Source organism: Nuphar pumila, chromosome 13 (assembly GCF_984573655.1).
Source record: "Nuphar pumila chromosome 13, dmNupPumi1.hap1.1, whole genome shotgun sequence".
NCBI classification, from domain to species: domain Eukaryota; kingdom Viridiplantae; phylum Streptophyta; class Magnoliopsida; order Nymphaeales; family Nymphaeaceae; genus Nuphar; species Nuphar pumila.
The window spans coordinates 102,184,401-102,256,489 of NC_143261.1; the positions used below are offsets into that span (position 1 = coordinate 102,184,401).

At 38.0% G+C, this 72,089-nt stretch overlaps 2 protein-coding genes across 3 annotated transcripts; one reads left to right on the plus strand and one right to left on the minus strand.

Annotated features, from left to right (window-relative positions):
- Positions 1-13,386: 13,386 nt before the first annotated feature.
- LOC149819531 (ethylene-insensitive protein 2.2-like) lies at positions 13,387-32,864 on the minus strand. Its single transcript, XM_089985383.1, has 8 exons — positions 32,661-32,864; positions 30,570-31,460; positions 29,296-29,382; positions 29,055-29,171; positions 28,754-28,966; positions 20,435-20,620; positions 14,780-17,320; positions 13,387-14,203 (listed from the first exon to the last, which is right to left on the minus strand). Exons 2-8 carry the CDS (start codon positions 30,831-30,833, stop codon positions 13,814-13,816), a joined length of 3,798 nt encoding a protein of 1,265 aa, XP_089841509.1. The 5' UTR covers positions 30,834-31,460; positions 32,661-32,864; the 3' UTR covers positions 13,387-13,813.
- A 30,331-nt stretch (positions 32,865-63,195) lies between these two features.
- Positions 63,196-70,444, plus strand: LOC149819532 (uncharacterized). Of its 2 annotated transcripts, none has more exons than XR_016427387.1 (2): positions 63,196-63,270; positions 70,243-70,444. XR_016427387.1 is itself a non-coding variant. In XM_089985677.1 (2 exons), exons 1-2 carry the CDS (start codon positions 69,199-69,201, stop codon positions 70,327-70,329), a joined length of 309 nt encoding a protein of 102 aa, XP_089841803.1. In that variant the 5' UTR covers positions 69,112-69,198; the 3' UTR covers positions 70,330-70,444. The 2 variants fall into 2 exon arrangements, 1 of the variants encoding a protein (XP_089841803.1); XM_089985677.1 differs by lacking the exon at positions 63,196-63,270 and adding an exon at positions 69,112-69,420.
- The last annotated feature ends 1,645 nt before the right edge of the window (positions 70,445-72,089 follow it).

The window sequence follows — 72,089 nt, forward strand, 5'->3', positions numbered from 1 at the left end:
ATATTTTACTTTATTATTTTCTTTTTCTTTTTTTCCTTTCTATAGACTATTTGGTTAAATACCAAATAGAATTGTTGGGTTCTTTTTTACTAGTCAACTTTAACAAAAAGTTGACTAGTCAATAGAGTTGTTGGAGCAGTCCAACAATTTTATTGAGACTGTCTCTCGTGTATAAAGAGCAATAAACCTTCTCTTGTTCTTTTATGCTTGTTCTCAAGCACTCTCTCAATGGATTCTTTAGATTGTGTATGTTCTCTCTTACCCATAAGTGGCATTATGTATATGATTGTATCTTGACCCCTAAGTGTTTTTCATTTGTGTATGTTGTACTTGCTTATAAGAAGCATTTGTTTGTATTTGTCCTATTTCATTACATGGTATAAGAGCTTTGGTGTTCTTTAGTTGTAACTTGTACATGAAAATCGAAAGGAAGATCATGAGATTGGTGAAACATTGGTTTGTTGGTTTGTTGCCTTGAGAAGCGCATCATCAAACTTCTTCAACACCATTCTTCTTGCAATATTCTCTTCTTTCTTCTCCTTCTTGTTTATCTATCTATTTTTCTTTTCCGTTATGACTGATATTTTAACAGTTGTTCCCATCAAATTTGCTGAAAAGGCTAAAATATATGGGCTGCGGTAGTAAAAATAATCCTCGTGGGTAAAGATATATGGCAATTTGTTGATGATTTCACATTATATTAACAACCAATTCTCACAAGAACGGTTGTTGGAGCTGATAGTGAATATAAAGAAGAGAGCCTTAAGGGAGTTGAAAGGGGAAAACTACGTTTGATTATAAAAAAACTATAAAAAGTGAGAAGTGAGCCATGCCAAAGTTCTTTCTCTCTTTATGGGTAGTATGGATGAGGAACCAAGATTTGATATTCTTGAATTTAAAAGATCGGATGAAGCTTGCGAATATGTTAAACAAACATATACCAAAAAAGATGTTGCTCGCAACTGTGATCTTAAAAACAAATACATATTTGCAAACAAGGTGATAAAACAATGAGAGAATATTATATTACCCTCAAAAGACTTTAGGATCAATTAGCTAAGCTTGAGCCTATATAGGAGACACCTAATGATGCTCAAGAATGAAAAAAATACAAGCATAAGGAATAATTGTTTCAATTTTTTAAAAATTTTACACCCGAATTTGAACAAGTTCATGTTAATATCATTCATAGGGAAAAACATCTTCCTTTGCATGAGGTCTTGACTCAAGTGTGTAGGGATAAAACAAGGTTGAAATCCATATATGATTATAAAGAAATCAAGGCTAATGTTTTGGTCGTTTCAAGACCAACTACCAATACAAATGTCTACAATCATATGTTCAAAACTTTACTATGAAAGACATAAATATGATGACAACAAGAGAAGAAATATAATAATTTGTCATAATTATGGATAGTCGGGGCACATCAAGTTCTATTGTCCCAAGTTCAAAGAAAGAGAAGACAAAAAGGTGGCATCTGCGGGAGCGTCTCACGAAGAAAAAAATGGAACCAATAAGAATTCAAAACCCATTAGAACCATGTTCTCTCAAATCATAAATGTCCTTTATCCACTAATCAAGAATTCTTCTTTATCTCTTTCAGGAGTTGCAGTCTTTACATCTTCACCTCCTAGTATGGTTTCTTGGCATTTAGAGTTTGGAGCCCCATTTTATATGATTTCACATGTCTTTGTTTTTTAAATGTTATACTAATTTTACACAAAATAATATTTTACTATTGATGGGTCCTCTTTTAGTATAAAAGGCATTGAAAATTTCAAAAGTATTTCAAAATTTTGTGTTTCAAAAATTATATTTGTCTCAAAATTAAATTTAAAACTTCTCTCTATTTCTCAAATTACCGACTATAGGTGTAGTATCTCCTTCTCATCTAAGCAATGTTTGGTGCATGATCTTCAGTCTGGGAAGGATATTAGAGAAGGACATAGAGAAAGAGACATCTACTACATGGATCATCTTTTGCTTATAAAAGATATTTTTTGTTATAATATTCAAAATGTAAACATAGTTTTGTGGAATCAAAGACTAAGACATCCTAGTTTATCAAAGTTATCTCATGTACCATATTTGAACAAATTTTGTAATGAAAAATTTATTATGAGGATTGTGTTATTGACAAAATGAAAGCCCTTTCATTTTTTAAACAAACCTTTTATTCTTCTAAACCATTTGAATTAGTGCACTTGGACATATAGGGATCTTCTCCTATCTTATATAAAGGTGTTTACTCGTATTATGTTATTTTTGTTAATGATTATACTAGATTTTCTTGGATATACTTTCTTAGGAGTGAAGTTTTGAAAATTTTAAAAAAGATCATAATCTTGTTAAAAATGAATTTAAAATTGAAATTTCTATCTTTCACTTTGACTATGGGGGAGAGTTTATGTCAAGTGATTTCAAAACTTATTTTGAAAACAATGAGATTTTACACCAAAGATCATGTACTTATACACCTTAACAAAATGAATTAGTTTAAAGAAAACATAGGCACATAATTGAGACCATTAGAACCCTTTTAATTTAAAAAATATTCTATAACATTTTTGGGTTGAAGTTTTTTATTGTTGTGTATATTATTAACAAACTTTAATTATCTAAGATTCAAAATATTTCTCCTTATGAAAAACTCTTTAAAATCTCTCCTGATTATCTTAGATTAAGACCTTTTGGATGCAAGTGTTTTGTTCTCACTAACAAAAATTATAAACTCTCTCCTAAAGTTATACCATGCACATTTTTTATATATGGGAAAACTCAAAAAGGATTTAGATGTTTTGATTAAAAAAATAACAAACTTTATATCGCAAGGAATGTTTATTTTTTGGAGAATGAAAGTTTCTTTCAAAACGTGCCTAAAAAAAACTCTGAGTATTCTTTTTTATTTGAAATATTATCTCAAAATAGTAATGAAGAACCTCAACTCAATTTTCAGGATGGTGAGAATATCAAATATGAAGAACCTAATATAATTCAATATAGAAGATGTGTAAATGATAGACAATCAAGTGCTCTAGAAAATTATTTCACCTTAGAAACCCAACAACTAGAATTAGTTCGAAGATCAGATCGGACCTCTGAACCCCTGATATATTTGTTTCATATGAATATTTTTATTCACAATATAAACTTTGTCTAGCTAAGATTTTGTCACACTTTTAATCCGTCACGTATAATCAGGCAAAGGAATATCTCAAATGGATAAAAGCTATGAATGACGAATTGTGAGCACTTAAAAAATCTAAGACTTGAAAAATATCTGAGCTTAAAGGTAAGAAAATCATAGGTTGTAGATGAGTTTATAAAGTTAAAACTAAGAGTGATAGGATGCTAGAAAGAAATAAGGTCGGGTTAGTTACCAAGAATTACACACAAAAATACATGATAGACTATGATGAAACATTTGCACATGTAGTTAGAATGCCTTCATTTAGGACTCTCATAGTTGTTGTTGTTGTTGTTAAAGGTTGAGTTATCTACCAAATATATGTTAAAGCCAATAGGATTCTTTATGGCTTATGGATTAGGTGATTGAGTAGAGACTCTATCACATACCTCTCATCTATAAATAGAGGTTTTGAGTTTCTTTTTCAAACATTGAATTGAATAATATTGAGTTTCTCATAACCTTTCCCCTCTCTCTAGTCATTACCCTTTCTCTGGATTATTCTCTCTCTTCTCTCTTTCTTGTTTCTCTCTTACTCTTTCTCCTCTCACACAACCTCTCTGGCCCTCTCTGTTTCTCAATGGACTAAACCTCATAGGGTTAGACATTCAACACCTTCTTGAGCTTGATCTCTCCTAGCGTTCTGGATTATTAGTTTTTGCTTTCCTGACGAAGCAAGTGGTATATCCGTATTGCAGATTGTGTGTCTGAATTTTAGAATATGGAAACTTCATCTTAGCCTGCTAGAGACCTCCAAGGTACCCCTATAGCCTTCTTATAATCTTAAAATAACTTTTATTTATTTTCTAGATCTTAAAAACTAAAATTGCCTTGTCAAGTATCCTAAATACATGATTTCTCTAAACTGGTAACCCATGATTGTCAACAACATTTTCCTGTGTTTAGAACATATACCAAACTCTTACACATGTTCCTATCTGTCCCTTAAACTCCTAGACCAGGTTCTTTCAGTTTTGGACTAAAACCTCACCTAAAACACTTACCGAGCTCAAACCGCACCTACCCGATTTAGCCATTTGACCTTGTTTTCCTTGTTTCGGCCAATCCACAACCACAAGAAATGCTAGACCTCTTCTTTACCATGTCCATCAGGGTTCAACACCTCTGACATGTGTACCACAGGTCCTACAATCCAAGAATCACATTTTCAATCTTTTAGAATCCTTTAGGCTCCAATTGCAATACCCATTTGTCGAAAATCTGGACCTACCTTTTGGGTCGTCTTTCGAACCACCTACCTCAAAAATTTTGGAGGCTCTAACACCAGGAGCCCAACCTAAAAGGCTTGGGTTTAGTAGAGTCAAACTCAGGCTTGGGTTTAGGTTTTGCTGAACCCAGTAAAACCAAACCCAACCTCAGATTTGATCCTTATGGCAACGTGGAGAGAGAGAGAGAGAGAGAGAGAGAGAGAGAGAGAGAGAGAAGGAAAAAGAAGGGAAGAGGAGGAAGAAGAAGAAAAAAAGGAGAAGAAGAAGAAGAAAGAGAAGAGGAGGCAGAAGAGGAGAAAGAAGAAAAAGACAAGGAGAGAGAGGCATACCTAGGTGTCACTATTATCGAAAGAGGAGGAGAAGAACTGGTATCGCCGTCGTTGCTATAGGAAGAGGGAGAGGATGAGTGGGGATGAGAGACAGAGGAGGGGTCGAGAAGGGGGGGTTTACGCAATTGTGCCCTAACCCCCCATCCAAACATGATTTCATTTAAGTTTTTTTTTACTTAGACCGAAATAGACTCATTTATAGTTGATCAAGACAATTTATGGACATTTACAAACCTTGGGTACGAGTTGATTGCACTCAAAGAACTTTGATTACACCCAGTGCGGCTGATTGTTATGGTAACTGCGCTCGCACCCGCACCCACGTTACATCGATCGACACAGGTGCATCAACCCTAAAGAAGAGTCCATGCAACATAGGTTTAAATTCTTTTCACTTTTACTCTATGTAATTAATATTAAATTATCGAACACAAATATATCTTTATGATTTTCACATTAAAAAAAGGAGAAGAGAGTGCTTGCATTACTTTCAACTTCATGATTTTCACATTAAAAGAAGAAGAAGAATATGCAACAAGAAGGGGGAAAAGAAGGAAAAACTAGTTTGAAAAATGAAAATAAAAAACCTAGGGAAAAAACATACAATGAAAAGGGGGAAAAGCCCTATGGAGACATAACAAAAAGCCCACCATTGAACCAGAGAGAGTTTAGAGTTTGTCAGTCTGCATGGCGATGGTGACCTGCATCCGACGTTCGGTGTGAAAATAGGGAAGAACTCCTCTTGCGATAAAACCTTACAACAAGGGAAAGGGGATGAAAAAGAAAAAGGGAGAAAGGGCTGGCCAAAGTCGCAAAATAATTTAGCATTTTCACTAATGCGAGGCAAACCTGCGCCAGAAAATAATGATTTTCACTGGCATCTTTCCACTTTGTGCTAGTGAAGCCCAACCATAAATTCACACCATTTCTGGCATCAAACTGCTAATGCACCAATAAAATCCTATTTTCTTGTAGTGTGTTCATATTTGCCAACAAACATCTAACATATATGCCAAAAGACATTATCTCACGTTCTCTTTCTCTTTCTCTCTCTATATATAAGGGAAACTGTGCAATCAAAAGAACCAAAATCTACAACCAATGATGATTGCATGACTTCCCTTCTTTGATGTTTGAGTTTTTCAAGAATCAGACCTTATATATTTGTTTTTCATAATTTATTTAATTAAAAAATATGCTTTACGATAGTATGAAGGAGTAAAACTCATGAGTCATACTATGAAACTTTGGGAGAGGGTGATCGAGTCTAGGTTGAGGAAGATTGTCATGATATCGGAGAATCAATTTGGTTTTATGCCTGGAAGATCAACTATGGAAGCTATACATCTTCTTAGACAACTTATTGAGAGAAATAGAGAGAGGAACAAAGATTTGCATATGGTTTTTATTGATTTGGAGAAGGCTTACGATAGAGTACCTAGGGACGTTCTCTGGTGGACAATGATGAAGAAAGGTGTTTCTCTCAAGTACATTGGTATAATTAAAGATATGTATGAAGGAGTAGTAACCAATGTCCGCACTTGTGGAGGGGTGACAACCAATTTTCCTATAATGGTTGGGTTATATCAAGGATCTGCTTTAAGCCCTTTCCTTTTTGCTATAGTGATGGATGAGCTTATAAGACCAATTCAAGAAAATGTGTCGTAGTGTATGTTGTTTGCTGATGATATTGTTTTGATTGATGAGTCTAGAGCTGGGGTTAATGCTAAGTTAGAATTATGGAGACAGACATTGGAAGCAAGAGGTTTTAAGTTGAGTAAGAGTAAGACAGAATACATGGAATGTCAATTTAGTAAGCAACAAAGTAGTGATGGGAGTGTAGTGAAGCTTGGTGAGCACGAAATACCGGTGGATGATTCTTTCAAATATTTGGGATCTATCATTCAAAAGTATGGAGAAATTGATGGAGATGTAAATCATAGGATAAAGGTTGGGTGGATGAAATGGAAGAGTGCAACTGGAGTGTTGTGCGATCGTAGAATGCCATTGCGGTTGAAGGGAAAGTTTTATAGGATGACTATTAGGCCCGCTTTACTATATAGTACGAAATGTTGGGCTGCCAAGAGACATCATATTCAAAAAATGAGTGTAGCTGAGATGCGTATGCTGAGATGGATGTGTGGAAATACAATAAAAGATAAGATTCAGAACGAGGAGATACGTAAGAAGGTAGGCGTTGCACCCATTGAAAATAAGATGAGAGAGAATCGTTTACGGTGGTTTGAACATATTCGACGAAGGCCTAATGATGCTCCAGTTAGAAGGATGGAGAAATCGGAAAATATATTAGTTAAAAGAGGTCGAGGTAGGCCTAGGAAGACATGGATAGAGGTGATAAGAAAGGATATGAATGCTTTGAACCTCACCGAGGACATGGCATTGGATAGAAATGAATGGAGGAGAAGGATTCATGTGGAAGACCGATAATGATTTTCTTTGTTGGTTCATATCGCCGACCCCAATTGTTTTGGGATGAAGGCGTAGTTGTTGTTGTAAAAAATATGCTTTACATGAAAGACTATGATATCTAGACATGTTTTTCAAAACATAAAAAAATGATGGCTCACAATTAGGGGTGCTAACCCTAAATTATTATTGGATTTTTTAGCATTCGGCGATTGGGTGAGCACCATTGTCATTAAATCTAAGAGACACCTTGGCTCGTGGAAGGTGTTTTGAATGGACAAAGAGGACCAACTTGCAGCATTTCTAAATTGTTGGTCGTATAAGAAAGGGATGCACATGATGTCAAACACTAAAGCACAAATTAAGAAAACCAGTCTCATACAAGAAGACATAATCATACGTGGTTCAGTCAAGAGACCTACATCCACAACCCTCTCATTCACTTCTTTCTTTTTTTCTTCTTGAGAGGATGTAATGCCATTGCTTAATTTATAGAGTTTGTACACGAGGTGAAATACAATCAAACTCCTGATTTTAGGAGTTAGTTTTCTAAGTTTCTTATTTGAGCTTTCCTTTACGTGAGCTTCCTTATTCTTATCTCTTGCCACATTTGGTTGAACTTCCTTATTCTTATCTCTTGCCACATTTGGTTGATCCTTATCTTCTAGAGGAGCCTTATCTTCAAGCGCTTTCTGTGAATTTGGATCTAGTATCTAAGTAGGACCTGAAACCATATTTCTCACAGCTCCCCTCAAGCTCATGGATCTAGATAGAACATTGAGCTTGTCACTTAATCAACTAAACCGTTGAGCGGCTAGAGGTTTGGTGAGAATATCTACCAACTGATCTTTACTTGAAATATATTTGACATGTAATTCCCCTTTCGCAATTTTATCCCTTATGAAATGTATGTCTATCATGATGTGTTTACTTTTGTTGTAATATATGGGGCGAGACACCAAATAGGAGACACTAACATTGTCACACCAAAGTGTTGGAACTTGAGAAATAGATATACCCAATTCCTAGAGAAGAAATTTTAGCCATGTGATTTTCACAGTTGCATTTGCGAGAGCTCTATACTCTGCTTTTGTACTAGACCTTGAGACATTATTTTGTTTTTGAGAGCTCCATGAAACCATATGAGGACCCAAAATATTGCCAGCCCAATCCACATCTGTATACGTACACAAGCTCATATTTGAGCTTGGTTTGATGATAAAACCATGAGTAAGAGTGCCTTTAAGAAATCACAAAATGCATTTTACAGCAGCCCAATGGGTAGTGGTCGGAGCATGCATATACTGACTGACCCTGTTGAAAGTGAATGAGATATCCGGTTTGGTCATTGTAGCATATTGAAGTGCCCCTACAACACTTCAATACATGGTTGGATCATGAAATAGTGGCCTATACTTAGCTATCAAGGTTGGACTAACTGCCATTGGCGTGGATATGGGTTTAACTCCTTCCATGTTTGTTTTTCTTAACAAGTCAAAAATATACTTTTGTTGTGACAAAATCAATCCTTGACTAGTGAAATTGGCTTCTATTCCCAAAAAATAATGCAATTCACTCAGATCCTTTAAGGTAAATTCATTGTTCAAGTCCAAGATGAGTTTTGTATGGCTATATCCGAGCTTCTAGAGACAATTATGTCATCCACATATATTAAGACAAACATCTCACATTGTCGTTTTCTAAGAATAAAGAGAGACGTATTTGTCTTAGCTCTCTTGAACCCAAGTGATTGAAGGTATGTACTTAGTCTTGAGAACCAAGCACACAGAGCTTGTTTTAGCCCATATAGATCTCGTTGTAGCTTGCATACATGATTGGGAAATTTTGGATCTTGAAACCTAGGGATTGATCCATATAAACATCTTTGGATATGAAGCTATGCAGAAAAGCATTTTGAACATGTAGTTGGCGAATCAACCATTTTCTGCTAAGAGTTATAGATAAAACCATTCTTATTGTTGTAGGCTTAACAACTGGGCTGCAAGTTTCAAAATAATCTAACCCTTGACAAGCCTGACTTTGTAACTTTTCAAAGTCACATCCGCACAATATTTTATTTTAAATATCCATTTGCACCCCACAACATGTTGGACATTGTTGACAGGGACCAACTTCAATGTCTGATTTCTCATGAGAGCATCAAACTCTGATTGCATAGTTTCTTTCCATTTCAGGTCTCAAATAACTTTTTTGAAATTAATATTTTCAATATGTCAGAGAAGACTGGAAATAAGGGCAAAAGATATAGCATGTTTGATGGCATAATATACTTTGGGCCTGAGAGTATTGTCCTGGAATCGTGTTATCATATGATGGGTTCTAGTAGGTTGAGAAGGTTCTATTGGCTCAGGTTCCATAGGTTCATGAAGATGAGGTGACTCTTGGGGTTGGATAGTACTTGAATAAGGGGCTTGAATACTATTATGATACACACACAAAGGATTGATTATAAGACTTAGGCTAGTTTCATGAGTTTCATGTCTTGGTAAGGGAGAGACAAGTATAACAGGTTTTTGTGAGGAACTGAATATAGGACTTGGTGACTTGATAATTGATTCTCTAAAAGAAAATAGCTTCTCATCAAACACCACATAATGAGAAGTAAATAATGTCTCTGTCTTTTGATTCAAGCAATAATACCTATGATGTTGTGGAGAATAGTCTAGAAAAATACATTTTTTTGATCAAAAATCCAATTTATGTTTCCTGTAAGGCCTTAAACATTGATAGCATGCACACCAAAATATATACCTTTAAAAACTTGTAATCTAGTTTTCTTATGAACAAAACTTCAAGAGGAGATTTAAAATTCAGAACCTATGAAGGAGCTCTATTTATCAAATATATGGCCGTACTAAAAGCATATGATCAATATTGCAAAGGAACTTCAGCTTAAGCCATAAGGGATAGACCCATGTCCACTATATGGTGGTGCTTGCGCTCGGCAGCACCGTTCTATTCATGAGTATGTGGACACGAGATTCTATGTCCAATTCCCATGTCAGACAACCATTTTGATACTTTGATATTCGTTGCCCCAATCTGATTGAAGAATTTTATCTTTCTACCCGTCATATTTTCAGCAAATTGCTTGAAAATTTTGAAAGCGTCCATGACCCCTGACTTTTGTTTTAATAAATACATCCAAACATACTTTGAATTAGCATCAACAAATGTAACATAATACTTAAAATTATTGCAACTAACGATAGGGGCTGGTCCCCACACATCAGAATAGACAAGATTAAGTGGACCTTTAATGGTTTGTGAAGTGTGACCAAAGGATAATTTGTGTCCCTTACCTTTCTTAAACACATCATAAACCTTATTAACATAGTCATGTTCATACAGAAAATCATAAACATCAATAACTTTTTGAACTAGATCAAGTGTTGAGTGACCCAACCTTTTAATTATGCCACTGATTTAGACTAGCTTTCTCACCAATGTAAGCTCCTACTTTTCCTGCTGAATTCTTCATGTCAAGAGCATAAAGATCATCTATGCTATTTACTTAAAGCACCACTTCCATGTCCAAAGATCCTTTACACAGCAACGGTCAACAAAAAATTCAAGGCTTACGTTATTATCCTTTGCAAATTTTTGAACTGATAGCAAGTCCCTAGCAATACTTGGCACATGAAGAATGTCATTCATCTTAAATTTTTGATTAAAATTAGAAGAGCCAACATGTTTAATGAGCAAACCTGATCCATCATCGATTTTCATTGTTTTCGAACCTTGATATTCTTCTTGAATTGAGAGGTTGTTGAGTTCATTGGTTATGTGATGTGCCGTTCCATTGTCTGTGTGCCAATTCTCTTCGCCAACTTTAACATGCTCAACCATGTGTGGAGCGGTAAAGTAGGCTTGAGGGCTTTGAGACTTATTTGGTTTAGGATGAATCTGATAACATTGAGGGATTATATGGTTAGGCTTTTCACAGTATTGACAAATGACTCTAGGTGGTTGCTGCTTGGACCCTCCACTTCGGTCACCTCTACATCTAGATCGACCCCCACGAGAACCTCTCCTACAAAAATTTTGGTGAGTGGTGAAATTGGCCGATGGACTAACACTTTCAGAACTGCGTTCTTTCATATCCTTAATGTGAGCCTCTTGTATTAACAAGAGGCCATGAAGTTCATTCGACGAAACTGGATCAGACCTAGTTTCAATGGATGTTTTGAAAGCCATGTATTCATTTGGCAGGCTCCTAAGTATCTGCATAATCAAATCATCCTTGACAACAGGTTTTAAAGCAATGGCGAGTTGATGTGCTATAGATTTAGCACGTTGGAAGAGTTCATCTATAGATTTTGAACCTTTCTTAAGGTCCTGCGACTGAGTTTTCAGCAGAATAATTCTTGACCGAAAGTGGGCGGCATATGATTGTTTGAGTGCATTTCATACTAAGAATGATGAGTTAAATCCAATAATTTGGCTATGGACGTTCTCAGACCGATGAAATCCTCCAACTGAGTAAAAGCTGATCATATCTCAACTAGTCTACATACTCTGGACTGAGAGTAGTAGATTCTTTAATAAATTTTGGTGGAGGTTGTTTGCTGCCATCCACATATCCCATAAGATCATGAATGATCAGTACAAGTTTGAGTTGAGATTCTGATAACAAGTAATTCTCACCGGTTAACTTGACTGTAAGTAAATGATATAGATGATTTGAAAATTGAGAGATTGGGAATCTGTTGTTCATACCCGAGATCATAGTTGCTACCGATGAGGTTGAATTGGCAGAGGTGTTGGAGTCCATTTTTGACTGCAGCTTTGATACCATATAAGAAATGGATGCACATGATTTCAAACACTAAAACATAAATTAAGAAAACCAGTCTCAAGCAAGAAGACAAAATCAAATGTGGTTTGTTCAAGCGACCTACATATCCACAACCCTCTCATTCACTTCTTTCTTTTTTTCTTTTTGAGAGGATGTAATGTCATTGCTTAATTTATAGAGTTTGTACACGAGTACAATCAAACTTCTTGATTTTAAGAGTTAGTTTTCTAATTAAGTTTCTTATTTGAGCTTTCCTTATTCTTATCTCTTGCTACATTTGGTTGAGCTTTCTTATTCTTATCTCTTTTCAAATTTGGTTGATCATTGTCTTCCATAGGAGCCTTATCTTCAAGCACTATCTGTGAATCCAGATCTGGTATCTGAGTAAGACCTGAAACCATAATACTCACATGCCGTTGGGAGAAAAACAATGAAAGGGAGAGAAGTCATATATGCTTTTAACCAGGTCATACAAATAACAGCAGTCAAAACTCGAATACCAAGAATTGAAGAGTGTTTGGGGTTAATATCAATGTCAAATGTCGTCCTCAGGAAAATCTTGTGATCAGCGTTGATGTAATCCATCGACCAAACTATGCTTTTCCTCAACAGAGGGGAAGCTCATCAGTAGGTTGTGGACCCAATTTCCTGCATGAAACAATAAGCCGAATTCTTACCTGACTCTCTCTCTCTCTCTCTGTCTCTCTGATAAATTATGACCAAATCACTCTTTTAACATCAGCCATTTCTCTGTCCCATACCCGGAGAAGAATGACGATTCACGGTCAATCACTCTTATCAATCAGCAATTTGGCGCTCTACCAATTTTCAGAAAGATCAGGATTTCCTCCTCCCCTAAAGAGTGGATCACGCTTAATCAGAGTTCCTAACCAATTCCTTATTACCTTACATCATCCCCCAAGCAATTTGTTATTTTTGCTCTTTTTTCGAGACTAAAACCAGAAGACCAGCACGTCTAACACCAAGTTCATTAGTTGCTTAATAAATGCAGGGATATCATTAACAGCAAAAGACGTTCTCTAGAATTAAAGATGTCCAAGTATCCCATATACGGGATCCCTAGCTGATACTTATGCAAGCAAACGCACAATGCATTACAGCAGCGCGATCTTCTCTCGAACAAAAAAGAATGGGAATCTTGCAGTCTTATGAAGCGAGTTTTAAGAAATAGTACTCGCCAATCCGTCCTGCTATGATCTTCCAACCAATGTCTGCACCGGGATCACTATACGCCCTATCGTACATCAAAGCCATACCACCATTTCAATCTATACATGTTGACGTATGACAATTGTCATAAAATCACTCCCCAACAAACCATTGCACCAATCAATGTCCCTATCAAGCAACCTCCTGACTGTCAGCTTTGCGTTTTTATGTCTTTACACGAGGTTAGTATTAAAACAACAAATTACAAACATACAAGTTACATATTTTAGATAATAGTGGCAATAACACGAAAAACAACGGAGAAGAGTGGACCAAGGCGACAAAATTAGCCATGGAATAAGCCTAGAAAAAAACCCTTGCAGGGAGTGGGATGAACAGCTTAAACGTCCAAGACCCCATGTTTGGTTGGATGGTCGCCGGAAAACCCCAAAAAAAAGATGAGACAATTAAGCTATATTACAATCTATGAAACAAACAAGGGCCAAGGCTACCGACGAAGAAACTTGCTGAACCCACTTGAACTCCAGCTGAACACCCAATCAAGTTACTTCCATGATAGTGAGTTCAACAACAGCAGTCCCAGCAAGCCACAGCAGATGAAAACATCATTATGATATTCTGAAGCAGCCTATGAAACAAATAAGGACGGTCCCATCGATTGCAAACACCCCTTGATAGACCCACTGGCACCACCTTGCACACTAGCTGATTTGTTTGAGAGCCGACGCTTGTACCGTTTTAGTACAGAAGCAAGGTTTTCTTTGCCTTTTGGAAAGGCAACATCACCAGCAGCTGTCCCTGTTCGACCCTTGCGGGAAGCAACTGCTGTTTCCACATCCTTGATGATTTCTAGGAGCACACTCGCACTGGTGTATCTTCCACGCATGCTTCTTCCAGAGACTGATGAAAGCCCATTTGACACAGCAGAGCCAAGCCATCTGAAAGATGCAGGAATTTGAAGGCAGAAGCATGTGGAGCATGTTGGCCGGGGTTGAGAAAATGCAAGATCAAGAATTCCCTGTTTTTTAGTGAAGAAAAAAATTGCAGTCAAGCTTGCTTATCGATCAAGGTGCATTGATCTCTTTTCTTGGCCAATAAGCATGACCAATGTTGACCGCCACGAGTAGGCATGAAAGCACCATATGACAGCAGTGCTCAAGGTAACATATTTTATTTACGACGTAACTCTATTTCTAAAGCAGACAGTATCCATGTTAATGGATTTTGACCATTTTGACATATTAACGATATAAAGAATCAGGGCTGTAACTGAGTAAATGGGCCATTAGCTACAGTCAACTATTTTGGTCCATTTCCATGATTCAGCGCTGCAGAAAACACATATAAGGAAGCACCCATCCATCACCACCTTAGACCCCCATGGCAAGCAGGCCTGACATGGTGGTGGGAAACCATATATGGTATCTCAGACACCATGGCCATGACACTTACACAAGGGGTTGTACTTTTCTGTTTACAGACTGCAGCTCTAAATAAAGCCCAGAACTTTCTTCAATCACCATTCAAACAGCAATAGAAACTTTTAAAACAGGAAACTTAAATTGCCATAAATGGCTGAAAGTGCAGCGTGTACCTGAAGACGGTTGAGAACATATGTGTACTTTCCCCACAACTCCGGCCTACTTTCCACTAGGGCTAGATCCAAGATTCGGTGGATGCACCACACTCCAAAGCTGATAATGAGATCCACCCTCCATATGCACCCATCACCACAATGAGGAACACTCGGCACAAACAACTTTGCAAGCTTACCATCATCATCCCTTGACACAGAACCAAACTTCGGATCAGCAGACAAGTATAGTGACTCTCCAGCATGGATGCTGTGACTCAATTCCTGACCTTCCATCTGTTGAAGAAATCTTTCTCTTGCTGCCACTAGATCAATCAACTCCTCGTCTGAACCACCATTCTGCTGGAAGAGCCACTCTGAACCTTCCAACCTTGAGAGCTTCACAACACAGAACCTGAAAGCTTGAAGCAACTCAGCCTCAGCTTCAGCATGAGAGACTTCTGATGAACTTGACCTTGTCCAGCCATCCATGCCATTGGATGATCCACGATTACTTTGGGGTGCGCCAAATAACTGCTCAAATGGTTGCCTTGACCAAAGAGAATTGGCCTCCATACAGGAATTTGTTTGAAGAGAGAAGGCATCCCTGTGGAGCTTAGAGGGAGAAAGCTCATCAAAGGCCAGTGGAACTTTTTCAGTCCACCTTCCCTGAGAAAGGACAGACTGCCCAGGGCCAATAGTGCCCATCCTTTGAGAACTTTTCTTCAATGATGGACCCCAACGAGAGATGCCAAGCCCAGAAATATCCGGCAGACTGTGGTACTTTTTGGAATAGGCTGAAGATGAAGTGCCTTCAATGTTGGTCAAAGTAGGCTCAGCATATCGTGGATCTGTCACCAACATGTTTGACAATGTCTGATTTTGAAAATTTGAAGCACACACAGAGCCAAACCCATTTCTTGTTGATCGATAACCTACAGCATCACCATAATTTGAGGGAAAGGAACTGGGCCCAGGTCCTGGTGGCTCCAAAGGATTTGTCCCCATCCTACCAGGGTAGGAAGATAACCGATAACCATGTATAGTTGCTGGCTGATAATCCCGACTGTCAGAACAAGGTGGCAAGTGCAAACTAGAATATCGATGCTCACTTATCTCAGTTGAGCTCCTGCTTGAGCCTTGGATATATGCATCCAGTGATTGCATGGTAGAGGACCACGATGGTGACCCTTGGATGCCACAGGAGGATTCTAAAATGCTTGGCTTTCTCTGTTGCAGGAAGGATTCATAATCAGCAGAGTTAGACAGGAAACTGGACCTCCTCTCCTCCATTCCAGGAGAGTCCAGTTTTGCTAAAGGTGGTCTCAGACCCAAAATGACATCTATCATTCTTGCCTTTGCCTCTGTGGTAATTTGCCCATGAAAATCATACAGCTGGCCCCAGAACTCATCAAGAATTGAAGCTAATTGTCTTCTAGCTGCCCGACCCAATCCAGACAATCTAGACAAGCTTGCAGTTCCACCACCCCCGTCATCACTTTTCCCAGTGACACTCTTCAAAGATCCTGGCCCCTCGCTTGTCGCCAATGATGAACTTCGTGGAACTCCTGCAGACAAATTGTCAGGTACCCAAGCAACCCCATCACATCCATCCTTCTCTGGCCCCATATCTACCCCTACTTCTTTCATCCTATCAGGTGGCACCTCTAAGCCGGTTTCTTGAATGGTACTCGCATCAGGTAACCCACCTAAGGAAAGCTTAACCACAGCTGTTACAGGTACTGATTCTGCAATACCTAAAGAGGGAAGCTTATCCTTGTCAACTTCGATAGGAAGACACTCATTGGGGTCTATAATATCTTCTGTAAAAACCTCACTTTCAACAACTGAATCAGCCTGGACAATCTGAATAGCCTTTTCTAAAGAATGCTCACCTGTTCCAGGTTCCGAGTCTCCATCATCCCTGATACTCTCCAAGTTAATGTCCTCCTTATCCATAGATGACCCCAACAAGGAGCTTTGGGATTCCCAATCCAACATTTGAATATCTGGCTTTTCACTTGCAGATTTTAAAGGTGTGGCAGCCAACCAAAGCATCAAAAACAGTGATGCATAAGCAGTCACAAGTACAACAACAAACAGCAGTGTGATACTGCCACCCACATTCAGGTTACTGACCCATTCACTATCACCAAATAGCATTTCTATAACAAAGAGAATGTTTACAGCCAGCATCCCAAAGAAAGCAGACAGAGACAAGATTTCCACAGATGCAGGAATCTTGAATGAACCCATTATCGAGCTCGATGATGCTACCCGGAAAAGAGGAATCACAGAAGATGGAAGTTGTAAAGCCAGCATGACTTGAGAAAGAACAAGCAATTGATACATTCCTTCAGCTCCATAATTATATACATAATAAATAGCAGGGATCAAGGCAAGCACCTTGACCATCAAACGGTGCACCCTTACAGGTATTTCAGTGCCGAGGAGTCCATATAAAGATGCACGCACACCAACTGTACATGTCAAAGATGTAACTAGACTCGCAATTAACAGGGCCAGGAAAAACATTAAGGATGCTGTGGAACTCGTAAGCACCTGTAGAAAGGAAGAATACAAAAGGATCGTGGGAAATCTTGAAGATGTGCAAAATGTGGTACACTTGAGCAACCAATAATTGCAGCAGGAACAGACAAAATAAGATGGAGATCCAATTTCAGCCAGTAATTTGTTCAAAACTATAAATAAAAACCAGACTCGATTTGAGTTATGAATCAACAATGAACAAGCAATGACTTATTCAGTGAAAATGGGCAAATACGACAGTCGACTGAACAAAAAATATAATATTTTAGAGCTTTGTTTTAGCATCTGAGAGTACAAGTCTTGCTTGACGCCTCAAAATTTTTAGCAATTCAAGAACCAATGCTTACTGCCTCATTCTCTACACATATTTGTACAACTTGCATGTTGGAGTCACCACATCTGAAGTCGATTGCATGTGTCATGTGATGTTGAAGACTTTCAGGATTATGTTTAGCAGCTTCCAACTGTATTAAAGATTAAGGATGCAGCCATTGGTTACTCTGCCCGCCAGAACGGTTGTAGCATTAAGATGAAAAGGGACAGAAGATAAAATGACAGAAGCACAAAACCATAAAGTAATAGAACGCTTGGTGCACTCTTACTGACCATAGACACGTATTGACTGCCAATATGTTTTAACTCCATGGAGATTCTAATAGTCTTGCAGTTACCATAACCATATATGGAGTACTCAGGAATGGTCATTAAAACTTAGAAGGGAAAAGGCGAAATTCTAAACACAATATACCCAATGTCTCTTGCTGGGCCTCCTAGAATAGCACATATCTTCCAGAGGAAGTGCACATCATCATGCACCGGGGCATATCGATTCTAGTAAGAGACAGTCAATTGCTTTAGATGCTGCACTATTGTTGTAGGACACATGAGGATTGGGCTCAGTACAGATGGCACTAGCAAGTGGAACAAAACCTGGATCAAGTGGTGATCTCTGCATGCTTAAGTTGCTGAAACCAGAGGATGTTATGTCGTCAACTCCAATAGATGATGTTCACATCAATGAACTTGAGAGATCTCCCAGTGGTATCTTTTTATTATTTTTGAATCTTCTTGGACTCAAAGTACCGAAACAGGATCATTTCAATCCTCTCAACCACAAACCCCATCAGGAAGAAACATTTGTAATGATGAGGCCTTGTATGTCATGGATTCCTAGGAGCAGTAGTAGCAATAACAATTTAATGATGCACTACCCCATCACTGGATGAATCATGATTTTCATGGATTTTTTGTTCTTTTCTCTTGAATCTAACCATATGGATGTGAACTACATGCTTGGTTTTATAAGAACCAAGCTCTTGAATCATTCGATTTTGATGCATAAACGGGATTTTTTAGGCTTTAAATTCAATGGCTCATAATCTTCATAAATATTCAAGCATTTGAAATCACATTTTTCATTGAAAATACACGATCCAATGGTTGATTCCTAGCAAATTCACCATGTCAAGCACATCCACACGGTTGGATTTGCAAAAAAAGTGTTGGAAATACCCATATTTCTAGTTCTCATATTCTAGTGGCATAGCTGTACAACCCTTAGGTGTGCAACTACAGTGGAATGATGTTGGCCTTCCATTGCGCACATGATAGACGGGGCCCAGCATGCAAAAACGGCCCAAAAACTGACAAATTTTTTTGAGTTTTTGAATTAACGGCACTTTTGAAGCGCTGGTAATTACCACCAAAGGACGCGAGCATCTTTCTTAAAAAGACATTTAGAGGTGCTTCAAAAACGCCGCTAAAGGCCTATTTGCATGGTTTTAGCGGCACTTTTGAAGCGCTGGTAATTACCACCAAAGGACGCGAGCATCTTTCTTAAAAAGACATTTAGAGGCGCTTCAAAACCACCATTAAAGGCCTATTTGTGTGATTTTAGTGGGATTTCAGCATTTTTTTGCGGGAAAAAACGCTGAGTGATGGATGCTCCCGTTTGTAGATGCGCTCCTATGGATTGTGCAGCTACACCCTACTCTCTCTCTCTCTCTCTCTCTCTCTCTCTATCTATCTATCTATCTATATATATATATATATATATATATATATATATATATATATATATCTATATATATATATATATATATATGGGGGGGGGGGGAGGGGGTGGTTTAGGATTGAGTCAAGATCCATAACCATAAACACTTCAATAGCATTTATCAACCCTAAGATGAAAGAAAGTTTATAAATTTGGGAGAACAATTTCCCCCTTTTTAAAGAGCCTTTACTTGTCAAACAGGATAGGAGAAAAAAAAATCAGATGCCGATATTGGGTCAGGGCCAAGCCTACCTGATCCAACTGTACCCATGTCAACATGAGTACTGAGGGCTACAGGATGCACCCATGTTATGAGGATCCTATATCTTCTCCTAGTCCATGCAATTAGACCATTAAATTCTGAACAATCAATAAAATATGCAAAAATCTAGGTTCATCTTACTCATTCTATGTCAATTGGCCATTACTAAAGAGTCAAGATGTGACCAATTATAAATAATTTGATCATCATATGAACCATAGCAGTCATTCTAACTATGGAAAAATCCTCAACCAAACAGTATTAACATTATAAAGTTGATGACATACGAGGATATGCTACCATTTCTTGTGCTTATTACAATGGCCACAAGTCCAAAGCATGTTCGATAAATGCTAATGGTACTCCATGAACCATTATATGTAGAATACAGAAAGATAGCCTACTTCTCTTAAGAAAACAAGACCATTCCAATTCAATTGGTTAAGATGAACAGCTAACATGTCATCCAGCAGACTGACCACATATTTCAGTGAAAAAAAGGAAGATATGCTGCATAACATCTAACTGATCATTAAAAAGCAAGCTGATAATCCATGGCAACAATAGAAGATAACAACTAGGTTGGAAAGAAAATGCCTCCATTACAAATTTTAAGAACATGGAAAAGTTTGAACATAACATGTACTAATCACTGAAATTCATCTAGATAGAGATGCAAAAAGTTATAAAGTCATACAAATAAAAAATATCAAAGAGGACACACATTCAGAGGTATCACATACAGCACACAATATATGCCATAGACAATCAAGAAAATTAATCAGCCAGATAATCTTCAAAAGATAGGAACCTGATCCAATAGAAGAAGTGCATCCTGAAACGTAAGCACTGCAAGTCCTGCACCATAGAAGGTGGATACTGCTAAACTCATAATGGCATAATTTACCAGAAAAATGGCACTGAAAACAAATGTGATGGCAAAAAAGTGGTCATGGCACAATGTTCCAGTAGAGACATTTGATGACATCTGTTGCCTCTGCATGAAACATAAGTTCACTGGAATTAGAGAACAGCAACATTAAACCTGTCTAGAAGTCAAACAAAACACACAACCAAACACTATAATCTTATAAAACACGACAGAAAAAGGGTACAGAAAGACATGCATATAGATGAACAGGATGTTTGCATTATGTTACAAAATGAAGCCCATAAACAAATGTAAATTTTACATCATGGTATTTCCCTTGGTAGTTAATTACGACCATATACAATAGCACACATATTGGGGTTTCATATGACCAAGTTATTCTCTCAAAAGCCTGGGGACTTATTTGCATTACTTAAATAACCTGCTCTGAACCCACCAATTTCTGGAAGATTTTTGTGTGGCCTGGCAGAGACTTTTCTTAAGAACATTATTATTCATCATATTATCTCATGTTATGGGTTGGTAACCATGAGAGAATTCAAAACTTTATATACTAAAATATAATGTATATACAACATAATCACACATCAAATATAATGTATACCAAAGCAAGACATGGTGTAGTAAGTAGTAAGCTATGTCGCGCGGGTGCGGGTGCGACACGGGTGCGGCGCAATTTCAAAATTTTTGGACACGGGGACTCGGCTATATATATATATAATAAGACTCGGTCAAAGTTGTGCCCATTAGGGGACAGGTGATGAGTTGTGAAGCCTGATTCAGGGTTTTTTTTCCTTACAAGATTTTTTTTTAAATTCTGTAGCCCAGATTTTTTTTTTAAATCCAAAAAATGGACCAAAATGACCCTGAGTGCATTGACCACACCGAGGGTCGGGTTGACCGAGTCCGAGCCGCACCCGTGTCGGTGTGTGTCGACGTGGGTGCGGCGACCTTGGAGTCGAGTCTGTAATACCCATAATTTTTAGGCATTTATTTAAACATAATATAATATATATTTCATAGCAGAGGGATTTGGGCCGGGGATCCAAATTTCAGATCCAGGACCCATAAAGGGGTTTTTCGAATAAATTCACCTCGTAAATTTGATATGTATGTATAAGTACAATAATTTTTAATTAATTAAATAATTCGGAGAACAATTATTTAATAGGGGTGCGTAGATGGGTATGGGATCCACATACCGGATCCATATACCTATATATATATATATTAATATATATATATATATATATGAGTATAATCATAAATAAATAAAATTATTTTTTTGGGAATAATAATTAGTATAAAAACTAAGTATTTAAGGTTGGATCCGTGATTGGACCCAAATGGATCCAACATGTGGATCTAAGATCTATAAAGTGGTCTTTATATCCACATCTATAATAAAACTAATAATAATAATAATAAGAAATAAATAAAAAATTTAATTTTTAATTTATCCAAGGATCCACAGTTGGATCCATTCGGATCCAACTTGTGGAGATGCAAGAAACAACAGCCTCAGTATAAAGCTTTTAATAATTTAAGAGTTTGACCTTTTTCAAGAGTAATTCTCGGTGGAGGGTCCATATATACTTTTTCATTTAGTTGACCATTAAGAAAGGCATTTTTGACATCTAATTGAAATATAGGTCATTTCTTAAATGATGTTACAACAATTAGGGTTCAAACACTAGTCATTCGAGCAGCAGGAACAAAGGTCTCTTTATAGTCAATGACGTATTCTTGTGAGTATCCCTTAGCCACTAATCTTGCTTTATATCGTTCTAAAGAACCATCACTTTTTGTCTTAACTTTGTAAACTCAACGACATCCAATAGCTTTTTTATTTGGAGAAAGTTGAACTAATTCCCAAGTTTTAGCCTTCTTTAAGGCATCTAGTTCTACCCTCATTGCTTCAATCCAATGTGATATATTTTTTGCTTGATTATAATGAGAAGGCTCATAATATGAATGTAAGGCTATTAGACAAGCTCTATAATTTGGTGAGAGATTCATATGAAACAAACCTATTAGATGGAATTGATTCTCTAGAAGAGCGCCTAAGGAAAGTTTCTTCTAGAGGTTCATTAAGACGCAAGAATTTTTTCTAAAGCACTAATAGGTTTCTCTTGCTCACGCCGGGTGTAAACATGTAGATTGTCACCATTAGTTGGTGATATTTCAATATTATGTGTGTTTTCTAATATTTTTGAATGACTTAAAGATTTAGCATTTGTATCTTCTAAAAGATCATTTAAAAACATATATTCAATTTTGTTTGGTTTGTCTAATATTTCAAATCCGTTCTCATCTTCTAAAAATGTCATTTCTTTTGAGACATATAACTTATTGTTTTTATAATCAAAACATCTATAGCACTTTTGATTTTCACCATATCCCAAGAATACACATTCAATTGCCTTTGGTGATAATTTATCTCTTTTATGTAAAAGAACAAAGCATTTACATCCACAAATACAAAGACGATTGAAATCGGGTGAGATTTTAAAAAGCTTTTCATAAGGAGAGATATTATTTAATTTTGAGGACGACATTTGATTGATTAAGTGGAGGTTAACACGGCTTCGGCCCAAAAAAGTTTAGGAATATTTTTAGAAATAAATAATGATCTAGTGGTTTCTAAGATATGCCTATGTTTTCTTTCCGCTAGACTCTTTTGTTGTAGAGTTCTTGAACATGATCTTTGATGACAAATGCCATGTTGTTTTAAATATGTTTGAAATTCATTTGATAGGTATTCTCCTCCGGAGTCGGATCTAAGAATGGATATATGATTTTGAAATTGATTTTGAATTTTTGCACAAAATTCTTTAAAAAAGTAAAGGCTTCCGATTTAAGGTTAAGAAAATAAATCCATACATATCTAGTATAATCATCAATAAAGGTCACATAATATGAATAACCACCTTTAGATAGAACCGAAGATAGTCCCCACACATCGGAATGCACCAATTCAAAATGTCTAGTTGAAATAAAGTTTTTTATAAGAAATGAAATAGACTTCATTTTTTCAAAAAAACAATCTTTGCAAATGATATCTTTTTCTTTACAAAATTTGTTTCTATTGGATATCTAAGTCTTTTATGCCAAGTTTCAATACTTTTATCGTGGACATAAGTACAAAAAGATTTTGTAGGGAGTGTCGAGTGATTCATGTAGTAAAGATCTCTCTTTCTATGACCTTACCCAATCTGCTTCTCAGACTGAAGATCCTGCACAAAGCACCCTTGAGATGAGAAAGATATTTCACATCCATGGCCGACAATTTGGGAAACGAAAAAAAGACTGAGATTTAGTTTATGAACTATTCTTACTTTTGGAACAAAAAAGTTTTGAAAATTTTTAGGATCTAGAGTTCCAATGCCATTTATTTTGAGAAAAGTTTCATCGATCGTAGAGACACAAGATGTTTTTGAATTGGTGCATACGTTGGTTAAAGCATTTTTATGGGGAGTCATCCGAAAAGAAGCTCCGGAATCTAAAATCCAAGAATACGTACCGGGAGGTGATGAAGAGGCAATGGCGGCACCGGAGGTGGAGGAAGTAGCCTTTAAAATTTGTTGGAGCCATGGATATTTGACCAAGAGTGTCTTTGAGATCCCCGTTTTTGCCTTCATCTTCTTTAGTGGAGGATTCCTCAACGGAAGCCACCTTAGGCTTAAAAGTTTCATTTAATTTTGGGCATGCGGGTTTGATATGTCCCGGCTCATAACAATGATGACATATGATCATCTTCCTTCTACCATTCCCTTATTTTTAAAAATAAGGTGGCTTGTATGTTTTAACATGATTGTCAGGTTTAGATATGGCAAGAACATCATCCATGCTTTTACTCATGCCATGTCGAGTCTCTTCTTGAGTAATTTCGGCAATGACATCCTCTAATGGAGGAAAAATGAATCTATGAAGGAGTGAGGATCTCACTTGTTCAAATTGAAACAATCTATCTTGTTTCATTTGTTTTTGTCTAAGCTCAATATCCTCCATAGCCACCCATTTAGGCTCTAAAAGAGTCAATTTATCCCACAAAGGGTTTAGAGCACTATAGTAATCTTGGATGCTCATATCCCCTTGTTTTATAGTTCTAACTTTCTCTTATAAGAAAAGATCTTTTTGGGTATACATACCCTTCATGAAAAACCAATCTTCATTGGCTTGGCAAAATTTTGCAATATTTACACATACCTTAAGTTTAACATTATTCATAAACCATGCTAGGATTTTTGCATGGTTGTTTTCCCAATCTTCCACTTGACGTTGATGGTCTTCTATTGCTTTGAGGCGAGCATCTCCCTCAAGAGCTTTTTCTTGACCTTCTTCCATCTTTGTGAGCTTAAGTTGAGGTTCTGGAACGATCACCATTGCATAACCCCAAAGTTTCTTTCCTTTGGGGTTATTTTTCATTGTGGATGCCCACATCATGTAATTTTTTTCATTGAGCTTGAATGATAGGTCGATCTTGGTCCACATTGCTTCAATAAGAGAATATGTAAAAGTGGAGAGAGAGAGACAAGATTTCACCTTAAAAGAATTGATTGGCTTTGATACCATGTAATGAGATATGCGAAAATATAAAGAGTGCTATAAGCACTTGCAATGTCCTACAATGGCCAACCAAAAGAGACAATAGCCAAGTCCACTAAGGGACAACACGAGTTGATCCACTAAGGTATTGAGCAGCGGTGTAGTATCAGATCCCAAGGAGAGTAAGTCCTTTTTTCTCATTGAAGAAAGTTGTTTTCAAAGATTCTATATAAATTTCTAGACGAAACCGAGATAGTTAACTTTCAGAAAACTCTAACGATAGAGGGGGGTATCTATGCTTCATTCTTCTGAGAGTGGGAGAAGAGATAAAACTGATTATTGATCCAAATCGGAGTTTGAAACTCATGTAATTAACTTAACCTCTTCAGGTTATTTGATTCTAGACCCAACCTGATTTGATCAGCCTGATCAATCAGGCCGAGCCTAATCGGCTCGTCTCATTCGTCCAGCGTTTCAGATTTGCTAACTAGCAGAGCCCAGGTCTGTCGACTTCTTTTTAAAACCCTGGTAGTAGGCTAACTATCCGAGCAGCCTGGTCTGTCAGTGTAGGTCCACAGATCTGCAGCCAGCCGATCCAGGTCTGGCCAGTTTCAGGCCCCGATCTGCAGAAAATTGATTTTGTAAAAAAAAAAAAGGCAGATCTGGATCATTTGACGTGCTGAATCAGGCAGGTCCTCCCTATCAGTGTTTTAAAACTCGCCGAGTCAACTCGTTGACTCGGCTGACTCGGCTCGGCCCTCCAGCGAGTCAACCCGGCAAGGCAAACTCGGGCTTGACTCGGCCTGACTCGGCTTGACTCGGCTTGACTCGGCCTGACTCGGGCGAGTTCTGGGATGTTTGAAATTTGTTTTTTGAGTTTAAAATGGTAATGATATATTTACATATATGCAGTCTATTGTTTACTGTCTGTACAATCTAGTTGAAAAATCATAGATGCAAGTTGTATCTAAGCAATCTAACCTCATATATGTGTTCAACTTCAACATGGTTTATTTGCTAGGAATCACACCTTTATCATATTTTTTATGTAAAAATATGTTTTTTTGAGTCATGAAATTTTGGCATATTGTAGGCCATTGATTTGTGAAGCCCTTGAGAAACTTGCTTACATGTTGACAAACTATTTGAAATAAAAAATTGTGTTCTAATAGATTGTATGTACAATTGACTGTGTAAAAACATACATTGAAAAACTTACTCTATTGGCAAAACCAGGAGATTTTTGTATGCATTTGCTTTTGTCAAATAAAAAATGGTCTATTTTGCAGTTTCAGACCTTGTTTACCTCAAAATTGGGATTGATATGAAAAATCAGATAAACTGTTGAAATGGAGAACCAGGTCTTGAGTAAGGCTAAAAGAGTCTAGTACTTTCTGCAAGCTGATGAAATGGTTTGGCAGTCGGGACTTAAACTAGCAAAATTAATGAATTTTTGCTTGTCGTGACCAACTGTTCTACATCTAATAAACTTTTAATCTTTAAACTCCCAGATTTCTGTGGCACATGACAAATTGACTGTCAAAGTGCTTGTATAGATATCAAATTCAATTATTCAAGCAAACCTCTATAGCTCTTTGCAGTTGTTTTTATATTCTTACAGACATTTGGAGACTATGTTTACTCAAAAACATGGTTTCAGACAAATTATATATTGTTTTTCTTTTAAAATCAAAAGTTAACAAAACCCGGTCCGAGTCACCGAGTTGACCCGCCGAGTCACGAGTCAATAAAGAACGAGTCGAGTTCCGAGTCACGGGTTTTAAAACCTTGCTCCCTATTCACCAATCAAATCTAATGATCTGATTGCTGGCTAATCAAACCAGCCGACCCGAACACGACTGATCAGACCTGTTGGTCGAACCAGTCTCATTGGTTCAGCCTAGTTTTGTTCGTCCTATCCGATCTGCTTGCATTGAAATGCCAGATTGAGATCTGATTAGAACCTAGCAGAGTATGGCTCAGTTGAGTCTGCGTGTTTCCCTTTATTAGTATAGCAATAGATCTTAGAATAGTGAATTGTATTTTTAGATTTTTGTTTTTATTGATAGATTTAGATACAATTAAAAAAAATTTATTCTTAGATTTTCTTTATTTCTCGCAACTAACGTTAGCTAGATTAGAGAATCTAGTTGGTTCGTGTGTTTTGTGGTTTTGTGCTTTGCAAGTGGGTTCATGCTTGTTGACTAGAACGCGATAACGAGGAAAGTGCCCGTGCAACAAAGGAAGCTAGAACGCGAGCAAAAAGAATCCCTGCAGATTTTTACTTTTCTTTATTTTTCATTTTTTTTGGGGCCACAGGCCATTTTAATTTATTGAGGATTGTAATGATTTTTATTTCGGCTCGAACCTCTGTAATAGGGTAGCATGTTTATTTACATATCATTTAAGACAATAAAGCTCGTTCTTGTGTGGAGTACAACAGTTATAAACTCGTTCCCTAAGTTTGACCCGGACTTCACTACTAGTGTGAACCGGTTAATTTAAGATTTGATGCACGGTTTGCACTGATAATTTTTAATGAAAAATCCTTTTTAAAAAATACCTTTAAGAAAAGTTGCATCAGTTATTGTCATAATTTGGCACATTAAACAATAGGAAAAATGTTTCTAATTGTGTTAAATGATTTATAAGCACCATCTCTATTTATTATTTAGAAACATCAATCGAAATACTCCCAAATAAGGCATTAATAAGGGTGAAACATTCTTATCATTTCCAATTTGTTTTTTAATTTTTGTAAAAATCTCTTAAATTTGTTATTATTTTGAATCCTTTTTTATTTGCTAAGCTTTTAATGAGATTTTCTTGAGAGAAAAAGTTATCAATTGGGATATCCCTTTGCCAAAAATATCCTCAGAATGAGTTCTGTGACCATGGTGCACAACATGTGCAATATTAGACCTTAATAAGGACATGCAAAACATGCTTTAGGTCTCCCTTTTATGCAACATGGAAGATTTTGCATCTACATGAAAACATAAATGTCACATTAAGCACTCTAAGTGTACAAACGATTTTCTTTCCTTATGCTTTATTTGCCATAAAAAAACAGAGGAACTTGGAGAGTCAGTAAGATAAGAAACAAACCAATTCCTGAATCCACTACCTTTTCTGTTCACCCATACACTGTGAAGTGTTTCATGAATCAATCATAGGATGAAAGCAAAAATAACCATCATTTCATTATTGGTCTGAAGCTCAAAAATCAAATTCAAGTTTTTAATTTTTTGAATTTCTTTTTACATTTAAAAGTGATGCGAGAGAGGTATAAGGGGTTATCTAATTTGTATATAGATCAAATAGTGTCATTTCACATTTACGTGGTGAGCTTACCAATGTCTCCTTCACTGTTACTATTCTTGATGTTATCATGTTCATTAGCAATCATGTAGCATGCCCTACCATGACCAGAAACTCAATGAATGAAATTAAATTTTTTCATTAAAGTAGCACACCTCACAGAAAAGCAGAAATAAATGATGCCAAAAAGGTTACTCTGAAAACATATACAACTCTAGCAAAGGAAAACCTCTCTCTCCCTTTCTATTGTTTTTTTCTTTCTGAATCTGGACTTGATCAGTTGCTAATTGCCATTAAATTAAGAGATGTCAAAGTAAAAAAGAAGCAAACAGAAAGTAATTGAAGCAAAATAGGAAGCCTTGAGCATACCTGGATAAGAGATGAATGAACGTAGAAATTGTTAGGCAAGACACTAGAACCAAGAACAGCCATGACTGTATACAAACTTTCTCCCCTCACTCTTGGTAGAATTCCATTCGTAACAAATAGAACCTCCGGTTGATTAACAAGAATTACAAGCACATAATAAATCAGAATAGAACCTGCAATGCACACAGATAATGCCTCCGATCTTCGTTTTCCCTAGATGAAGAAACACCGATATTCATGACACTGTAAGAACATGAAAACACCATGAAAAAGAATATGAAAAACGTCTGTAGAACCATACCAGAGATTGAGTATCAAGGATGAGTAGAATAAGTGCAGCATCAATCACTGTAAGAAAGACACAAGTTAACAGATCCAACCCCAGTAGGAGGTTGAGCCCTTGAGCAACGCCCAGAATCTGACAATAAAATATTGCAAACATAAGATAAAAGTAATGCTAAATTCTAATTTTTTATAAATGTGATGCATCTTGAACTATATGAAAGACAATGAAAGAAAGAGAAACAAAAGAAAAAGAGTACCATGGTCATATCTGATATAATTGCCGATAACTCTATCTGAATTCCCAACAATATGCATATCGGTGTGTCATACTCCTCACGACAGATCTGCTTCAACCAATCGACCAACAAAGGAACACAGAAAATTACTATCAGAATACATGCGGAAATATACTAAAAGACTGCCTTATATTCCAACCATCAAAAGCATCAAGCAAAATCAGGCAACGTTAAGGGTAACTTGGTCCCACCATGAGAACAGGGATTAGTTACCAGCTTCACAAAGATTGGTCCTAAATTCATGATTGCCATGTTATATGGCTTAAGAGGCACACGGCTTTTACAATTTTTACCAATTATATTTTCCTTTGTTTATTTTTCTTTCATTTTCTCCAGCTCTTTATTATGTTTTCTTTCCCTCAAAGAAAAAAGAGAGAAGCAAGTATATGAGAAAGACAACATAAAGGGTAATGACATAATCGCATGAAATTCAAACTATTCATATTTTGAAATTCTCAACAGGTTCTTGGATATACATAATCAGAAACTAAAGTATTGGCAACAACAATGACCATGTTTATGTTTCAAACATTTATTTTTGTGATTATTATTTCAAATAAATTTCCAACTTTTTTCTAAATTTTTATTTTTTTACAAAGTTTTTATGATCTTATGGCTACGTCGCACAGAGTCACAGACACTTCACTTTGCATGCGTATCCTGTATCAACATGACACGCCACTCGGATACGATACGCCACTTAATCAATATAGTCAAACCAGTTTCACGCACAGTCAACATTGTGTCATTAACTTTATCTATTTTCTTTTATGACCCTATTTACTTATTTCATATTCACATGGATACGGATGCGGGAGCAAGACACAATGCGGGTACACTTAATACAATACAATAATTTCCAAAAATTAAGGCACGGGGGCACGAAAGTACACACACATAGATGTATGTACGTGTGTGGTGTTTTCTTCTGTTTTAAACTTTAGATTTATGCTTACAAAGGGCTTCATGACAATCATATTCTCAACTCTCACATATGTCAACAGTTGGGATGTGAAGAGGAATATGACAAGTGCCTTGTAAAAGAATAATGTCAAAAGAAAAACCAAAATTTTAGTTTTTCAAATGTGAAAAATCGAAGAGACCCTCATTTATAGAAAGATTTATATTTGAAGAAAATCCATCATCACATGGTCCAAATCAGAGTTACATTACAGGTGCAACATAAACAGCAGTTACACAGAATAGGACAGTAAAAGAAAAACGAAGAGATATACCTGTGCGAGATTCTTCCCAGTGACAACACCAATGCGAGCTGCAAGGGACTGACAAAGAATTGAAGTGCAATTGAAGATAAGGACAAGCAACACAAAATCAAATCCAAAATGAGCACCACCTTCAATCAAAGCAGCCCATTTTCCAGGGTCTATATACCCCACAGATATCAGAAACAAAGGTCCAAGAGATGGACCCAAGCGTGACAAAACACCAGGCTTATGCACTGTATTGGATGTTTCTGACTCCATCGTGCTCTGGAACATCTGTCCAAAATAGTACCAGCTTTTTTAATGCAGGAATCAGCAGGTGATCCAACTAAGTACACTGTCTGCAGCAGGTTAGCATAAAAGTCACATCATTCCAGAAATTGTACTGTACAAAATACAGTTTGGCTTCCTCAGATCCAAAAGGAGATAGAGTAAACTGAATGAAGCCCGTGAGATAATTACAGGATGGTGGATTCCTCAAATTCTTTTAACTAGAAACAACCTGTATCAATTGCAGCCAAAACTATTCCCTTGCCAGAGAAGACAAGATCCCTTTACCATCAGAGACCATAACCCAACAATCAACCATAAAACAGAAAACTGATTGTGCTCTTTCAGATCAATGCTGCATAATGCAATATATGCTCTCAAGCAATCATAATTGACACCCATACAACTTCCCATGGAAGTACAAGAGCTTGTACGATAGCATCCTCGCTGACCTCATGCCCCTTTAGATGGCAATTGGTAACTTCACTTTCGAGGTTCTAGAATAAAGCTAGGATTATGTCATGCTGTGGAACAAAAGATCAAAACGAGCACTTTTCAGGATATCAATTCTTCCTTATTGTTCTCCTGAGCACACTCCAACAGGTTCTAGACCAATTCTTCCTTGCTGATATCCTAAATGCACCAAAAGGTTTATGTTAGAAGCCACACTTCTTTACCTATGCAATTACTTACCACATCAAGCCACTCACACTTTTAAGAAACCATGGATGAATTTAAGACCATGCATGGAAAAAAATGACTTATTACGTAAATCCACCTACACTCTTAAGAAACCATGGATGAATCTGAGACCACGCACGAAAGAAACGTGCACATACAGGGAAAGACACATATAAGAAACACAATAGTACAGGTTGTATCATATGAACAGACCCTAAACTGTCGTTTCTATTAAAAGAAGATCCACGGCAAAGTTTTTATTCCTGCAAAAGCAACCACCATATCTCGTTCAACTTGCCTCAAAAATTGGGAATTAATGGTCATAGAATCAATCAAACCCGACTAAAGGTGGAGCACATAGAATTAGATGCCCTCACAACAACATAAAGAGTAAAATCTCCAAGAAAACCGTTCGGTGTTTACCATACCAAGGATAACTTTTCGACTTCCACACTGACTCCAACAACGGAATACAGTCTAGCCCCTTAAACTAAAAACGGTGAACCCAAGTACTGGATTTCAAGCAACACCCTGTTGTCCCCATCACAGTTTATGTAATCGGATCCCACCAGATGCTAAAAAAACCACGTTAAATCATAGTAATGGACAGAAAGAAAATGCAAGCAGAACCATGCACCCAAACCAAAACACATGATCACCAACTCAAGAAAACCCCAAATTTTCATAGATAACATCAAAGCTCGTCTCACACATAACACACTACACACAAAAAACTTGAAACCAACCACTTTTTTAAGCTCAGTTTCCCGGTCATAATCCCACCAAAATGCAAGTATCCGCAATGAAACACAAGAAGAAAGATAAAAATAAAATCTAATAAAAAAGAAAAACAACATTGTACCCTAATTCCCTAAACCCTAAAATGGAACCCCAGGGATTAACAAGAAAAACAGATCAAGAACAATCCTTAAAAAATAAAAGGACAGCAGATCTATATATATTTTCAAAAAAGCACAAGAATAATCGCCATCGTCATTATCATCATCAATATATATATATATATATATATATATATATATATATATATATATATATATATTTTCAACAACGATCAATTTTACCACAAAAAAGGAAACAAAGAACGAGAGAGAGAGAGAGAGAGAGGAGATGAAGGGAAGAAAAGGAGCGAACCCAGAAGGACGGCGAGTCGAGAGTCGTCCGATCGATGCCCAAAATCGACGCGAGAGAAAGCAAGCAGTTGGCCGTGTCGGTTCCAAGACGAGCGAGAAAGAGAAACATCATCACAAGAAGGGAGGGGGGGGGGGGACGGGAGAGATGACAAAGGCAAAAAAACGCTCTCGAAAAAGAAAAGTGTGAGAAAAAAAAAAGGTGTCGAAGCAAAGAGCACGCATATCTTCGTACGGTTTCCCCACCTTATTGTCAAATTACAAATTTTCCCAATTCCGCCTCCATCAATAATTAATACTCAGTTAAACTGACGCAATAATATAAAATAAGCAAATGGCCCTCCTCGCCTTTCCTTTTTCTACTGTTTTTCCGTATAAAGAGAAGGTTTCCCACGTGGACGTGCCGCATGGAAGCTATGGTGAGGTAGCTCTACAGGGAGTCAAACTGAACTTATCAGGTTCAGGCGCAGGGGAAAGGAAGGGTTATTTTCGGGATCTCCGTACGACGAGCAATGACGGACGGTTCACGTCATTGGGTCGTTGGAAGAACGTGAGGGCAGTGCTCATGCAAACACATTGCTTTCCCGTGCGTGATGACAGTGGCCTCCAGTCCAGTACACAATTACCTTAGCGGTTTCGCTATTGACGATTATGCCCCTCCGTTTCCACCCTTATGACTAACCTGCTCTCTTTCCGTTCTCGATGAACATGGTTGTTTGACTGCCACGTAGCATGTTGGAACTGGGGGAGTCATGACGAAGAGGGGACGAGAAAGGGCTTTGACTTGTCTTCCAGAACAACTTGCGGCTTCAGAGGGTTGGGAGACGTAGATGGCTTAGGGCTTGAAAATGAAAAGAGCAACTTGTGGCTTGTCATGTACCAGGGTTTATATATATATATATATATATATATATATATATATATATATATATATATATATATATATATATATATATATATATATATATATATATATATATATATATAACTAGAATATGAGAACTGAAATGTGAGAACTAGAAATGTTACTTTTTTTGCAAATCCAACTATGTGGATGTGCTTGGCATGGTGAATTTGATAAGAATCAACCCATTGAATCATGTATTTTTATGAAAAATGTTATTTTTGAATGCTTGAATATTTATGAAGATTATAAGCTGTTGATTTTAAAACCTTAAAAAAATAACCCTTATTCATCAAAATAGGATGATTCAAGTTGCAGTTCTTATAAATCCAAACCTGTAGATCACATCAGTATGGTTAGATTCAAGAGAAAAAAACCAAAAATTCATAAAAATAGCAGTTCACACATTAGTTCTCATATTTTCAATTCTCATATTCTAGTGATTTTAGTCACAAAATGCGTGAGGCACCTACCCATATATATATATATATATATATATATATATATAAGCACAACTGATGAAACTGAGCAACCACACCCTTAAAACCAATGATAAATTTAATAATATATAGTTAGTTTTGGGGTTTAAAAAATCAATGTCTTTCATATTCAAGTTACCTAAATACATCTTTGGGTTCTAATCAATTATCTTCACAACTGTCCTAACCACTTTAGAAAATTACAGTTATAGGTGTTTTCCACTTAATGTGAGCATATGCATGTGTTTTTTTATAGGCATATGCATGTAATTGCTTATTTACAAAAAACATGTTTTAGATTGAATGTTAAAAGAAAAACTTGATTTTTCTTATAATTTTTTAATGCAATTATGTCAGCTATTGATTATTTGAACTCCCTAAAAACCCATCTGACAATTAAGTCTGCATAATAATAATAATAAAATGAGTTTTTATGCACTCAATAGTGCGTAAACACGAGTTAACAAGTAGAATACATCATATATTATGGTTTTTAATTTTACAATTGAATTTTAGCCACTAAATTGAATCCAATCCAACCTTGTAGATGTAGCACGTAGAGCTGTCTTAAAGAAACACTCGAACTCTAGCATGTCTCATGGACTTTAAGGCTCTGTTTGGGAGCCTAACATCGGAGTGGAAGTGTGGATTCCATAGCATGATCAGATTTTTTTTGTTTGAGAGCATGGAAAAGTGGTACTTGAGAGTGTCTTTTTTTTTTTTGAAAGGCAAGCTGAGGTTAGACCGACCCCTGCCGGATATACAACTATATCATTGGGTTTTGAACCTGCAACGTCCCAACGCAAGGTGACGTGCAATAGCTGCTCCTACCACACAAGCGGAGCCCCCGTTGGTTGGTACTTGAGGGTGTTGGCATAGGAAACAAGGTTGTTAAATGCGATGAGGCGAAGCGAGGCGTTGAGCCTGCACTTCGCCTCTGAGGCGTACGCCTCTCACAACTGGTACGGAAGCGAAGCGGTGGGAGGGGAGGCAGTAGGAGAAGGACCACGCGCCCAGCTGGTACGGAAGCGAGGGGGGCCGCGTCTGAAACCAGCTATGCCGGTCGTCCGGTGGTCGGAGAAGACTGAGCAGCCAACGGCGAAGTTCGCCACCGGGGGCTTCCCCGGCAGCGACAACGTATCGGAGAGGAGGAGGCCGCCGCCAGTGATGCCGGAGCTGGACAAGAGGATGTACGGGGGACAGGGAGCGGCGGAGGAGCAGTTGGGGTTAACACAACCGATGAATCAGGCGGAGGAGGAAGACTTGGGGATGAAGGAGGGGATTCCGGAGGTTGATGAGGGGCAATTTGTGCATCACAGCAACGCCTCAGTACCTTGAGCGTGCACCTCGCCTCTGAGGCGTACGCTTCAGGTACTGAGGGGTACGCCTCTCACAACACTGATAAGAAATGCAACCTCCAAATCCTTAAACCAACTACCGCCATGGAGAGGTGGTAATTTGCAAATGCATCACCGACACCCACTCCTATGGTGCTTTCAACTACCACCTAGTTCAGTTTTAAAGATGCATTGATCGACCCTGCCCTTTCTCAAACACCTTTCACTGAAAATGTGAAAGGAATGGCTAAATTATCCTGAACAAATGCTACCAGAAGTACCAAATCTATGTTTTTTTTTTTAACTTCATATGTGGAATCCATGGCTGCAGCTCCAGTGTCTGGCTCCCAAACAGAGCCTAAAACAGTGTTGAAAACCTTGGAGTTGCTAAGATTTGAATCCAACCCAACCCCAACTGAAAAAAATGCCCTTATACAACGCTTCACTTCAACGTGCAAAGAGTTCAAAATCCAAACTGTAGTTGGAAGCCAACTCTGACACCCGGCTATTTTCAATGGGCCTTGGGATAAGTGTTTTATACATTATATCTATCTCCAATTGTTTCAACGTAAACAAAACATTTGAGTCGCACCACAAACTTTGCAAATAAAGGAGACTGATTCAAATATGGTTATAATAATGGAATTAAGTTGACCAATGAATTAAAACAGTTTTAGCCTTAAATTGGATCCACTTGTCAATCCTATTGGCCATTGGCAGATATTTACAATATGCCGCGTCAAATGGACTGCCACAAGTTTTGTCTTAGCCTAAGCCAACCTACTTAATTATGACCTGGATGATACAGACTTGTGAATGCATGCCATTAATTAGCTTAGACACTCCACTTTACTTTAAGAGCTTGACCAAGCGAGGGAGTTTGCGAGTAGTGCAGAAAGTGACTGCAAGTGTGTTTATCTTCCCAACAACCCAACAATAAGATGATGATTTCCAAATCTGATGAAAGTCTATGCAAATCTGATCAAATGCAATGATGAGCCCATCCATGAGTTCTCTAGCAGAACTAATATTTAGTCCAACACTGCCAATGTACTCAACAAATTAATTGATTCACATCTCATGCCCATACCATAATTTGGATAGAATGCAGCTTATGGCCAAATGCAACTCAAACGTCAAATGGACAAAAAAACGAACGTCCTGATGTGATCATGTCAACATGCAATCTTTACTTGATTTTCAAGTCTTTTACTACTAGTTATTGGGATAAGCCACTATGTGTGGCAATTACCCACATTTTTTGTAACTTTCTATTTTGGTGTTTCTTCCCATAAACATGTGAAAAATTAGAAAGGGAATGGTTACGCTAACCGATCCCCTGCTACAGCTATAAAGAGGGTATTCATGAGCAACCCTGTACAAGCGAGCATCAAGAGAAAAACAGAGAGAAAAGAAATTTACCTATTTTTGAGTTTTTCGACTAAAGAGGGATCATGCTCACTGACTGCTGAAGGAGACTGCGCTCATTGGAGGGTTGCAGTTCGACTGAGGAGCGAAGCTCATCCCGTTTTAGCCACCAACGTCGATCAATAACCATTATCAGTTTCCTCAATGGCTTCTTCAGGTACCCCTCCACTCTGATTGTATTATGCGCAGCTACATGATCCCTATAATGGGTTATGGGCCCACCACGCTTCCGCTGCGTGTGTGGCTGTAGAAGGTTTTTGTCGATACCAGAGTCAGCCATCGTCAGATAACCTCCAGGTGTGCGAGGATCGACGTCATCGAACTCATCTCGATTGGTCACCGAAAAGGGGTTTAAAAACCCCTTTTCTTTTCCCTGTGTTTCCTCTGCCACTGGATAGGTAAATTTTTTTCTCACCGGTCGTTGGCGTGCGACGTGGGTCGCTGGCAAGCGATGAGGGTCGGCGGTGGGACGACGCAGGTCGCCGGCATTGGTCGACAACTCCGGCGACAGACAAAAAAAAATTAAAAAGGTAAAAATTGTAGGCCTTACCTGTCGCCGAGGGGATGCGTTGCCAAAGGCACCGGTGACAGTCGTCTACTAGGCTTCGGATGCAAGTCTTCATCGTCGATGTTTTTTCTGACCGGGAGGAACCTGGGTGATGTGTGTTGCCGTCCGACCATGTTGATGCCATCTCCGTCAGGATCTGTGGGTGGATTTGCCGGAGCTGAGGTTATCGTCGAAGGTGAGTCGTTAGGGATAGGTGATCGTCGTCTGCTAAACACCGGTGTCGGTCACCGTATGGCAACGTGGGTCACCGTGGGGCAACGAAGAGGGAGAAACTATTTTGGTTTCTTAGATTCAGTAAACAGAAACCCTCAGGTTTCTGTTTTTATCGTGGGACTCGAATCGGGTCTGGTTCTTTGACCTAGTGACAGGCCCGATCCAGACTCATTTTTTTGGGTAGATCGGGTTTTGTCATTTCATTTGGATCAGACCCGGACCCATACTGATTTAGGGTCTGGGTTTGACCCATGTAGATTGGGTCATACCCGGGTTCTTTTCGGTTCAGGTCCAACCCGAATCCATTTTATTTCGGGTCTGGTCTAATCCGGTTAATATCGGGTCAGATCCAGATACAGTTCATACTGGGTCGGACCCGGATCTGGTTCATATTGGGTCATACCCAGATCCGATTTAAACTGGGTCAGACCCAGATCTGGCACATACCGAGTGAGACCCGAATCTGGTTCATGTTGGGTCAGACCTGGATCCAGTTAGTACTAGGTTAGACCCGGATCTAATAAGGGTCCAGGTACTATTTGACTTGAACTGGATCAGGGACTTATTCGGCTTTTTTTCAGTACCGGTTCAGAGCATTTTTTGACTAGTTCTTTCCAGTTTTTCACTGGTTCCGAGATGCTAAGACCCTGTTTTCATAAATATAAGCAGATACATGGATTTTGACATACGGTTATAGGATTTTATAAACTTTTGTTTATACTTGACACCGGTTCATAAGGTTCAGAATTGGTTTGAACCCTTGGATGACCGGTTTGGGTTGTTTCAGACCAGTTCAGAGTATTTTTAGACCGATTCTTACTCGAGGACCCAAGGTTTTACCCATTTAAGCTTGGCTTTTATTATTGTTCATATATTTTATTTGTAATTATGCATGCATAAATGAATATATAATATTGGCATCAATGATAACTAGATGACTTAGTGAATTCATGTCACCAAAGTGAATGAATACATGTATGTTGTCAATTTTTTGTTCTATCATATAGATTTAGCCAATATTATTGTTGTACTTAGATTCATAAAACTATAAATGACCCAAAGATAGTTTTATCGTGTTTGGAATTTAGGTAGGGTAAAATGAGGTAAATGTGTTGAGATACATCGCACATGTGTATCCAAAGGTACCATGTGTTGATGGTCTAGCTTCACATGAGCCTCAGTTTTACCAACTATGGCCGGTAGGCGTAGTGATTACGCGTGTCAGAGTTCTTACCAAAGTAGAACTTCGATGACCCCCTATACTCACCCAGAAATAAGCATATTCAGGGCCTTTTGTTTATTGTTTTTTTCATCAAGCTCGTCTTGTATATACTTTCTTTTGATACATGTTTTTTGTCATGCAGTTTCTAGTTATGTGATTTTAGATGACTCAAGTTCTATATTTTTTTTTGATGAATCTAATTTTAGTGATTGAAAAGAAACTGTTCTTTTTACATTAGGGTATGTGGATCTAGATCTAGCCCTAAGGATAGATGAACTTGCTGCCTTGACTAATCAAAGCACTGCTGAATAAAATAGTGCTTTTGAGAAGTGAGAGCACTCGAATAGACTTAGCTTGTTGTTTTTGCAATCTAAAGTGGCCAAGAATATTCACAGTGCTATCCCACAATGCAGAATAGTGAGAGAATTCATGAGTGCCATTGAGTCACAATTTGTGAGTTCAAACAAGGCCAGAGCCAGTACCCTAATGTTAAAGTTTATAACTATGAAATATTCTTGAAGGGGTAATATTTGCCAGCACATTTTGGAAATGAGGAATATAGCGTCTCGACTGAATGACATGAAGCTGACCATTTCTGACTCATTCCTAGTGCATTTGATTCTGCGTCCTTACCTTTGGAGTATAGACCTTTCAAAATCTCTTACAACATAGATAATGATGAATGAATATTAAATGAACTTATATCCAAGTTTGTTAAAGAGGAAGATAGATTGAAAGAAGAACAGGTGCAAAGTGCACATATGACTTCTCATGACTCTAAGGTAGGACCAAAGAAAAATGCATTCAAGAAAAATGCTAGGAAGAAGCTAGCATGGGATAAGACATCCCAATGTAATCAATCTGACACTACTCTCATAAAGTGCTTCTTTTGCAAGAAGAAGGGACACAGGAAGGCTGATTGCATAAAGTACAAGAAGTGGTTAAAAAAAAAGGTAATTTGTCATTTGTTTATCATGAATATAATTTATTATAAATTCCTGAAAATAGCTGGTGGATTGACTCTGGTGCTACTGTTCATATTTCCAACTGTCTACAGTTATTCCTTAATAGAAGAGAACCAACAATACATGAGAAGATCATCTATTTAGGGATCAAGATGTGTTCGCATGTGAAGGGTGTTGAGACCTACAAGATCACTTTAAATGTAGGCATAAATTTGGATCTTCATGATGTCTTTTATGTTCCATCATATAGTAAAAACTTAATTTCAATTTCAAGATTTGATAAATTTGGATATTGATTTAAATTTGAAAATTTTAAGTTATTCATTTACAGAAATTCTATTAAAATTGGTTCTGCATTAGTTTATGATGGTTTGTACAAATTAAATGTTAAGATCCAAACTCAGGAGTCTTTGACTTTTGAACATGCATTGGTTGGAAATAAACGTAAAATGATTAATGATAAATCCTACATGCATTGGCATCAAAGGTTGGGTCATATCTCTTAAAAGAGAATAAAGAGATTTATAAATGAAGGGATCTTGAAATCTCTAGATTTTACCGATAATGACCCGTGTGTTGATTGCATAAAGGCTAAGCATACAAACACATATAAAGAGGGTGCCAAACGTAGTAGTGAGATATTGGAGATATATGTATGTAGACCTTTTAACCCCTATTACATAGGCAAAAAATATTTTGCCACCTTTATTGATGACTATTCATGGTATATGTATTTCTACTTGATTTACGAAAAATTTGATGTTTTTTAGATGTTTAAGGGATTTAAGAAAAAAGTAGAGAAACAAATCGATAAAGTTATTAAGATAGTCAGGTCTGATAGAGGTGGTGAATATTATGGCAGATTTATTGAGATGGGCAAAAGGAATGACCATTAGCGCGATTTCTCAAAGAGGAAGGCATTGTGCCTCAATATACCATGCATGATAGTGCCTACCAGAATGATGTAGCTGAAAGGAGAAATCATACGCTTAAAGAAATGGTCAGGGCCATATTGAATTATTCAACATTTTTCATGAAGTTGTGGGGTGAAGCCTTAAGGACTGCTATGCATATTTTGAATAAGGTTTCTACGAAATCTGTGCCTAAAACTTTCTACAAGTTGTGGATAGGTAGGAAACCATCAATGTCTTATATGCACATATCAGGATGACCTGCAGAGGTTAAGCTGTATAACCCCCACATTAAAGTCTTTGATCCAAGAACAACCAGTGGATATTTCATTGGTTATCCAAAGAGATCAAAAGGATACAAGTTTTATTGTCCATCTCATTCACCACAGATTGTTGAAATGGATAAGACAAAATTCCTTGAAGATGATTCAGTAGGATTAAGTGCACTTCAAAACCTTGGTTTTAAGGAAATACAAGATCCAGTCTCACCACCTGTTAAGGAAAATACCGAGAGATACCATATTGTTATCCCTAATGATGATGTGGTTGATCACCCGGTTGTTGATGCACAAATTCAAAGTGAATCTATTATGGACAATGCAGAAGAGCACGAACAAGATGAACAAATTCAATTTGAACCTGTAGAATGACCTGTTTGGAGAACCACAAGAGTTAAGAAATTTGACATACATCCTGATTATGTGATGTACCTTCGGAAGCCTGATGATTTCATAGATATAGATGATGACCCATTGACTTTTATGGAAGTTGTTGAAAGCAAACAATTTTCACACTGAATAAAAGTCATGAAAGAAGAGTTGAACTCTATGGCTAAGAATCAAGTGTGAGATCTTGCCGAGTTACCTAAAGGAGTAAAACCCATAGGGTGCAAATAGGTCTTTAAGACAAAAAGGGACTCCAAAGGTGACATAGAGAAACATAAAGCAAGATTGGTTGCTAAAGAATTCACCCAGATGTAGGACATTGACTATAATGAGACATTCTCTCCTGTCTCAATTAAGGAGTCAATGAGGATAATTTTGGCCCTCGTAGCTCATTATAACTTAGAGCTACATCAGATGGATGTGAAAACATCGTTCCTCAATAGGGATCTGAATGAAACGGTATACATGAAATAACCTCTTAGTTTCTCTGAAGATGATTGTTTGGTTTGCAAGCTTAACAAATCAATATATAAACTTAAACAGGCCTTCTGATAGTGATATATTAAATTTTCTCAAGTCATTATGACTTTCGGGTTTACATAAAATATTATTGATAAATATATATACCTTAAGGAAAGTGAGAGTAAGTTTATTATACGGATGTTGTATGTGGATGATATTTTGATGACAACCAACGATATAAAGTTACTTACAAAGACAAAATAGTTTCTTGCATCACATTTTGATATGAAAGATATGGGTGAGGTTGCTTATGTACTTGGCATAGAGATCCGTCGAGACAAAGCAAAAGGCTTTCTAGGTCTCTCCCAAAGATCCTATATAAATAAGGTATTAAAGCGATATGAGATGAAAAATCATTCTTTTGGTACAACACCCATACCAAAAGGTGACAAATTGAGCCTAAAGGATTATCCACAGAACGAAATTGACAAAGCATAGGTAAGTGCTTATCCATATGCATCAGTTGTTGGTAGCTTGCAATACATGCAAACTTATTCACGTCCAGATATTTTCTTCGCAGTAGAGATGCTTGGTAGATTCCAGTCTAACCCAGACATATCCCATTAGAAGGCTGCTAAGAAAGTCTTGCGGTATTTGCAAGGGACAAAGGACTATATGTTGGCATATCATAAAGTTAATCACCTCGAGGTCGTTGGCTACTTAGATGCAGACTTAGGAGGATGCCTTGATAGTAGAAAGTCTACTACTGGGTATGTCTTCTTACTTGCTGGGGGAGCGATCTCTTGGAGGAGTGGAAAGCAGATGACCACTACTGCTCACACTATGGATGCAAAGTTTATAGCATTGTACGAGACTATTTCGCAGGTCATATGGTTGAAGAACTTCATATCACAGTTAAAGGTGATCGATTTCATTGAGAAGCCACTGAAGGTTTACTATGATAATGAAGTTGCAATGTCTTTTTTGAATAACAATAAAAGTACTACGTCATGTAAGCATATGGAATTAAAGTACTTTGTTGTTAAAGAAAGGACAGAATCATTTAATGCATATTGTTAATATTGGTACCAAAGAGATGATTGCTGATCCTCTTACTAAAGGGCTAGCACTAGGATTGTATTCCAAACATGTATTGAGGATGAGCTTGTTAAACTCTTTATTTTTACATATGCATATGAATAAAGTGATCACATACAGTTTGTTGATTCTCATTATAGTTGTTAATCTCATAAGGATTAGAGATTTAACTAAGAATATGTAGAATAGATTTTAAAGGCTAATCTATTCATCAAGCAATTCTCATAAAATTTATTGGTTTATCATTGAAACAAGTGAGAGAATGTTGGGATAAGCCACGATATGTGGCAGTTACCCACATTTTTGGTAACTTTCCCTTTTGGTATTGCTTTCGATAAACATACAAAAAATCAAGAAGGGAACGGTTACGCTAACTGATCCTATGCTGCAACTATAAAGAGGGTATCCATGAGTGACCCTGTACAAGCAAGCATCAAGAGAAAAACAGAGAGAAAAGAAATTTACCTATTTTTGAGTTTTTCGACTAAAGAGGGAAAGAGAGATCCTGCTCATCGACTGCTGAAGAAGCCTGCACTCATTGGAGGGCTACAGTCCGGTTGAGGTCCCACGCTCATCCCGTTCCAGCCACCAGCACCGACCAACAGCCATCATCAGTTTCCTCAATGGCTTCTTCAGGTACCCCTCCACTCTGATTGTATTATGCGCAGCTACAGGATCCCTACAGAAGTTTGAACAAAGAGATATCAAGCATCCATTAATACCCATGGTTGCCATTGAATTTTTGGGTGCATCTAATTACCTTGGATCTCAAATCAAAGGATCTAACATAGGCATAGTGTGCGTGGAACTTACAGAAAGATTAGCGATGGTCAAACAATGAATCACAAATCCGCTTAAGATGAAAACCTGAGATTCAAATGTTAGTTGAGATACATGTATGGCTCACACAATAATTTTGGGTGGATGGGAGAGCAGTCGGGTTTCTTATATCTATAATACAATATTCTCAAGATTTAACCCTCCCTTAAACATTTTCAACCAAGTTATTAATTCACAAGGGGGGTACCTGTTGCACCAACTCATCCAAACGAAATAGTGGCATAATATCCCACTATATTTCACTTTCTTGGATAATTTTGTGAATTCAAACAAAGAGAAATCCTGAACACAAACGCAACTAAAACTCAAAGTCTGTGATACTTTGTTTCATTTCCTTTCTGACGAACCTTTTTTTTTTTTTAATAAGGCGATCTTTTTGTAGTGCTGCCCCACCTAACAATGCACAAGTAGGTGAAAAGACAAGATGTGGACATGATGTACCAGGAAACTGTTAACGGAAACACGGAAGATGGGAGAAGGCACTGAATGGAAATTATGAGATTGTTGGGTGAGGTTTTTGGGAACTTAAATGTCAGATGAGGATGAACTACTGGTTTGCATTCATGAGGCCTAACGTCAAATTTCATGCATTCCTATATGATACATAGGGGATGCCAATAATGATATGGTTCGGGGACAAAGGATGACCCACATAAAAGCTACATCACGTGCTATGCGATCATCCGAGGCAAAGTAAATGAAAAAAGGATAATTTACAGATTTGCCCCTATCATATGACTAATTTATATTTAACTGCCTTTGTGTTCTCTGTTTCTTTTCCTATTTTCTCTGCCTTTGCTTATTCTCTCACAAGCTGATCTCTTGTTTCCAGTTTCCATTGTGGCTCCACTTTCTGATAGCACTTAAGTTTGCCGATCATAATGCATTTCTTTCCTTTTTGTTTCAGAAAAAAATGTTAGCCAAAGTTAGGTGAATAAAAAAATAATTCAACAGTTATCTGAGAAATTTTTAAAGATTAGATGGCTACCTTTAATATTCGAAACCGAAAGCAGCTAAACATAGATTTGCCATACATTAAGAGCTTGTATGTAAATTACCTAAGATTTACTGAGAGGGTCTAGGGCATAAGCAACAACCAAGGTTTTCTTAAGAATATTGCACATTGACTTGCCTTGACTCCAGCAAATAAGTTGAGAATGGTCACCTACTAGGTTTGGCATGCTTGGTAAAGATCATTGAAAATAAACCCATTTTGGGTTGTGAGTCAAAGTTAAATGTTGAATTTATCATGTAATATGAGTACTTTTGCATAATATAACATGAGCATAAAAAATGTAAATGTAAATGTAAATTTATTATGTGGGTTATCCATGCACATAGTGCTCTCAAGTCATATAATGGATGTAGTGGGACATGTAGTGTAGAGCCATTGAGATAACATGTGAAAAGTTTAGAAGAAAGTTATATGAGTCATGAGTTATGTGAGTTAAGGCATGCAAATAGTGGTCACAGTGGTTCATGTTATTAGTAGTCATTAAAATGAAAATCCGTATTTCTAGATGTAGCTCATGAAAAAAAGGCCAAAAGTTGCTATTTATGCATAAGAGGTGTGTAAAAAGGGCACCCAACTTTATATATACGTAAGAGTTATGTATTTCAAGTATGAGTGAAGATTGTTATTCAATAGATTAATGTTTTTGAATGCTTCTCTCTTGAGCTTTTATTTTTTCAAGATTGAGAGCTTCTCTAATGTTTTGTCTTTCAAAGATAGACTTTGGATGAGCAAGTGTCACAACTTTGATCAATTGTCCCACTTAGAAACACCGCTTGCATGCACGAGCCAAAGAGCACAATTAGACCTTTCCTTTTTTTTTTCTTTATGTGGTGAATAAGTTCTCCAACTTGGGTTTCGGAAGATAGCCATCCATCACTTTCAAGTGGGTCATTGAGGAAAAGATACATAAAGAGAACCTTAACTTTGCAATTATAGTGTTTTAGCGGGCCCCATGCAGCATGACAATTTCTACTCACTTCCATGTATCCATAAAGGTAGTACCTTATAAAAATATGTATTTTAATCCATCAACATATCCATGGTTACATGGAGGAAAAAAGAAAGTGCAATGGAAACCTTGTCTTTAAAAACATGGTGTCCCGGGCAAAAGCTTGACATGTTTAATTTTCTTTTGGTAAAAGAGATAGGATTTACCTCGATTTTGCAAAAATTATTTTCAAAATTTATTTAAAAGATGTGGGACATTCGTTTCAAGCTTCAATTTCATTTTCCACAAGAAAGTCAGCTCGAAGCTCACCATTGAGAAAGACCAGCTTCATGATTTGGACTCCCAACCATACTAGATATGAAATGAAAATCAAACGTGCATGAGTATTTATGCAATAAATAATGACAACAAAAATAAAAACTAAAAAGGCATCTTGGAAAATCACTTTTTTCATACTTTAGAGTTCACTAGTTCTTTTAGGCATATCTTTGGTCCAGCAACACCATCACGTGGGTACAATGGCTAAGGGATCGAGCTGCATGGGAGAGGGTCAAAGTAAACACAGGGCAATGGTAGATGTTTTATCTAAGGCCAACACTCAAACAATACATTTTTAGATGATTTTGGCTTAAGGGGTTAGGCCCTATTTATAGGAATCATGAATGGGATATGAATACAGGGTTTTCTGAGTTCTATTTTAACCCAAATTGATCCTTGCTTATCCCAAATAAAGGATAATGCTCATCACAGCAAAGTTCTACTGGACGTATAAGACCGTTGGGATATGATAGGATACGTCTCTTCTGAGGTTTATCTTTATCCTTGATGGGACGAATGATAATGCGAATTGACGTCCCAACATTGGACGACAATCCAAGTTTGTTGTCCTAAAACTGGATGGCAAACCCACACTAGACGGCAAACGAGGTTTGTCATCCCTCTATTAGACCACAATCTTTGTTGGGCAGTAATTAAAGCCCGAAAATTAAAGAATTATTTTATTTTGGGTGTTTTTGATATTTTCGTAATTTTTTTTTTCAAATTTTAAAGATAATACCTAACTTTTTGGAGTTTTCTTAAAGTAGGATAAAAAAATGATTAAGATCGATACAAAAAGAGGTAAAAAAAAGTAGGTCAAATATATATGATACTTTTATTGACACATGTTCAAGTGGAGCGGCCCGCAAAAGCTCTGACTTCTGGCTAGGGATGACCATGGTTTCTCATTTGATATAAACCCATAAGGGTATTTGGCCGCAAGATCGCAGCTGGGTGTATTTTCAGGTGAGCAGGGAGATCTCAAGGTATTTTACCAACCGGAGGCAGTGATGAAGTCTCACTTAGCCCAGCTAAAAAATAAAAAAAAAGGTCCAAGGAGAGCAAAAGTCTTGCTTTGTGGCCATAAGAACATCAATTGGCAGAGGGTGTAGGTAGGACTTTGGTTGGCCTTCTATGATATCCCAATGCAATGAGGGAAAATGGCACCATATATAAGTTCCATATGCTTTGGGAAGACGAGTACATGACGTGAAAGCCAAAAATGTCACGTGCATATGTGTTCGCATGTCTTGCCTTTATCTATTTTTACAGATAATTTATTTGCACGATAGCTAGCTATGACAAGAAGAAGGGCACTCTTTTGTCTCGCTTGTGAAAATATGGCTCTTACATTTGCTGCATTACAATAATCCTACAAAAATCACTCTGAATAAGGCGAAACAGCCGTTATACTAATTAAGCACATGATTCTGCAAACAGCGGTAATTTACACAAGATAAATCCCGGATACATGATTGAAACGTAAAGAAAAAATAAACAGAAAGACGAGTTGGCTACTCTGAATGTGAGGCATTGCATTCCAAGTATATGCTTGACTTACATGTCCTGAACGGGTTCTTAATTTTGCTGCATATAATTCAAATTTACTGTTGTATCAGGGCTTTTTTTTCTCATTTTTCATAATTCTTTCAGAGAGAGAGAGAGAGAGATTGACGGGTTGTCTCGGTCATGTGGCATGCAACTTGCCTTAGGCAAGGAGCTATGTAAGCCTAGCAAAAGTGGATTCGAGACAATGCATATCCCATGCACGCTTAACACAGTGGAATGTTTGAAGCGACATAGTCGAACAGATTGATAGAGCGAAGTGATGCCAAAGTCTTTGGCGTACGATCTTTTAAGCCAATGAGAAATGAGTATGTTGCCTTCTAGTCAAGGGTTGATAGAGTCAGCTACGCGTCCGAATAAGCATCACGAACATTAGAGTGAGCATCGAATTTCAGAGATGCACAAAATTGAGGGGCATATTACATTTCGACACATGCAGTCCCCGTGGAGCATAGCATGCGTTCCACGAGTAACCTCCCGTTGCGATGGCAAAAACCTTTCAGCCATCAATTTAACCCAGTTGCTAGTATGACGTGGTGAAGCTTCTAGTCAAAAGGAATCATCGTCGCTCAACATACACTCATCGAGCTCTTCGCAAGGGTGCGAGGTTGGGTGGTAAGGCGGGCGACAAGAGCATGCCCTGCGCATGCCAGAGATGCCTATGAAGATTTTGCATACTCATGAGCATTCTCGTGCACTCCAATGTGCTAGTCATGAAATATAGGGGTTACTCACTTAGGACCGCACGATAGTGCACCAATGCAAGTCAAGAGGAAAGTCCCTTATGTAGGTGTTATGGGAGCGGACTCCTCCCAATAAAAGGAACCTTAATATCCCTTGGAAACACATCGTTTTTATTTTCAATAGAGTTTTTGAATGTAGAATTCGTATTTCATCAAAATGATCACACCATGATCTTCCCCACATATGAATGTGTCGATGAGATTTTGATATGGGCTCGGTAATTCTCAATGTGCATGGAGATATGCAACCTCGAAGTTCGGACAAGCCCACATAGGCATTGGCGTGAAACCTCCAGATGAAGTAGCTTCTTTCAGTGTTCTGACTTCACAGACGTGTTCCCCACCTATGATTGAGCAAGAGAATACTCGAATGTGGCATATGAATTCTGCATGGATGTCCTCTGTTTGCGGGCTCAAAGTTGAGACAGGCCCCGAGTGACATATCACCCCCAAAACATGGCACATGGCCGCGGGTGGCCAGAGCGACCCCCGTGGCACAGAGCATGGAGCTGAGTCAATGCACTTGAGATGTATCGCAAACACTATGGCTTGTTTGTTGAGATGCTAACGAGCAATATCGCATTGCCTCGTGCCACCGCCGCATGCCATAGCCAAGACATAGGCTTTCCACTTAGCAATACATGTGTCACCATAGGCCCCACCGCACCGCACACACACACGTGTGCCACTTTCGGCCAGTGATGAATAAAGTTTGGTACATTCTCTCTCACTAGAAATCAATGTCCTCATTGATACTTCTCTAATTGGGAGGCGAATGAAGCTTGTTTGTTGAGCTACTAACGAGTAATGTCACGTTGCCTCATGCCGCCGCTGCATGTCATAGCCAAGACATAAGCTTGTCACTTAGCAACGGGCGTGCTACCATAGGCCCCACCGCACCACATACATACGTGTTCCACTTTTGGCCAGTGACGAATAAAGTTTGGCATATTCTCTCTCACTAGAAGAAATCGATGTCCTCAACGATACATCTCTAATTGGGAGACGACTGAAGCTAAATCGTAGAAGGTAACTATAAGACCACAATTTTTCAGATTTTTTTTTCTGAATAAATCTACGAGGCATTTTATGTAAAACTCGCATATGAACCCAAAATGCAAAACAAATAGATTTTAAAGAACCAATTATACTTATGACGTTCATATCATTCCAAATATATGCTTAATCAATTAGGGAGCCATAACTTCCTCCCTGAGTAAAATTAGAAGATTTCAACGAGCCATCTTTCTCAGTTTCGTCGATACGAAGAGAATGTCATACTCAGAATTTTTCATGAAAAAATCGATGAAACCCCAAAAATTTTTCAGACCCACAAAAATATTGACGGTTTTCACGTAAAAATATCTAAAAAAATATCTTATGGGATCGACAAAACATCTCATAGAAATATCCAAGTGGGCATCATTCAAAAGAAACCACTTGTCCTTATCTTGAAAGAGAGGGGTAAAAGGGTAAAAAGGATGACTTATTATCCTTAAGAGAGATTATCCCTTAGAGTGGGGCCCACCTCACCCTTTGCCTATATAAAGGAACTCTCTCTCCTTTTAGAAAAATCACCAACCCCCTCTCTCTAGAACCTCTCCTACCTAACCTTGCTCACTTGAGCCTGCCTGACCTAGCTTAAGCCCAACTGGGTCTAGTCAATCTTGATCAGGACAACCTCCTTTGATCTTAGCCTAGGTCTGACTTACCGAACCTATACCTAGCCTATTTGAGCTAAGTCCGAACCTACCTATCCTAGTTGACTTGGACTGAACCCAGTTGGGTCAAGACCACTTGGTCTTAGCAGCTTGACCTACTCTTCCTTTTTGTCAACTAAGTCGAACCCATCTGACCTAGTTTAGCCTCTCTAAAGAAGGTTTTAACCCAGTTTAGCCAAAACTAGGTTTGAAGCATGCTAAAGCGCAACTAAATCCATTTTCACCTATTGAAGAGTAAGTTTGATCATCAATCTCTCTCTATCAAGTGATTGCTAATTATTGTAGTGTGATATATATCGTATACATTCTTAAAAAGAGTATCTGACCCTAGTCCTTGGTTTATGCCTGTAGGATACTTTAGGGTTCACGTGCATACCTTTGCAACTATCGTTGAATATTTATGTTAAAAACACGTTATATGCATTCTTAAAATTAGTATCTAGCCCTAGTCCTTGGTTTATGCCTTTAAAGACACTTCGGTATTCATGTGCGTACCCTTACGACTATCATTGAATATTTTTCGATAAAAGCTTCTGGTTCTTGTATATATATGTATTTGCTTATTCTTTTAAGATTATCATCATGTCGAACGATGCCAAGGCTCCTGCTTTTTGTATTTACTTATGCTTTTAAGATTGTCATTGAGTTAAACAATGCCAAGGCTCCTACTTTCTATAATTTGCTTATGCATTTAAGATTATCATCGTGTTGAACGATGTCAAGGCTCTTGTTTTTTGTAAATATATATGTATTTGCTTTCTGCAAATTATTTAGTTCGGTTTCCTCCAATGAACATTACATATGCTTTCATTTATGCTGTTGTGCTAGCATAGGCTCATGCTTATATTACATATAGATGCGCATAAATGAGCATTCAAATTGAGATCAACTCCTATCGCCAATGTGATTTTATATGCTGCTTCTCGATCAAGATTTTGATTGACGAAAGAATCCCTTATTAGAAAGGCTTTGCTCTTGAGTAAAATCGCTTTTTTGTAAAAACCTAAGTTACTTGCGCATGACTTAGCTACGACCCAAGGTTCCAATGAACCCCAATAGATGTGAAGTACACATAACAGTGCATATTTATCCCTGAGTTAAGCGTAGTGTTTCCTTCGTCAAAGAGAGGAAGTGTTGCTGAATTTTTTGAAAAGATGTTCACCGAGTTTAGAAGAACACAATACTTTTTTCGTCAAAGAGAGGAAGTGCTGCTAAAATTTCTGAAAGAAGCTCAACCAAGCTTAGAAAGAGCGTAGCACGTACTCCGTAAAAGAGAGAAAGTGCTACCCAATTTTTGATAAGTACTTTCTATGAGTAGAAAGGGTCATTTCGCTTTCTCAATTAAGCAAAGGAAGTGCTGCTAAAATGTTTGGCAAAATACTTGCCTAAACTAGTTTGAATAGCACAATGATGCCCCTATTGTCGGAACGTTGCTAGAATGGCTTGTCCCACCTTCGTCTGTAAGAGCACCTTATTCGTAAGGGCCAGTGCGCCAGAGTAGTTGTTGCACCTTAACTAGGCCAAGTGCTCATTGCGGCTATATATGCCAAGCAACCGATCCAATGTGATTGTGGTACATGCATGCTCATATGAAATGCTATTATACAACTAGACTCGTAAGGGCCAGAGTGTTAGAGTTTGTTGTCCACCCGAAAGAGGTGAAGTGCTCATGAAGGCTATAGATGCTGAGAGCAGAGTCATTCATGCATATGAATAAAACATAACGATAGTCCCTGGACCACACAGTTGGAAAGTGCTTCGGAATACTGAATGGGGTTGGGATACATATTCTCTTAGTGCAGAATGCACTGGTTGCCCGAGTGACATTCGAATGTCCTATAAAGAATGATTATGCCACCGAACTCCTTCAAAACTATTGCTCACCGTGGCAGAAGGTGTTGGTATAACCATGAGTGACACACATTTATCATGAACTTATAGAGTTTAAGGGACCTCCCATCACTCAGAAGGTTTGCAGGTTGGGTTATCCTTAAGATATGAGGATTGAACCCCACTACTGTAGTAGATGATGTATCCAAAACGGCCTGTTAGGGTTATCCCGGTATAAGTTCTACCGCCCTATCATTAACAAGATCATCAGGCCTCTAGGGTATCTAAAATACATAGAATAATAAACCCCCAGAACATCGTATTAATATCAAAGTTCAAGCTTCTCCCATGTACTAGGGGGTGAACAGTTAATATCGAAACAATGCATTAGTTCTAGGTTCAGTGATGTATGAATGAATGCGTGTTGTTTTGACAAGTCTTGTATAACCTTATGGAAGGTGTTGAGATCGGTATACTACTGGACCAATAGGGCAAAAACCTGTATTGTATCCACATGACTGAGCTAAGCTCGAGGAGCTCTCACTTAGATTCGTGGGATACAGATGTGCCAAGCCTTTGAGGCTTGAGCTCGATGTTTTAGTTGAAGCCCTGAAGAGGCTCACGTAATATATACCAAGTCTTAGAGGCTTGAGCGAAATGTTCAAATCGTGGCCCTGAGGAGGCTTTCGCGATATATGTCAAGTCTTAGTGACTTGAGCGAAATGTTCAAATCGTAGCCCTGAGGAGGCTTTCGCGATATACGCTAGGTTGTATAGACTTGAGCGTTGTTGTTGTGAATTGTGGCCTTAAGTGGTCCATGTATTTTCACGAGTTTATACTTGATTTGATTTAAAAACTTTCTTACCAGAGCAGTAACAATTTTGACCCCGTTTAATAAGGAATACAGGTATTGAACCCGCAATACGATATGTGGAGCAAGGCAACATCTAGTTCCAGAGTTTCTCTAGACAGTGTTGTACCACTTCTTTTATAAAAACTAGTTTCATAGAATACTGTTTTTCTAAGTAGTGATATTTGTAGTAAACAACTCATTTTTATAAATGAATCACTTTGGTGGTCAACGAGTGCTTGGCTACATACTTGTGACTTGCCCAGTGTTTTCTAAAATTGATGACTCATTATTATCTATTTTTGCTGCTAAAAACTTTTTCTAAGTTCCGCTGTAAAGAAAAAACAAGAAATCCATGAATTTTCAACTTAGTATTGTTTTGGAAAACTGTGGCGTTACAGTAGCGTAGAGTAAGCATCCTTCAAGAGTTGGTGTGCAAGGCAAAAGAGCATAGTCAGGTTCTGAGATAAAGCTCAGTGTCAATCCTGAGAGTGTGGCGTTTGGAAGCCACCAATGATGCACGATGTGGAAATCACCACCCACAAAGATGTGCGACATAGCAAGCTACTTGAGGAGTTCCGTTGTTGGAGGTGGTCTAGTCCTCATGAGCAGAATAGGTCTTTGGCACCCACGAGTGTTTGACACTCAAGGTGGTCCGTTGAGCAGAGCAATGCGATCACGAGCAGACATGACCCTAGCAATGCAGGAACATGGCATAAAGGTGACGAATAAAGGTCATTACATTCTCCCCCATTAGAATGAACTTGACATCCTTATCGATACTTCGTAGATTGAGAGGAGACTGAAGTTGTCGTGAAGTCCGTGATATCAACCAAGGCAAGGCCACTCTAAAATGTAGGAATTGTCACCCATGAAGATATGCAACATGGACAAGACGCCATGAAGTTTTGAGGTTGAAGATGGTCTGGTCCTTCTGAGTGAGTGTCTTTCAACCCACAGTGGCCCGTTGAGTAGAGCAATGTAATCATGAGCAACACATGACCCAAAAAATCATAGCAACATGAGCCAAGGAAGAGATACAATTTTCAGTAGAGATGTTGGTCCTTCGACAACTGGTGGCCTTTTAAGGAAGGTTATAGAGTGCCAACTTCTCCTAGCGAAGCACAACAACCAGACTGGCCATGGAATGTTTTCACAGTTTGCTCACATGTGCCAAAGAGCGAAAGTTTGGCCTTAGAAGGGTGTAGCAGAGAGTGTGGAGTGTTTACTCTATGAACATGAGAGGAGTAATAGAGTATAAGGGTTCTCACATCATCCTAACAGTGAATATCCTCGAGACGACCATTAAGCTGTGACACCAAGTCCTGCTACAAGGACGAAGCGCCAGGAGTTAGCAATCCTAACGATGTTATTTGTGACTCATCATAAGGTAGGTGAAGAGACCGGTCAAGTGAAAATGAACCAAGCAGATGATATTGATGATGGAAAGCCTATCGAACCCAACAATCAACGAGCATGAGCAACACCAAGGCAAGGTGTCCAGTAGATGGACCAAGTGAGTGAGGGAAGAGAGGTATTCTGATGAGAATCCTTCACTGAGAAGGTGTATAGAATCAGCCAATTGTGCTACGTGACTCCCTTACCGTATCATCGTGGGAGAACTAAAATCAAACAAGCTTCACCTGTGAGACTTACTCCTGAGAGATCGGACTGAAGTAGAATGCATCCCCTTAATGGGCTTGAAGAAAGAAGGGTCACCACAGAAAGGTGCCCAACCGATGAGCAACATCCCGTGTAAAAGTGAGCAACTACAAAAATGAGCATCATCATAAAGCCTTATGAAGCATCCCATCACTGCCTTGCTAAACTGTGTAGTAGCATCCATCGGTAGAAGAATGAGCAAAGTAGTAGGCATAGGTCACTCCCTTGCGACTCTAGGTAGTAGGAAGTGGAAGAAGTGTAAGAGTCACTTTTGGGTCTTGGAACTCGATGATGTAATGATATGCCTTCAACAATGTTGCAAGTACCTTCAACGTAAATGAAAGACATCCAAGTGTAAACTTCACCACAACTCACACTTACAGTGTGTTGTATCCCAATCAATCAACCATAAACTGATTAGTAAGAGACGATACAGAGAACTTGAAGCGTTCTCACAAATGATACCAGTAGAGAACCATATAGTCAACAGAGAAGATACAAACCAAGGTAGTTGATCATGCATAATTTTATGTATAATTTTACATGTTTACATGCATAATTACGTGCGATAAATGCTTAAAATTCTTGTTTGCTAAGGGTTTCATTGATTTTCATCAAATTATAATTTAAGCAAATTGAGTCCTCTTGGAGTCTTTTTGTGAAATTAATTAAGTTTTTGGAAAATACTTTCAGAAAAATAGAGTTGTTTAAAATATTGGAAAATTTTATGAACTCGTTTTGAAAAGCTTTCCAAAAACCTAATTAAGAATTATAAATAGTGGTTTTAGAGGAAGAGGGGCGTCTTTCCCCTCTTGAGATCCATGCCCCCCTCTCTCTCTCCTCTACCTCTTCTCTCTCCTCTTTTTCTCCAACTAGCTCATCTCCCTTTTCTTTATTCTTCTTCTCCTTTCTCTTCTTCTCTTCTTACCCATGTCGTCACCGGTTTCTCGTATCCCCGTCATCGGAGAGGGTGGCATACGTGTGATTGCTACGAATGACCGCTCTTTTTCTCAACCCCTTTGTCAGAAGTGGCCACGAGGTATGTTTCTTCTTGTCTGTCTTGTTATTTGAATAGTACATAGTTTAGATCTATTTCCAGCATAGTACAGTAAATAGTTTACTTCAAGAATTATTGTGTTATTTAGAATAGTCAATTTCTATTTTTCTTTCATTGATGCACAATAGATTAGAAACATATTAAATCATGGATTTATTTTTTTTTCTTTTGTAGTATTTTGTTTTATGCTACTTTAGAAATTGCAGCACATTTAGTTTTTTTTTTTGGGGCTTGTAAACAAGCCTACATGATTTATATATTCACGTAGGTCGGTTTAATTTTGCCAAAACACGCTAAATCAGCGTGATTATGCTGCTAGCCTTCATTTTTTATGCACTGGAACTCGGCGACCATACAAATCATGCACATATCTATAGCATGTGAACATGCCACGTTGCTGATCGTTTATAAGATCTACAGTTGTCATGAGTGCCCTTGTAGAACGCAAATCTGTAAGATGTTGATTTGCACCAGATCAAACTAGGATCTGTTTTAGAATTTGTTTTTTTTTACAATCTGGTCGATCACATATCTGTGCGAGATCGTTCTCGCTGTTGGACTTGCTCGCGCTGGTCATGTGATTTTCAGCAGCCCACACACATTTGGCAGCCGTGTTTCACGCCTGATCATGCTGCACCCTGCTACATCATGTTAGTCCACATAGATTAATCATGAGTCGCGCATCAACATGCACAACATTTAACCAGATTGGCGAGTCGCGTATTCACCAGCGTTTCACGTTAACCGGCATGAACATGATGATAGAATGTCTAGTCTGCATGCATCATTTATTCGCTATAGTGCATAGTTAGCATAGTTCAAATATTTTTTTTAGTATTGTTTGGTTAGGCAGTTTGATCCAATGTTGTTTTTATTAGATTGCTTGGGATTTTGTGATTAATTAGTTAGTTTAGATTTAATGTTTTTCTTGAATAAGTAAATAGTAGCTAGTTTGTTTCAAGTTGTTTCATAGTTAGTTAGAATATTAGTTTGTTAAATAGTTTGTTATAGTTAGTTTTACTTTTTTTTGTTTCTTGTTTTTGTTAAAACTAACATTAGTTTTAGGAATAGTTTTTGTTTGTTTTGCTTTTGTCTTTTTATGTTTTGCAATGAAGTGGTTGATCGTGCGGTGAGTCCTCAAACGGGCCCCTAAAGAGCCACCTGAGACCCTCAAAAGGTCCCTTTGAGCCCCTCAGAGAGCCCTCAAGAACAAAAAGGCCAAAACATTTATCTTAGAATAATGTATTAGTGGTCTTGAAGCAAGGGAAGCAACTAAAGGCATCAAAAGAGACTAGAAGCTCAAGCATTGAATACCCTTTTTTTTCTTTTTAGCCGAGGATTTATTTTATTTATTTAATTCATTGGGTTTGTAATAAGGCCACTTAATTATTTTTATTTGTTTAAGCCTTCTGCAGAGGGTCACACTTGTAGTCAATTAATTAATTAATTCTTTTATTTTTCAAGGCAATAAAGAGTATATTAGTTTTTATGGAATACAAAGTGTTTCTCCCATTCCCTGAGATCGACCCGAACTCTACCACTCGTGCGAGCTAGTTTTTATTATTTGGTGTCTGGCTTTCACACCGTTTTTATTGAAAATATTATTTTAAAAATCTATTTCATAAAACTTACACCAACAGTTTTTATTCTGATAGCAGTCTGGGTGACTCTGATGATGACCAAAACTGACAAGTAGACATTGATAACAACTTGGGGCAACTCTGAGACTAGTTTGATGAGTTCTTATATCAGTATGGTACACTCTGATACCAGTTGTTACAACATTTTTCTCTGTGTCTTCCTGACTCGCACAAACAAGGAGATTGACGGGTTGTCTGTGTTGTGCAACATGCAACTTGCCTTAGGCGAGGAGTTAGGTAAGCCTAGCAGAAGCATATTTAAGGTACATCATATCTCATGTACACTTAGCATAACAAAATATCTAAAAATGACATAGTTGAACGAGTCGATAGAGTGGGGCATTGCCAAAGTCTTTGGTATACAAGCATTCAAGTTGATGAGGGACGGGTGTATCACCGTCTTGTGATGAGCGCACGAGCAGTCGAGGGTTGATAGGGCCAGCTAAACGTCTGAATAAGCATCAAGAACTTTAGAGCGAGCATCGAGTTTCAAAGACACACCGAACAAGGAGCATATTACATTTTGGTACCTGCAGGGCATACAGAGCGCAACACGTGCTACACGGGTAACCCCCCACTATGATGAAGAAAACCTTTCGATCTCCAGCCTAAGACAATTGCTACTATGATGTAGTGAAGCTCCCTAGCCAAGAGAAATCATTGTTGCTCAATATGCACTCGTCGAGCCCCTCGCAAGGGTGCAAGATTGGGCGACAAGAGCGGACCCAGCGCATGCCTGAGATGCCCATGAGAAATTGCATACTCGTGAGCACTCTCGTGCACTTCGATGTGCTACTCATAAAACATAAGGGCTGCCCACTCCAGACCGCAACAATGCAAGTCAAGAAGAAGGTCCCCTCTATAGGTGTTATGGGAGCTGACTCCCCACCAATAAGAAAAACCTTAATATCTCTTGGAAATGCATATTTTTTGTTCTCAATGGAGTTTTCAAACGTAGACTTCGTATTTCACTGAAATGACTGCACCAGGGTCTTCCCCATATATGAATGTGTCACCGAGAATTTGATCTTAGCTCGCTAATTCTCAATGTGCATAGAGATGCGCGACCCTAAAGTTCAGGCAGACTCGCATGGGCACTGGCGTGACACCTCCAGATGAAGTAACTCCTTTTAGTGTTTTGACTTCATGAACGTGTTCTTCACCAATGATTTAGCAAGAGAATACTCGATCGTGACACATGAATTCTGCATGGATGTCCTTCATTTGTGGGCTCCAAGTTGAGACGGGCTGCAGGTAGCGTATCACTCTCAAAGCATGGCACATGGCCGTGGGTGGCCAGAGCGACCCCGGTGGCATAGAGCACTGAGCTAAGCAAATGCACTTGAAATGTAGCACACACACTAAGGCTGGCTTGTTGAGCCACCACATGCCATAGCCAAGACATAGGCTTTCCACTTAGCAACGCGTGTGTCACCATAGGCCCCGCCGCACCCTCAAAAATTAAATTCAATTGTATAATTTCTTAAATCTTAGCCAAGACCCAGAAAGTTATACTGTGTGCATAAATGAGCAATCCACCGGATAGCTGGGTTGGATCATATGTTCATTGAGCCGTTTCTAGCACTCGAAGTCACAAATATAGATAATATTTGGAGATTAAATATGTTTTTTATTGCATTATATATTCCCAAAAACTGATTAATTCACAATAATTAATATGAAAATGAACTACTTCTAGAATGATATATTTTTGCCATTATTAACAATTTTAAAGTTTTTGATGCATTTATACTGTTTCTCTGTTTTTTTTATACATTTTCCTATATATTTTTTGGATTTTATGTGTGCCGATGTTTTCTGAAGATTTTCCACAGAGCCACATTTTTTAAATCGTGAAACACTGATATATATTTGTGAAATAGCCGACACCGACACCGACAGTATGTACCAGCTGCTATATTGCTCTAGTACTAGTAATCTAATTATGCAAAATCAGATGGACTCAGTTAATTCTGACTCGTGTCGGACAGGTAACAATTTGAATGAAGGTCGTGTGCAGAAGTGCAAGTATTTCCGTTGTGTTAACGTGTCATTCACTTGCATCAGTTACTGGCCAGGGGATTGTTTTCACAAACCTGAACATATTTGTGCTTCTGCTCTTTCGCTGAAATGTATACTGGGTTATAATATTATGCAGCGACCTTTCTGATACGTTTGATGTTAAAGTGCAAGCATTATCGATGCCTATTGTTTATGTTAACAAAAAGATGCAATGGATGTGAAATTATTAAAACCGTCTCCCCAAACGAACTCCCAGTGAACAGCAGCTGATATTTAGCATGTAGTATCTCCCAATCATTGGTTTCGTTTATATTGATGCACTACAAAGGCATACTTAACCATGTCTAGTTTACACGCGTAGGCCTATGATAGGATAGTTTCCATACCTTTGTGCGTGGATTTATGTTCAAATCTTCCTCTGAACGTGCATCAAGAGAGGGATCTTCTTGTAATCCACACACTCATGTAATTATGTGATGACTTAAAAGTCTTATATGACTTTTTTACCTGCTCTCTCTCTCTCTCATATGCATGCATCAAGAGAATCTTATCTTGATCGTTTGTTGGTTAAGTGCAATGTATGTCAAAGCTGTTTTCATGTGGTAGACGGATTTCGATGATAGAGGTGCCAAATGGGTTTTCATGTGATATATATATATATATATATATATCAGGAAAAAACAATAATAGTAATGGTTGATGTACTGCACCAAAATTGACGTACGATGCACAAGCTTCAATTTGGAATGCTTAGCTTTTTTACATAATTTCTGTGTTTCCTATATAAGCATTTTTTTTGGATAATCTATTAAGCATTTTATAATATTTGCTATTTCACTTCCTCCTCCCATATGTGGTCTGATGCATGCATGGATGTGCACACACATAACAAAATATTCATGTAATATCTGTCAGAATCCAGATAAGTGTTCTCGGGTTTGAATGAGTGTCACGTATGTAAGCACATGGGGCTCGTTTCCCCGTGTGTGTCTGCATCACTTAACATCGAAGTCCGGTATGTTTGCAAAAACTTAAATACCCTTTCCTGCCATTAATGCCATGAAACAACATTTTGAGTAAAGGACAAAAATGTCCTCCTGCCAGAGTTTGCAAAGACTTAAGTAACCTTTTCGCCATTAGCGTCGTAAAATAATGTTTCGAATAAAGGACAAAAATATCCTTCTGCCAGAAAGGGTTAAAATCATCATCGTTTTCGCCCTAAGGAGTAAACTCCTCGGCTTTAACAGGAGCTCCTCGTAATATGTCTCCCTAAACCTTTTGGATCACCCTTTGACGATGCACCATCTGTTGTAACAGGAGCTCCCTTTGACGACGTACCCTTTGCCATCGTCTGCTGCCATCAAAGCACCCTTTGCCGTCGTCTGCTGCCGTCGGAACACCCTTTGCCATCGTCTGCTGCATCCACCTTCTAGGTGTTTCTCCTCCACTGTCGAATTAGCAAAACTTGTGTCCTAGAAGGTTAGTTTTGTGTAAGTTTTCGTTATGTAAACAAATCGATTTGTAAATTTGAATGTTAAATCTTACAAGTGGTTGTACTATACATGCTAAATAACACCTATTTTCATACTGAAACAAGAGTCGTGAAAGGCAATGATATGTACTTATGAAGGCTAAATTTCTACAACGATTTATAAGTTTGAAATTAACAAATAGTTATACATTTAATACAATAGCAATTTGTTCGATGCAACAACGATTTATACATTTGAAGCAATAGCGATTTACGATTCATGATTTATATATTTAAAGAAACAACGATTTATACATTTAATGCAGTAGCGATTTATGATTTACAACGATATGTACTTATGAAGGGTTCAATTTCTATAACGATTTGTACGTTTGAAGGAGTGTTTTGTACGTTCGATGCATGTGTATTTATGATTGAAGCAGTAGTCATGTGTATTTATGATTTATGAAGTTACCACGATTTGTACTTAAGTTTGTTAAATCGTACTACGATGTTTACTTAGGAAGCTAAAACGTTACAACGATATGTACGTATGAAGGGCGTGGTTTGTACAACGATTTATACGTTCGAAGCAACAACAATTTATACATTTGATGCAGTACCGATGTGTATTTATGAAGTTACCTCAATTTGTACTTAATTTTACTAAATTGTACTATGATGTTTATTTATGAAGCTAAATATTACGATGGCTTGTAATGTTGGTGATTATTTAATGAATGTGATAATTTATAATAATATATACTTGAGAAAGCGGTTGTAACATACAATGATGCAGTTAAATTTATGTGTTGTGCAGGTTAGCAATGACTACCACTACAAGAAAATTGTTAATTAGCGACGGAAATTAGCGACGGATTTTTCCCGTCGCTACTTAGCGACAGATTAGCTAGAGATAGAATCTGTCGCTAATTTGCGACGGATTAGCGAGGAAACGATTTTTATCGCTAATCTGTCGCTACTTAGCGACGGATTAGCGACTGCATGTTTTTGTCGCTACTTTTGATTACAAGAACACCATTTTAGCGACGGATTTAGAGAGGGAACTCTGTCGTCGCTACTCCGTCGCTAATTAGCGACGGAGTAGCGACAGAATATTTTTCGTCGCTTTTTTGGTATTTGGGTTTCGCGACGGCTTCGCGACGGAATTTTGCCGTCGCTAAGCCGTCGCTAAATGTCGCGTAAATCCCTAATCCCATCCCTCTTTCTCTTTTCCCTGTTTCGCTGTATTGCTCCCTCCCGCCGCCCGTCGGCTCTCGCCACCGTCCGGCCACCGCCGCTCGCCAGCCGCCGCTCCCCGTCCACTGCTCGCCAGCCGGCGCTCGCCAGCTGCCGCTCCCCGTCAACCTCCCGCCACCGTCCGGCGAAGCGCAGGTAATATTCTTCTTCTTCTTCTTCTTCTTCTTCTTCTTCTTCTTCTTCTTCTAAACGCAGGGGGTACGCCCCTTCCCTGCCGGAAACGGAGGGGGTTTAACCCCTTGCCGTGCTTTCCGGCAGGGGGGGTCGACCCCCTGCGTTTCTGGCAAGGGGGGTCGACCCCCTGCCGGAAACGCATGGGGGGTCGACCCCCTGCCGGAAACGCATGGGGGGTCGACCCCCCTGCCGTAAAGGCACGGCAGGGGGTCAACCCCCCATGCCGGAACTGCCTTTCCGGCAGGGGGTTTAACCCCCTTCCCTGTTTTGAAAAGAATTTTTGTCGGCTGGGCCGGCTATGGCCCTGTCATAGGCTCGCCTAGCACCCAGCCGACTGGGTGCTGGGCTTGGCGCACCTGCCAGCATGCTGGCAGTCAGCCGAGTGCTACTCGGCTGGCTGCCAGCCAGCCAACAGCCACCAACGTGAATAAAAAGATTTTTTTTTTTGAAATAAAGGGATCATACCCAGCCGATCACTCGGCTGGGCCAACAACGAGGGTTCACGGCTTGACTTCGGCTGGTCTGTCAGCCGACACCCATACCACATCGATCGTGCCATGGATTTCTTTTTGAAAAAAAAAATGAAAAACAAGGAAAAATATCAATATAACATAGTGGATTCGTAGATCCACTGATTCGCCATGGATTTCCATCAAAACATGCATGGAAATCCTACCTCTACCCGATTTCTCAAACGTTTCACATAAGAAAATACCCGTACCTTGAGAGAAAAACGCGAAAAGGGGCTGTGGAAGGGAGCTTGGCTGAGCACAAGGCCTCCAACCTTCTTAGTCTATCTCTTTCTCTTCCACTCGGCTGGGTTTAACAAAAATTTGTTATGAGATACCTACGTTGCCTATGTGATCTGTTTTGAAAAGAATTTTTGTTATGGATACCTATGCTGCCCATGTGATCTCTTTTTAAAAAAAAAAAAAGTTATTATGTGATCCCTATGTTGTCCATGTGATTAGCTTGAAAAAAAAATTGTAATATGTGTATATAAGATGTCCATATGGTTTTAAGTGTAGTTTGCATATATGTTGTCCATATGGATTTTAAGTTGAAATTTTTTTTGTAATGTATATATACAAGTTGTCCATGTTGTTCAATTTGTTAGTTTGTTAATGTCTACTGGTAGTTAGTTTTACTTCAATTTGTTTTCTTGATTAGTTAGTTTGTTACTTAATTTGTTTTGTTTTTGTGCAGATTTTTCAACGGAACCAACTCGTGCTCGGCCACCTGTGGTAAGTAAATGACAAAAACAATGCAAATCGGGTAAATACCCGTGGTGAGTAAGTGATGCAAACGTATCACATGTTATTTAATTTATTGAATGCAGCACTTTATTGTTCACACACTCACTTAGTTGTTGATATCTAGGACTGCTTTGTTGGAGTTCGGAGATCATGCTGAGCATGATTTTAATGTAGAAATATGGAAGTGTTCTTATTTTTGGAGTACGGAGTCCATGCTAAGCATGGTAGTAGTTAGTGAGATATTGAAGTGTGTTTGCTGCAGGTACATGTTTGCCATTTATTTGATATGAATGATTATGATGTATTGCAATGTTTGATGTAATTGTATCCATGCTTGCATGTAGTTACTTTCAATTTGATTTTGACTTCCATGTGAAATTTTATAATAAAAGCATGCTTCAAATGATTGTATCATGTCATTAATAGTTTTCACATGAAAATATTAAGTTATCAATGCATGCATCAAAATTCTTGTTATTGTTTGACATAGTATATTGCATGATAAATTTGATATTTTCTTCATCGTCGCATTCTGATTGTTTTTTTCTTAATTCGTTAGGATACTATTCGTAACATCATACGACAGAATGACTGCAAACCGTGAATGGATGTACCGTAGGATAGTGGACAATGAGTTATCGCATGAATATATGGATGGTGTCGATAGTTTTATTGAATTTGCAACGGCGAGTGTCAGTACGGTAGATCCCACAGGTCGGATTAGGTGTCCCTGCAAGATTTGTAAGAATAATCGATTTGTAGAACCTCATGGCGTTAGACATCACCTATACAGGAAGGGTTTTGTGAGTGATTATCAAAACTGGGCGTTTCATGGAGAAGAATTTAGAAACGATTTTGATGCACGGGTGAATGTGGTGCACGATAATCCATATACGAATTTGATATTTGATGCTGCAGGAACAGAACTGGGTTCTGCTATGAGTTCTAGTGATGTAAGAACTGTCGTAGATGAAGAATCACCAAACGATGCAGCTAGTAGATTTTATGATTTACTTAAAGATGCTGATGAGCCACTTTGGAACGGTTGTGAGAGTCACACTATCTTGTCTGCAGTTCTTCAACTAATGAATTTGAAGTCCGAGTATAATTTGAGTCAATCATGTTTTGACCGTTTGTGCATGATTGTGAAGAGTATGTTGCCTAAAGATGAGAAATTGCCACAAAATTTCTATCGTGCGAAAGTTATGGTCAACGCTCTAGGTATGGGTTACAAAAAGATTGATGCTTGTCCAAATCACTGCATGTTGTATTTCAAGGAGCAGGAAAACGACATATCATGCCCGTCATGTGGGCATCCTCGGTTCAAGCCAAAGACAAGAGGCAATGGTAGCACGAGATCAAAGGAAGTTTCATACAAGTCGCTCCGCTACTTTCCTATCACTCCTAGATTGCAGCGATTGTATATGTCTTCAAAGACAGCTAAACACATGAGATGGCATGCAAATAAAGTTCGACACGATGAAAACAAGATCACGCATCCTGTTGACGCTGAAGCTTGGAAGCACTTTGATCGTACTCATCAGAACTTCGCAATGGAAGTGCGAAATGTTAGACTCGGTCTATGTACAGATGGATTTAATCCATTTGGGGGTAGATCAACTCCATACTCATGCTGGCCAGTATTTGTAACTCCATACAACCTTCCACCAAGCTTGTGTATGAAACGTCCAAATCTTTTCTTGTCTCTGTTGATCCCTGGTCCGACCTCACCTGGCCAAAATCTTGATGTATATCTAAGGCCATTGATTGATGAATTAAAAGTACTGTGGGATGACGGTGTTACCACGTATGATGCCCACAAAAAACAAAATTTCAACATGAAGGCCGCTGTTCTATGGACAATCAGTGACTTCCCTGCATATGGTATGTTATCTGGTTGGAGCACACATGGGAGGTTGGCTTGTCCGTACTGCATGGAGGATTCCAAAGCTTTTAGATTGAGGCATGGAAGGAAGCCTTGCTGGTTTGATTGCCATCGTCGATTTCTACCCAGCGATCATCCGTTCCGACGTCAAAAGAATGCATTTACAGCAGGCACAACTGAAATGGAAGGTCCATCCTCAAGATTGTCTGGCATAGAGATTTTAAGAAGATTGCGATACTTTCCAGATGTATTAACAGATGCCCGCAGTCCTACACCCTTCCGTGGATTTGGGAAGGAACACAATTGGACGAAAAAATCTATTTTTTGGGAACTACCGTATTGGCCGACCCTATTGATACGACATAATTTGGATGTGATGCATGTAGAGAAAAATGTGTTTGATAATGTGTTCAATACAGTAATGAATATTAAAGGAAAAACGAGGGATAATCCGAAGGCTCGTATGGATTTAAAATTAATATGTAAAAGACCAGAATTGGAACTCAAAGAGTATAATGGCAAAGTACTGAAACCAAAGGCGAAGTACGTGCTCGGACCTGATCAAATAAAACATGTATGTCAATGGTTGAGACAACTGAGATTTCCAGATGGATATGTCTCTAACATTGCTCGGGCTGTGAAGATTGACGATGGACAGTTATATGGGTTGAAGAGCCATGATTGTCATATCTTTATGCAACGATTGATACCCCTAGCATTCCATGATATGTTAGACAAACCTATATGGGGGGTATTGTCTGAGTTGAGCGGATTTTTCAGAACATTGTGCGCATCGGAGGTCATTGTATCAGATGTAAAGAATCTCGAGGACTCTGTCATCACCACTGTTTGTCTGTTAGAAAAGATATTTACGCCAACATTTTTCGATGTTATGGAACATTTGATCATACATTTGCCATATGAACTAAGGGTTGGTGGCCCTGTGCAATATCGATGGATGTACCCATTTGAAAGGTATATGTTTTTTTATATTTGTCTCTTTAATGACAGATATTTAAAATTTGCAATGTATATTCTTGTCAGATGCATGCTCGACCTAAAAAAAAAGGTTCGTAATAAAGCAAGAGTAGAAGGCTCTATTTGTGAGGCGTACACTTTAGAAGAGATTTCAAATTTCTCATCTATGTACTTCGAACCTCATATTTCAACATGTTACACATGCCCGCCCCGTAACGATGATGGAGAACAAGTAACTGTAGCTGACAAGCTGTCGATATTTCAACGACTTGGGCATGCATTTGGTAGTTGCCGATCAAGGCTATTGACAGATCGAGAGCAAGATGCAGCACACATCTATATTCTTTTTAATTGTTCAGCGATCGACCCATACATCGAGTAAGTATATGTATATGCAACTCAATTATAAATCCTTTTATGTTCTATATGTGGATACATGGCTCGGTAATATAAGTATTTGTGGTTTGCAGACGATTTGATCTGGAGTTGCAAAGCAAAGTTTCACATCTCACTAATGCAGAAGTACAAAAAGAACGTGAAACTAAGTTTGTGGAGTGGTTGAAACAGTTGGTAAAGAAGCTAACATAAATTTTGTACTTATAAACAACACTAAGTTACTTAATTGATCGTGATCACAATAATTGTTTATGTCTGTGCGTAGGTTCGCCATGGTGATGTTAAAGATCAAGGAATATGTGATTTAGAAAATGGTCCGACCAAAGTTGTGCAATGCTACAACGGGTATATCGTAAATGGTTATCGATTCCATACAAAAGACTACGGTATAAACAAATCAACGATAAATAGTGGCGTGTGTGTCAAGGGTAGCAGCTACGGTGAAAATGAACATGATTACTACGGTGTTATAGAGGAAATAATGGAGTTGACTTACTTAGGCATGAATAACAGGGTTACGGTATTCAAGTGTCATTGGTTTGATCCAACTGCAACAAGACTCGACAAAGCTTCAGGCATTGTGGAGGTGAATCATAAATCCAGGTTTGGAACATATGAACCATTCATATTAGCCTCGCAAGCTCAACAAGTTTATTATACTTCATATCCGAGTATAAAAAAGTCAGATAGAAATGAATGGTGGGCAGTTTGCAAGGTGAAATCCAAACTATACCCCGAGTATGATCAGTTACAAGAAGATGAGTTAGCTGAAGACAGTGATTACTATCAATCAGATGATGTCTGTGACTTCGCTTATGGTCACGATGTTGCGCATGATATGCATGTCATATCTCCATTGGCTGATGAAACATTCATAGAGGAATGTGATCCAAATGATGTACCAAGTGGATGGGCAAACAATGAAGAAGAAGAAGAAGAAGAAGAAGAAGAAGAAGAAGAAGAAGAAGAAGAAGAAGAAGAAGAAAGTCAAACTAGTGACGAGGAAGAATTCTCAAGCTAGTGAAAAAAATCTTATACTACAAACCTCTATTTAAATGCATTGTAATACTTGATGTGAGTTGTATTGCAATACTTGGTGTGAATGATTAAAAATTTTATTTCAATGTATTGTAATACTTGATACGAATGATTCGAATATATTGTAATTTATCTGAATGTATTATAATTTATGCAATTAACGAATGATTTGAATTAGTGCAATACTTGATGTCAATGATTTGAATTATTTGAATGCATTGCAATGCTTGATGTGAATGACTTGAATGCATTGTAATACTTGATGTGAATTATTTGACATATGTTATTTGTTAGAATATGGTTCGTGGAGGTTATAGTGGTCGCTCATCCAGTAGTAGCCAGGCTCAACCTTCATCTTCACGGGCTCCTGTGATAGGTATATCATATAACTAATTAGATGCTTGATTAGTTCAAATGCACATTCTGAGAACTTGGTGTGTATTTTTTTACAGATGATGTTGCGCCTGTACACGACCCACCTACACCAGTTGATCGCACAAGTCAACAGCCAACACAGGAAACAGGGTCTTCACAGGCTGGCACAAGAAGACTCATTCGAATAGTGTATATCGATAATCGACCGTAAGTATTTTGTTTTCAATTATTGCATATCTTTTAAATATTTTATATTGATATTTACTGTGTAACAATTCATGTGCAGCACGAGGTTTGAGCCACAAGAAGTAGTACGGGAGATTAGGAATTCACTTCTTCAACATCTACCAGGACCAGTTGCTCAATGGAAATAGTACCCAAAGGAGGTATTAGACAGATTGTGGTCATCATTCATGGTATACAGTTGTTCCTCATAGTTAATGTGTTTCATATTTAATTTATTTAAGCAATGTCTACTAACTTTCTGAAAATATTTGTAGGCTTCGAATCGCTTTGCAACTACGGTGGAAGAAAATGATGCAAGGAAGGTGTGGCAGAAGGTGGCTGCCAATCGATTTGCAGACATGCTGCACACTATGAAGACTGCAGCAAAAAAAGCATCTGGCGTAGTAGATGATCCATTACTGTGGAAGGGCCAGGGTCCTATTACTATCAGGAGAGATTACTGGGATGAAATGTGCGATATGTGGGCGGGAGATGCATTTAAAAATCGCTCTGCGAAGGCTTCACAAAATCGATCGAAGATGCCCGAAGCCCATCTACACACAGGTGGATCTAAGACATTTGGGAGCCACCTAAAGAAAATGGTAACTCATCAATATATAATATTAATTTTATAAGTATAGTTGCAAATTTGTGTACTAAATCTTTTGTCATTTAACTTCGCAGGAAGCAGAAAAAGGAGGCAGTGTACCATATAAGGATGTGTTTGTAGAAACACATAAACGGAAGACCACGGGAGTCTTCGTATCAGAGAAGGCGAGAACGACAACGGTATGTATTAATTCTATTAATAATCATTGCAATATATATGCAAGTCATCATAATGTTATCATTAATTATTAATGAATACTTTAAACATTATTTTGTAGGAGGCATATGAGCAACAAATGATAGAGCGATATGGTGAAGACGCTACTCAGCATCCATCATTTGATCCTACAGCATGGGTGACTGCAGCAGGTGAACCCAAAAAAGGTCGCGTGTTCGGGTTTGGGAGTAATATGAACACTTCACCAGTTATTGGTTCTTCCAGTTACGGCTCACCAACTTCTTGCGCCGACATAAGCTCCAAGCAGCCGACTATTCTTTCCGGTGATGATGTACGCGAGATCATTAATGAATCACTGAATAACTACTTCCAATACACCGTCGCCCCCTTTCTCCGAAATGAGATCAAGGCCGCTGTTCAGGATAGGGGATATTCGATTCCAGGTCCCTCTCAGGTATAATCACATATATAGTTTTTTTGACTATCTTAAAGCACATCTGAGCATGGTAGAATCACATATAGAGTTTTTCTAGATGCCTTAGAACACATATGAACATGCTATAATCACATATTCAATTTTTTTACTGCCTTAGCACACATATGAGCATGATAGAATCACATATATATATATTTAACTTTTTGTCTGTCTTAGAGCACATATGAGCATGATAGAATCACATATAAAGTTTTTTTGATTGCATTAGAACACATAAGCATGCTATAATCACATATTCAGTTTTTTTACTGCCTAAGAACACATATGAGCATATTATAATCACATATTCTGTTTTTTGACTGCCTTAGCACACATATGAACATGCTATAATAACATATAGAGTTTTTTAACTGCCTTAGAACACATATGAACATGTTATATATCATTTATGATAGAATCACATATAAAATTTTTGGCTTTGCCTGCCTTAGAGCACATATGAGCATGCTATATTCACATATTCAATTTTTTTACTGCCTTAGCACACATACGAGCATGATCGAATCACATATATAGTTTTTTGCCTGCCTTAAAGCACATCTGAGCATGGTAGAATCACATATAGAGTTTTTTTATATGCCTTAGAACACATATGAACATGCTATAATCACATATTCAATTTTTTGACTGCCTTAGCACACATATGAGCATGATAGAATCACATATAGAGTTTTTTTATTGCCTTAGATCACACATGAGCACATGATAGAATCACATATAGTGTGTAATTTATTTCATTATATTTTGTTTATCAATACTGACTGTTCTTTTCTTGTGTAGGCTGCTAGCGATAATCAGGGTAGTGGAGCTGAAGGGACAGATAAAGACAATGAACAAGAAGACGCACAAAATCTTGGCGATGATTAGAGGACTGTGTTGAAGAAGTTCTATTTTTTTTATTTTTCCTAATTGTAATTGTTGAATTGTAAATAATTAAACTTCTTAGTTTTAAGGTGGAACGATTAATTATTATAGATACTTGTTATATGAATTTTTTTGTGTGGTTTGTTTTTTATTTACAGGAAATATAAATTGTACAGGAAATATAAATTGTACAGTTCTCCGTAATTAATTTTTAAATAAATTTTTTTTTATTTTTTTTCGTTTTTGCGACGGATGATTCCGTCGCTATTCATATTAATCTAGCGACGGCTTAGCGACGGAATTAAATCCGTCGCCACGCCGTGGTCGCCGTTTAGTACCGGCGGATTGGCGACGGAATATAGCGCTCGTTATTCCGTCGCAATTAGCGACGGAATTATTCCATCGCCAGTTAGCGTCGAAATATTCGCGACGTAAGCATACTGTTGCCGCGTTGTCGCTAATCCGTCGCTAACATGGTTAGCGACGGATTAGCGACGGAAGGTGGTCGTCGCTAATCTACTGCTCTGTTGTAGTGTACAATTCGTAAGACAAGAAAGCCTTCGCCGTTTGAGGGGGATGACTCTTAGAGAAATCATCCGCCAATCTGATATATGTGAGGGTTATGTAAAGAACATTGAGAATGAAAAAGATAGGAACAAATTATTGGATATTTATTATGCGAAGCCTGATCTTTCAGATATTGAAGATGAAAAGCAAACAAAGAAAGATGAGGAAGAACTAAAGATGAAGAAGAAGAAGAAGAAGAAGAAGGATGACAAAAAGAAGGAAAAGCAAAGGAAGAAGAAGGAGAATGAAAACTACATGCACTTATGAGACAAAATGATTTCTTCTCGCCGACCATGCAAAATTAAATCTAGATGCACATCATTCTTCATGATCGTCAGTTGCATCGCACTATACTATGCATCAAGTTGTTATTTACTGTGCCAATAAAAGAAATGACTTATCGTATATGTGTGTTGACAATAGCGATTCAAGAGATAGCGATTTAATGACATCTATAATACTGCAAAGCGATTTCAATTTTAATCGCTAAATGAACAACGATTTGAATACGCACATCGCCACCACAATCATGCAACAATGTAAATAGTATGTTAAATACAAATATCATACAAATCGACACTAGCAAACACATAATATGTTACAAATTGATATACATATCGCATAATATATTACAAATCGATACAAAAATTTAGCATAATAGGTTACAAATCGATATTAACAAACAAAACAATATTTCGCAAATCGATAGTATGTTACTATAACCGAGATTTGCGTTATACTATTCCAATATTTTCTATACAAAGGCAAATCGTTGTTGCTTACATAGACGTCATTGCTTAAGTCGCAAACATCACAACCGAAATCCAGGTCTCACAAGGCATATCGATTTTTGACAACGAGCGGGATGTGAAACAACATCTCTTTAACAAATGAATGACACATATTTTCATAACAAAGGCAAATCATTGTAGCAAAATTATGATTTATGATTTACACATTTAAAGCAGCAACGATTTATACATTTAATGCAGTAGAGATTTATGATTTATAAAGTTACCAAGGTTTGTAATCAAGTTTGCTAAATCGTACAACAATGTTTAATGTTGAAGTCCAAACATTATAACTATATGTACTTATGAAGGATGTGATATCTATATCAATTTGTATGTTTGAAGCAGAGATTTGTACATTTAAAGCAGGAACGCTAAAACCCTTAATGCCTAAACCCTAACCTT

Excerpts from the sequence above, each read along its gene's own strand:
- LOC149819531 (XM_089985383.1), bottom strand. The coding sequence starts at position 30,833 with ATGTTCCAGAGCACGATGGAGTCAGAAACATCCAATACAGTGCATAAG. Across the intron at positions 29,383-30,569 it reads CTGGGAAGAATCTCGCACAG|ATCTGTCGTGAGGAGTATGA; the intron begins GTATATCTCTTC and ends TGGTTGAAGCAG. Across the intron at positions 28,967-29,054 it reads TCCTTGATACTCAATCTCTG|GGAAAACGAAGATCGGAGGC; the intron begins GTATGGTTCTAC and ends TTCTTCATCTAG.
- LOC149819532 (XM_089985677.1), top strand. The coding sequence starts at position 69,199 with ATGAACACTTCACCAGTTATTGGTTCTTCCAGTTACGGCTCACCAACT. Across the intron at positions 69,421-70,242 it reads CGATTCCAGGTCCCTCTCAG|GCTGCTAGCGATAATCAGGG; the intron begins GTATAATCACAT and ends TTTCTTGTGTAG.